This window comes from Catharus ustulatus, chromosome 2 (assembly GCF_009819885.2).
Source record: "Catharus ustulatus isolate bCatUst1 chromosome 2, bCatUst1.pri.v2, whole genome shotgun sequence".
Lineage (NCBI taxonomy): Eukaryota > Metazoa > Chordata > Aves > Passeriformes > Turdidae > Catharus > Catharus ustulatus.
The window spans coordinates 43,314,856-43,386,437 of NC_046222.1; the positions used below are offsets into that span (position 1 = coordinate 43,314,856).

Here is a 71,582-nt window from a genome sequence, read left to right on the forward strand (position 1 = left end):
ATGTGCACCAGAAATTATTTCATCAATAGGTGCCCAGGTTGTGCAGTGAAAATCATTCACATGGTCCTTTACAAGACTTTTCACATATTTATATATTAAAACCCCAAAGAAAATCGCATTCATTTGTCTTGAATCACACAACTCTTAGTATTTGATCTCCTACCAGTTATTGATTCCCTTTGCCTTTGATGCTAATCTGGTCCTCATTCTTTGGTTCTCTTATTGATCTGTTCCCACACCAGGTATCTCCAGCTACACCAGGGGTAATGTTCCTTTATGTTCTCTTATCTCCTGTGCATCTTCTGGCTACTCCCAATCTGTGGATGTTAAACTTATCAGACCTCTTCTGGTGAAGAGAGGTTCTGAAGAGAAGCTTCAATTCCCCTGCCCCTGGGCAAAGACGAACAAACCCCTGACTAAAGTTAAAAAAAAAAAAAAAAAAAGTTGCTGTGTTTATTCAAAACAAAGTGGGCAGTTGCACCCACACAGACTATCATAACATAGTTTATCTGATCTTATGTTTACAGGATGCCAGAACTACTCTGTTCTTGAGACTTGGCTTCATTTGTAAATTGAATAGGTAATACAACTTTATCTACAGACAGTATTTTTTGCCTCAAGTTGGATTTTCCAAAGTTTTCTTTAATATTTTTTTTTTCTTATTTCTCTCATCATTATCTTCCCCTCGTGTCCTGAAGGAGCTGAGGAACTCCTTCTGAAGTTTTTTGTGGAACCCTAATCACCATGTTAGGTCAGTTTATAAGATGAAACTTGCTCCTTACTGCTGCAATGGGGGCTGATGCTTACAGTAAAACCAACACTATGGAGGAGCTCAGGATAAGCAGGCCATGTTCCATGGAGGCATTTGATATCTTTGGAAAGCTGAAAAATGTGCGCACTACCCAGTGATAACTGGTTTTATTTTTTAATACAGGTTTTACAGTGGGGTTTAGATTGTGGGAGAGTGGATACAGGAGGCAGTAGCAATGGAAAGGCAAATAACAATGTGTGTTTTCTCCATCTTTCCTCTTCATATTTCTTTAGAGGTGTATTACAGAAGCACCACTAAAGCCAGATGCTCTAATGTTGTGGAAGATGGTAAACTGGAGGACACATCAGAGAAGGATGACAGCATGGGGAGACTGACATTCAGCAGGACTTTGAAAGAAGGCTTCTGACTCCCAGTTGCATCAGTTACCTCAAGGGCTGGCTGTACTACTTGGTGTGATAATACCAAGGGTCACTGCCTTCCACCTCTAGAAATTTGCTCTCTCACCTTTGCTATTTCAGCCAACAGTCCCATGACGTTTATTTTCGTAAACTTGGTAAGGTGGCAGCAGCACTTTTATTAGCACTTTGACCTCTGCGGTTTCCTTTGGTTGAGGAGACAGCTTTATCTGAATGCCGCCTTCTTCCCCCCTGTGCAGAGCTAAGAGTCTGCAAAGCAGAGGACTTTGTTTCATCCACCCACTGTTTTTTAGGTCAAGACAGTGATCTTGGAAGGCTGCTGCAGTTGGTGGAAGGGCAGGAATAAGGTGATATGCCACAGCCTAATAGCCAGAGCCAAAGCATGCATTTAGCTTGGGTAGGGCTTAAGCACCACTGCTGTCCTCTTACTCTGCCTCTGGAGAGTTACTCTGGCCCCAGGCTGAAGAACACAGAACGCTAATGATAATGCACTGCTCCTCAGGAATTTCAGCCCTAAGAAGAACCCTTTAGTCACATTCTTACCTCATGTCCTTTGCATAAAGCACAATCCATCATTGCAGCTGAGAGGGGAAGTTCCCTCTCACCTCTTTCTCTGAAAAGAGAAGAAATTATCGAGAATGAGGGCTGCTACTATACTGAACGAGCCAAAGCAAGCAGAAAGTACCTGACAGCTCAGGGCAGCCACACCTCTTTTTCTCCTATCACAAGCATTTTAGCCTGTTTTTTATTTTCTCCCCCTCCCTTCCTCCATTGCGACAGGAGGCTGCCAAGCACAAAGGGAGAACCTGAAACTGCTCGCCTTGAGGCCTGGGAGGGGAGGAAATAGCAGTTTCTATTGCCAGATTAGCAGGAGGCCAAGGGTACAGAGGGGCAAGGGCAGATAGTGCCTGGGTGTGGAGTGGAACAAGGGAGGGAGGCAGGAGAGTTAAGGAGGGACACTGGGTTAACTAGTTCTGGGAGAATGCCCAGTAAAATGTCAATTATCTGTTATAATAGGCAGTATAAATTCATCTGGGGAGTCCTACTTGAAGTTCCCAAACTGGAGATATCCAGTGAGCAAACCTTTAACCACTTGCAATTAAAGCCACACATAAATACAGAGCTCAGTTCCTGGTGTGACACTGAACAATTCCCTATGTCAAACAAAACCACACCTCAGCACTCCTCACATAAGGTATTTGAAGAGCTGGCTCCATTTTTGAACCTTCTCTTCCTCATGTCAGTAGCTTTCTAAAAACAATGTATCAGGGATCTGACAACCATTTAGACTTTAAAAGGAAGTTTTTAACTTTGTTTTTTCTGCAACTGCTGCAAAGCAAATGTTTCTCTATCATTATATGATGCTAAGTAGTGTTACAGTAGAAGCTGTGCTGCACCAGATGTTGCTACCGCAGATCAAATTTGACAGTATTGTTATATATGATAAATGTCATCGCATGATGGCAGGAAATTTTTCTGAAAGAGTTTTAGAAAAATATATAAATGAGTGTCTTGCAAACTCATCTTACTGGAACTCTGATACAGAAAATTACCCACTGTGTCATAATGCTGTTACATTTCCTAATTTTTACTCTTCAGTTCTCTCTTGTGTAAACACTCTACCCAATCTGTCATCACAAAAAGGGGCTTTTTAAAATCTCTTATCTGCTTTTTGCTCATAGGAAATGCCAGACCATGACTGTGCTGGGACATTTTGAGCTTTTGGTCAGCGTTCTGCTGGGTGCTGCGGAAGCTTTTCCAGATTTCAATATGCAGAGATACAGTCTTAAACCCCCCAGTGGAAATTTATGGTCTCTTGTTCTTCCTCGGTGCTTTCAAGTGACCAAAGTCTTTCACGGGTCATGTTGTTCCCCCTCTTCCAGGCAGCAGAGCTGCCTATATTAGGAAATGCGGCCGGGCGACGGCGTTTGGCGCTGGTGCCGGGGAGCAAGGGTGAAAATGCGGGATTTGCAGCGAGCCCAGGGCAGGGAGCGGCGCGGCCGCGGAGCGCGGTGCCGGCACCGCCGGGCCCCGGCCCCGGCACAACGGGCCCCAGGGCCCGGGCCGCCGCCCCGCCGGCCGCGCCCCTTCCCGGCTCACGGCGGGCTGGAAATCCCCGCCCGGGAAACACACCCGGGTTTTCCCCGCCCGAGGAAGAGGGCAGAGGAAAGCACCCAAGGTTTCCGCTGACGGCAGGACTACCTCCTCCGCACGGCGGAGCGACCGCCCGGCGAGCCCCGGGAAAGAGGGCCGGCCCCCGGAGCCCCTCCCACCCCCGGCATCACGAGGGCGCTGTGCCCGCCCCGTCGGGCGTCGCCTGCGCCGGCGCTCGCCGGCAGCTCCGGCCGAGCCCCGGAGTTCCCGGGGCGGGGCAGTGCCGGCGGGGGCTGCTCCCCCCCCGCGCCCTGCCAGGCACCGCATATAGGCTGGGCCTGGCTGGGGGCCGCTGTGGGGGCCCGCTCGGAGGCGGTGAGTACGGGGAGGGCGCTGCGGGTAGGACTGGACTGGACTGGGCTGGGCCGGGCCGGGCCGGGAGGGCGCGGCCGTCAGGGGGCGGGGGGGTCTCAGTGCCTTGTGTCCGTGCCCGGTCCGGCGGGGGCTGAAGGAGCTGTGCGGCCCCGGGCTGTGGCCCCCGCACTGGAGGGGAGCGCGGCTGCCCCGCTGGAACCCCTCGGGAAGCGGGGCTGGGGCCGGTGGCAGGAGGGGGAGCGGAGAGAGAGGCCCGGGGGACGTGGGACGTGGGGCTGTCACTGCCGGGCTTGGGAGCCCTGCGGGGTCTGGTGCTCGGGATCTGGTGCCTTAGCGCAGGGGGCTGTTTCTGCGGTGCTGTGTCATCATGACTGAGTCTTTCCTGGAAAAACTTTTTGTAAACCTATCCTCTAGACCATACTACTAAATGCATAATTTTATATTTATTCATAGCTACATATTTAAAAGCCCTTTGAGCTTTGGGTTTGCCCTTACCTGAATTTTTGGGAAAGTTCAGTTTTACCGATGTCCTTGCTTGAAATATAATTGGATTTACCTAAATAAGAAAATCCAGTACTTTTAAAGTCAATGTTATAAAACTGTGTCTTCATTGTTTGGCAATCTGCAAACTTAAACCAGTTTAAATGGCTGCAACTTCTTTGGTACAGGATCTTACCTGTAGTTATGCAGCTTGTGACTAAGTAGCCTGATTAATCCATCTGCCAGAAAAATTCTGCTTGCCGGTTAAACAGTTTTGCATATGCGTCAATAATAGGGAAATGAAGAGTGTGAGATCCACTCCATATCCCAGTGTGTGAAGTTGTCTCCTTGAAACTTTCTAGCTGGCAGTAGACAGGAAGAGGAGTTTGAGGCTGTTCAGCCTGGACAAGAGAAGGTTTGCATGGAGACATCATAGCAACCTGCCAGTATCTGAAGGGAAGCCAAAGAGGGACTCTTCAACAGGAACTGTAGTGACAGGACAAGCAGTAGTGGGTACAAACTGAAAGAGGAAATTAATGTTAGATATTAGGAAGGAATTCTTTACTGCAAGGGTGGTGAAAGACGCTGGAACAGGTTGCCCAGAGAGGTTGTGGGTACCCCAATAGTGGCAATGTTTGCAGTCTGGCTGGATGTGGCTCTAAGCAACCTAGTCTATTGGAAGGTGTCCCTGCCAATGCCAAGTGGGGTGGGACTAGATGATATTTAAGGTCTCTTCCAACCCTTAACATTCTATAATTGCAAAAAACTTATGCTGTTGTAATTACTGTTTGTATAGATATTGCATGCATCTTATCTCGTGTGTTTTAAAACACTCTTTTTCTTCCTTACAGGTTTTGTTCTGCCACAAAAAAAATTGAATGATTGAAATTACAGATACTTAAAATTTCTTCTTGAGGACAGTCAGTACCAAGATGGAGGCGTAGGCACCTTAAAAGGGACTTCAGTCTTACCTCTGGGAGGTAGTTCTGTGCAGAAATAAAGAAACTAAGGCATCAAATACTTTTTTTTTAAAATCTGAGAGTTCTGTTTGCCATAAACATGGCACACAGAAAAAACTTATTTCAACTGTATGGAGCATCAGAATGTATCAATGTGAGGCAATTAATTTATATTAAATTTGATAACTCTGTACTTGTAATTAAGGCACCAGGTTAAAACTGAAGTGCTTTGTTAATTCAGTGCAGACTTATAGACAAGCCTGGTGCTCTCCCAGGTTTGTTAATAGAGTTCATCCTTGTCTGAGACAGTGTATAGGATTTGTTTCTCTAATAGCTGAATATTCTATACATGTGAAGTTGAGTATAAACTAACTTCTTTAGTCTTAACAACTTGCTACAACAAAAGGCAGAACTTGAGAGGTTTCTTTTTTGGAGTCAGTAGTAGCAAATATACACAATCAGTTTAGTAATATCAGTTTGGGGTCTCTACTTTTTTGTGTGCCCTTTGAACTTGATAAACCCCTTTTTTCAGCCTCCTGGTAAAGTTTTACAAACTGAAATCTTTGTGTGTGTATATAAGCTACATATTTATCAGCTGTCTAGGGTGAAGTCTTATCCTTAAATCACTTAACATATGTTCTGGATAAGAACAATGTTGTTTTAGTTGCCCACCAATTTAGTTTCTTTATTGACAAAGGATTTTAATAAACCCATTTGAGATTTTTCTTCTTTTGATCCCACCTCCACAAGCCTGACAAATTGTTACTGCTCTCCCAGATATACCGAACAAGTAAAGCATGTGATGCTTGTATGATTCAATGGAAATTGCTTTTCAGCATGCTTTCTTCAGTTGTTAAAATGGGATGGGGAAGCTTTTTTGGTGAAAGCAGTCACTAAACTAAAGTACAAGAACTTCCCAAATTTTTAAAGGCTGTTGAATCATGAAAGTCAGTTCTATTCATATGCACATTTGAAGTTACACTTTAATGTATTTATTGCTTTTGTACAGGCGGGGGTTATTCCAAATTGCCTTTAATGCACACAACTACCTCCCAGAGGAAGACTTGTCCCATTTTTCCCAAAACAGTCCATTATGAACATAGTGGAAGATAGCCCTTTCTTGGCAAGCATCATGAGGCAGAGTGCTCTGTGCGATGAACTGAAGTATGACCTGTCCTGTGAGCTCTACAGAATGTCAACGTTCTCTACTTTCCCCATGAACACACCAGTGTCTGAGCGGAGCCTTGCCAGGGCTGGGTTTTATTACACAGGTGTGCAAGATAAAGTTAAGTGCTTCAGTTGTGGCTTAACGTTGGATAACTGGCAGCCAGGAGATAATGCTATGGAAAAACATAAGCAGCTGTATCCTAGCTGCAGTTTTGTTCAAAGAATGCTTTCAGTTAACAACCTTGGACTGTCATCTCGTTCTGCCTTTTCACCCTCAGTTGTGAGCAATCTCTCACCATCTCTACGTTCCATAGCACTTTCTCCAAGTTTAGAACAGGTTGGATATTTCAGTGGCTCGTTTTCCAGTTTTCCTCAAGACCCAGTAACTACTAGGGCAGTTGAAGACCTTCCATTCTTGAACCCTAAGCTTCACAATCCTCTTATGAGGACAGAAGATGCTAGGCTACGCACCTTTCACTCCTGGCCACTGACGTTTCTTTCACCCACTGATCTGGCAAAGGCTGGACTTTATTACTTGGGGACAGCAGACAAAGTTGCTTGTTTTACCTGTGGTGGTCAGCTGTGTAATTGGGAACCAAAAGATAATGCTGTGTCAGAGCATCGGAGACACTATCCCAACTGCCCTTTTGTGGAAAACCTTATCCGTGAACAGCAGAGTTTCAATGTTTCAAATGTGAGCATGCAAACCCATGAAGCACGTGTTAAAACATTCATAAATTGGCCCACCAGAATTCCAGTTCAGCCTGAACAGCTTGCAGATGCTGGCTTTTACTATGTAGGTAAGAAACCCAGACTTCTCCAGTTTTATTCATACTGCTATGTCAACATTTACTTTCAAGTTAGTTGTGTCAATGTTTGCTAGATGTTTTGCCTTTTTTTTTTTTAAGGTCGCAATGATGATGTGAAGTGTTTTTGCTGTGATGGTGGGTTAAGGTGTTGGGAATCAGGAGATGATCCATGGATTGAACATGCAAAGTGGTTTCCAAGGTAACTTGCAAAATCTTTATCATAATTTGTTCATATTCATAAATGTTCTAGTTTTCACAGATATGTACTGCACAATAGTTTTGTTTTATTTGATGTACAGATTCACTCTTTCATTTGGATGTATTGCATGTATGTCTAAAAGTTCTGAAATGTGTAGGTGGGTGTAACTAAAACATTTCTTCATTAATCATGGCATATAATGCTTTCCCCTTCATTATTAAAAGCTGTGTGCATCCCCAGATCACTAGCAGTAAGTGAGACTGCGTGGTTAGTGAGCATACTTTGCTATGTAAGAAAGAGTCAGTAAGCTGATCAGTAAAGGGAACAAAGGCTGCTGAGAAATTAACTGGAAGGAATGTTCAGCTCATTGGTTCTGATTTTGTGCCCATGCTGAATGCTCTTGAACCAGTTTTTCTGCTTGTGCGGTTTAGTTTCCTTCTGTGGAAGGGCTTGTGAAGAAGGTGTCAGTGGCTCTTTAGTATGTCTCTACTGGAAAAAGGACAGAAATAACTTTTCAATGTCACCTATAATTAAATGGCAATTTCATACCTAGTTGCTATCTGTGCCCGTGGGAATCACCACCTCCATTATAGAAATAGCTGCACTTAATTTCAGGAAAGCTAATAATAGTTCTTCTCATTGAAGGTCTCCAGCTAGGCTTTCATGGGCAATTTATCAGCTACTGCTGGACTACATGATGTATGTAGGGTTAAATGTCACTGTTGTTTTTTACTGTTAAGCCTGTCTGTAAATGTACATAAAAGATAAACCTGTGAAGTGAAGCAGATCTGGCTTTGATAATGGTGTTATATTTTGTTAAATTCTTTCTTTTGAATGATTTGAATAGGAGATAAGAATGGTGAGATGCAAGATAGAAACAGTTTGTCCCTGCACTTTGTAGTGATTATGACAGTGTTGTTTCTCATGACATGCCATTTTGATTACAAGTGATAGCAGAATGTAAAGCTGCTGCATTTATATATACAAGCCTACTGACAGCTGAATGTCATGAAAAAACTTTATCTAGTGTCACCAGACAGTAGGCTGCACCAAGCTTCCAAGTAAGAGTATTCTTTCTCTTCTGAAGGAAGAGAAATATATTTAACTTACACTGGGTTTAAACTTATTCATTCTTCCATTCTTTTTTCCTTTGGGAAGTAGAATGTATGATTTGATATACTTTTATCAATGTTTCAGGTGTGAATATCTGCTTCGTGTAAAAGGAAGAGAGTTTGTAAATCAAATTCAGGCCAGATTCCCCCATCTCCTTGAACAGGTAAACTTTTACTGTCCTGTAACTTTGATTTTCCCTTGTTGAACAGTGCTGTGTTCTTTTTTTGAGTTCTGTCCATTATTCTGCCTCACTTCTGTATATGTTTCTCCTGGGCTTTTAACACAAATGCTCTTCATGAGCACATAAAAGAAACCAGTGCTGAACCATGGCTAGTCTTGGACTCTCCAGATTATTTATGGAGAGTCCATGAGGCAGTGAGCTTCTTTGTGTTAGCAGAGGGAAATTTAGTGCAGATCAGTAATTATTATTTCAGAAATCGGTCATGGACAACGTGAATTATTTCTATTTGTAATTCTTATGGCAAGAGTAACCAGACTCCTTTTCATGGAAGTGGTCAGTGCCGGCTTTGTATTGGTTATACAGTGGCACAAACGTGCAGACTTGTGTAACTTCAAGTGAAATAATTAATGGGTAGAAAGCTTAGCAAGATTGGTAACGAACAATATGTTAGAAAGGTACACAGGGAGGGGCAGTACTTCAATACTAACATAGTTCTTTTGTGTTCTACAGCTCTTGTCAACCTCTGATCCGCCTGTAGATGAAAACCTTGATCCTCCAAGTATGTATATTTTAAAGCATGTTTTTAAACTTCCTCAGCATTTTGCAGACTTAATGATTGCTAAGCAAGTTAGCTTTGTATAGCCAATTCTTAGATTTGTTTCCTAAAAGTTTAACCATTTTGATGTTGTGTTGATGAAGGAAACACTTCTAAGAGATCTTGTTTCAGGGTTGGGTTAAAGCAAGGCAAGTGTTGAGCTTGCTGGGACAGTTGTAGGGGGTGTCATGACTATGCAGCGTTGCAATTCCATCTCTAGGTATGTAACTAGGTAAATGCTGAGCTGAGCAGCAGCAGTTAAGGTAGGACAGGCTGATACAATGAGGTCTTTCTAGGCTGGATTCTAGTTATGGTGGAAAAACCCACTCACTCTCTGGGAGTTTCTGCTGTCCTTGTCCCTGCTGACTGAGTACAATGAGTCAGAATCCCATGTGTCTGGTGTTTACTAAATTGGATGCAGATTACTGATCAAGAGCTGGAATAGCGCAATTGTTTGTACTATGAACTCTGACTTCCCTCCCCCACCCCTGGCACACCCCCAGGCCATTTTTCAAGGCTGAAGTTGGAAATAGCTAAGTGTAAAAAAAGCTGGTAGGACACAATGGAATTCTCAGTGGTTTCTCTGGATTAATCTAGGTTTTAACAAAGGCCTGACATGGATTGATGTTTATCTTGGTTCAATCCATGACTGAGTGACTGGCTTCCATTTTTAAAACTGCTTTAAAAAATTCTCTTTAAACAGTTGAAACTTTCTACTGCTTAGTGTTCATGTGTGTAGGTAATGTTGATGTGTCTGACTTCTGAGGTTGTATGGGTATTTTAGTCTTTATATTATACACAAGGATTTCCCTTTTTGATTAGTTATTCGTTTTGAACCTGGAGAGAGCCATTCAGAAGATGCAATCATGATGAACACGCCTGTGGTTAAAGCTGCCTTGGAGATGGGATTCAGTAGAAGGCTAATAAAGCAAACAGTGCAAAGTAAAATCTTGGCCACTGGAGAAAACTACAAGACTGTTAATGATCTTGTGTCTGATCTGCTCACCGCTGAAGATGAGAAGATTGAAGAAGAGAAAGAAAAGCAATTGGAAGAAGTGGCATCAGGTAGGCATCAGGCATAAATAAAAGTGAAATCTGAAGCAGTTAGTAGTAGGGATAGTTTTTATATTTGTTTTTATGCACTAAGTGATTTAGTTTAATTGTTGCTAGGATCAGCTTCTCTAAAAGCATTGTCAGGATATCTGCATGGAACCAGCATTCTGAGAATTGTTTCTTTCCTTTTAGGAGAATGGTTCATAGCAGAGGCCAAGTGTTCACAATCACCTCTTCTTTCCAAAGCCTTTTTTTTTCATTTGTGTGCCTTTTTATTGCTGTTATTGAAACACTTGGGACACTCTACTAATTTTTATTCAAATTTACCTGCTCTTTAAGCTGCTCGAATAAGTAAGCCACCTCCTAGAGGGGGCCATAAACTTCTACAAATTCAGATTCTGTAAGATGGCCACAGCTATCCTCTTCTGCCTGACTCAGCCTATGTATGTTAGCAGTTTGCTTATTTGATGTCTTTAACATTTCCTGTTGCTTCAATGCCATGTAAGTTTTGAAGAAATCTTCCTGATTTTGAGTCTATGAAGCATAATGAAACTTCTTAATTATAAAGGGAATTAAGGATGCTTCTTTCCTAGCTACATTTCTGTCAAAAAAACATAGATTGATTCTTGTTTGCGGTGGAGTATTAAAATAGTCTCCAGAGTCTGGTTGTGCTGTACTTCTGATTCTCTTGTACATAATTGTGTTGGGCACTTCTTAGAAGAGCTTTCTTTTATCTACAGCATAGCACTGACGGAAGTTGACCTTTGGCCTGTTGATGAGTTAGCATTGGTGTTAGTTTTTTCTTTGCAGTAGTCCAGAGAGCCTAAGTCTCGCTAATACAGAGTTTCACAAGTGCCTCTGGTCATTGAACCTAGAGATGGGAGCAGGAAGTGTCCTTGGTGAACAGGTTTTTGCTCAGAAGCTGCTTGTATGTGGTTTCCTTAAGTCTCTTCATTACGTGAATACCACTGAAACTTGCTGAGGGTTTTATTAATGATGTGTAATAAGCAAGCACTGCAAATAGAGTTAAAAGAATGTATCAATTACTGTTAAACAAATGCAACTTGGAGTAGTGTATTCCTAATTCTCTTACCTAATTCCACCTTACATTCCAGATGATTTGTACTTGATCCAGAAGAATCGAATGGCTTTATTCCAGCGTTTAACATGTGTACTCCCAATCCTCAGCAGTCTGCTATCAGCTAAAGTGATAACAGAACTCGAGCATGATGTTATTAAGCAGAAGACTCAGATACCATTGCAGGCAAGGGAACTGATAGATACAATTTTAGTGAAAGGAAATGAAGCAGCCAGCATCTTCAGAAACTGTCTACGAGATTGTGATCCTGTGCTCTACAAAGATTTATTTGGTATGTCTGTCTGGCTTCCTTTTGTTTTTAAAGGATATCCTTTTATAGAAGTCTAACCAGTACTCTCACAGCAGTCTAAAGAAAAAGAAACAAACAGATGTTGTTTGAACATAGATTGGTTAAATGATAAGGATTTTTTTTTTTTATTCTAGTGGAGAAGACCATCAAGTATGTTCCCACAGAAGATGTTTCAGGTACCTTAAATTCTACCTTCTTATCTTAAACACTATTGTAGAACAAACAGCTAACATAAAAAAGAAAATAACTTTGGTTAAGAAATAGGTTTGGTGCTTTACTTTCTCTCTGATTTTGCTTTAGTAATATGGACTGAAAAAGTTAACCAAAAGTTAAGTGCATGTGCATACTTGCAAGTAAGTCTGTCAGCTCTAAGCTGTATCCTGTGCCTTGCTCATGCTTTTGCACATGACATGATGTAGAACTTTCTGGAGCTCAACAATTCAAGCAGCACATGCTGGACTTGATCCTGATTCAAGCATTTAGGCATTTGGTAGAGGCTAGGGAATGAATAGTTGGTCAGCATTTCCAAACAGTTATCATCTCTGCTTTTCCAGAATGGGTTATAGGTGTCCTGAGATCTAGCTTGACCAACAGCTGTGTAGATAAAAACTTGTCAGACATGAGATTGAGTTTGCTCTGGTCCTTCAGTTTAATCTGTTAATAGACTGCAGAAAAGTATACAAGCCCAGATACAGCTCACTTCTACCAGTCAAGGCTGTGCTTGGGTTTCTGATAACCAACCAAGAAAAGTACAGCATTTGCTAAAATGTAAACACTGGTTGGCCTCCAACCCCTGGGCTGTCCATCTCAACAGAACTGGAAAAGTATGAACTAGTTCCTTGCTTGCCACTTTCTGAGCTCCAAAGCATGTTCACTGCCATCTATATTTAGTCAATACAGGTAGGGAAATAAAAGGTGAAAAGGGGCATGGCTACACTCTAAATAAAGATATTTTCATATATTCACATATCAGGCTGACAAAAAGTTATCTATTTTTTTCCAGGTTTACCTATGGAAGAACAATTAAGAAGATTGCAAGAGGAAAGAACATGTAAAGTTTGCATGGACAAAGAGGTTTCTATTGTTTTTATTCCATGTGGTCACTTAGTGGTGTGCAAAGAATGTGCACCATCCCTTAGGAAATGCCCTATTTGCAGGGGGACAATAAAGGGTACAGTTCGGACGTTTCTTTCGTAAAGAGGAAAATTTGCAAAATATCTTTGTTCTGCCATCCTCCAACTGCTGAAGCTTAAGACAGCAGCATCTTATGAATGGAAAATGGTGGTACAGAAGAGGATTGATCAACTACCTAACAAAGTTTTGTGATAGTAAAGTGTATCCTCATTATGATTTGTGTATGATTATGTATAGAAGGCCTTTGGTGCCAAAGACTCTCTGTTCGTAAAACTAACTCAATATTAGGGTGAGGTTTTTGTGGCATTCCTTTCTGAGTAGGGGAGGTGGTTTCACTAGTGTCACTTTTATTCAAAGAAGTTTTTGATTAAGTTCCTGAAATAGAGCTTGGCATAACTGCTCATTATTTTCCTCCCATGTGGATGTGAGGAAATATACTAAGATTGCTGTTATTAATAGTTAATGTTAATTAACTTCAGCTACTTCTGTTTTGGCTCTCTTCTCGACTGAAGGAGAAAAGAAGCTAACTGTTGCAGGAAGAGCAGGACTTTGAAAGTTTTTTCATGTCTTGATACTTGTATAATATATATTACTAATAGTTTTTATGAAGACTGAATTAAAATATTTCTACTTCTCAAACTTGGGCTTGTTTTACTCTGTTGCCATTGTTGACTTTTCTCTGTAGACTGCAATGATTAGAATGCTGTCTTTTCCTGACAAAAGTTTGGGTTCTTTGCCTGCAAAAGTAGAATAAAACTTCATTCCATTTGTCTTTCTTTCATTTTTGAACAGGGGAGTGAACTTCTCTTTATTTAAAAATGAACAGTAGTCCCCCAAAATCCCAACAGCATCGGATACTTCTTTCTGAATTTATTTTTCAAATGACAAAAATCCTGGTCCTCATGACCTTAAAGATGAGACAGAGGGTAGCTATACAGTCTCTGCTAGGGATTAAATGTAAAAGCTATTTTTCTGTGTTTGGAACTTTATAGGGATGGTGCAGCTAAATAATAGGATCTCCAAGGCACCTCTGAAGTCTTGGATTTTGTTTTGTAAGGTGATAGTTTGGGAGCTCCTATTCCCTTACTGGTTGACTCATTACCTTTTTCAGCTTTGTATCGCTAGACTTGCATGGTGGATACCTACCAAAGAGAGATGTTCATAGGTAGTTTGCAAGAATTTCGTGTCAGTCAGTGGAAGAATATTGCCAGGTTAATGGCATCAGGGCCTTGCAGTGGTGAGTCAGTTTGTCTGGCTCTCATTTCAAGTCAGTTATCTTTCAGTCCACAGTTGCCCACATTTAGAGCCTGAGTGCGGATAGTCTTCATTCCAGATCTGATTCTTTACCTGTAGGTTGGCTTGCTTTAATTCTTTCAAATGCAGAGTTTTGTCCAACTTTATTGCATTTACATAACTTCCCTTTGTTGCTGAAAATGTAAACGTTTCAAAACCTTAGTACGTAGTTTTAAACAGCTTTGATTAATGTGCTTTTCCTTTTCTGGTTTTGAAATGCCTCTAAAAGCTCCTTTGTCTTGTGTGGCAACTTAAAAAGTTGACAAAAGTTGTGAAAACTTTTTAAGTACGAAAGTTCAGGACTGCTCAGGACTTGACATTTTATTAATTTGTTCCAGGTGGGAAACTAGTAATACTAGAACCAAGTGTACTTCCTACAGATTAAGATGAACCTGCAGGGGGAGCTGGGGAGATCAGGCTCACTTGAAGAATGTGGAATTGCTAGCTTGTTTCTGAACAGGGAAGAGGACTGGAAAAAACGTATTAGCAGGCAGACTTCTTAAGCAATGCATTTTTCTTTAGAACTGGTGTGGGGTGAGAATTTTTCAGACACTGCAATTAAGTACATATAAATCAGATGAGAGGATATACAGGGCTTTAAAAAATGTTGTCATTTGTGATGCCTGTGTGTATCTCCTTCAGGACCTACAACGTACCAGTCAGCCCATCACTGAATGTTTTGAATATCCCTTCAAATAGCAGCTTCAACCAGCACTGGCTCTCTGCAATAGGCACCTGAATTGCTTTGAGAAGTGGAAGAACTTGATCTAGAAAGTAGTGGATAAAACTCTGTGACCTAGTTTTGGCAGGAAGGCTGATGCATGTTGTGACTTTCTGCTACACCCTGCTGTAATGACTGGGTGCCCTGACTGATAATGCTGTGCATGTGAGCGCTTATGCTCTCATCAGGACTATTCCAAGAAAGCTCAAGTCAGGCTTGTCTGTAGCATATTGCAAACAATCTAGGAAAAAGGTTAAACCATGTGGAACAGTCTGGTGTTTCACTGGGAGCTGGTCAAGTGACTTTTGTCACTTGTGAACCAGCTGACCATGCTCACACTTCATTCTGTATCCACTTCCTTCTTTGAAAGCATTTTCCAGAGCTCTTGATTGGGTTAAATGATAAATAGGTCCTTACCCCCACCGTCCTGTGCAACTCTGCTGACCAAGCAGCTCAAGTTCTTGGATATCAGTGATTCAACTCTATGGCTTGTCATGAGCTGACAGCATGTTTGCCAAAGTTTCGAGGGTGTGGAGGATGTGAGCTTCAGTATCCTTGGAGTTTAGTGGTCAGACTTGCTGTGGGATGCAGACAGGAGGCAGTATTCCCAGCTGCTTTGTATTCCCAGTTGCTGTAAATGCATAATTTCTTTGCTGCAGTGAAGTTCGTATCTGCAATGGATCTAGCCTGAAGCAGCTGGGGTTTCTTGTACTAGTGTGAGATATTGCAAGATACAGAAGCTCCTCCCCAAGTTCTGTGAAGCCAGTGCCATGCAGCTTTATTCTAATTAGCAGTTTCCTGAAGTATTCTGAGCACTTTTTTTTTTTTTTTTTTTGACTGAATGCACATCTCTCATCTGTTTGCTTTTAATCATTGACCAGGAAGCCCAGTGTTCTTCAGATTGAAGACATCATGTAGTTCTAGTGCCCACAAGTGATCAGACTGCCACCAGTCATCAGAGCACTGCCCTTATATCAGAGCACTGCTCTTATATGCCAAAATTAATTTCTTTGTAGGAAATATGTGGGAATGCCATTAGAATGATATGAAAGAAAAATCTTTATATTGAAGCTTTTTGTGCCTGAGAGACAGTTAGGTGGTTGTGTAGTATTTCCATAAATACCATGCTTTCAGAACTTAATTTTTTGCTGTATTCCTTACAAGACACCAGAAGAGAGGAACATGAATCTGCCTTGAATTCTGCCTTGTGGCAGTTGTAGTCTAGTGAGGCTGAGATGTGCAGTGTCATATTTAATGCTGCAGATGGTCTGAACCTTAAAATTCAGTTTTCTGAATATCCTACCTCAGGTTTGTGAATTCAGGCAGGGAATGTATTCTGGACAGGGAAGATACTCTGTTCTGTTGAACTACTTCAAGAGTAACTGTTGTCAGTCTTGCTCCAGAGGTTACTGTTGCCCAGAGTCAACTTCCTCAGACAACACTAAATCACCAGTCCTGTATTTCTGTTTCTGATCACATGTTCCATTAAAGTTTACTGATGCTCCAGCCCAGCTTCCTTGCTGCTGCCATGGGACCCTTCAAGCAACTGCCTATGTCCTGTGTCTGGAGCACAGCAGTATTCCCAGCTGGAGCACAAACTTTTTGAAAATAACACAGCAGCTGTGAGGACCAGCAACTGGGACTCCTTCAGTGCTGTCTAGAAAATGTGTTTACTTTCTCCACAGGTCCATTCTCATTCCCTCTGCTTCTGTATCACAGCTAAATTCTTAACCTTTTGAGTTCTCTAGGTGATTTCCAGTCTCTGAAGCTCTTCCACTTTTGGTAACACTGTCACATTGTTGCTTACATCTTTTTCAACAAAGCACATTAAGTGTGCTACGTAACTTTTCAGGGCAAAAATAGAGTGGCATGAGTATGTAAGAGCTTTGAACAAAGAAGAAAGGTATGAAATCTTTACAAAAGGATAATAAAATTACTGAATATTATCACAGCAGCATAATCTTGCTTTAGGAGTATAGGGTTCTTTTTTTTTTTTTTTTTTTTTTTTTTTTTTTTTTTTTTTTTTTTTAATAAAAACACAAGTATAGCACTGCAGCATTTCCAGATTGCTTTGAAGCCTTTGACGCAGAGCCCCCTCAAACCAATTAAGCCAGAAGTGCTATGATTTGGTACTGGAATATAGGCTAAAGGAGAGTTGCATAAAAAGTAAAGACCTGTGGGATGAAGGCAGAATGCTGCAGCCCTGAGATGTGACTGTAAGGTTGATCTTGATGTTTTTGAAAGGCAAAAGTAACATTTATGAAAGCTAACCTAAGCTGGCCATGTTCTGTAGTCAGTGACTGACTCCCCCAGCCTGTAGTAGTAAATAAAAACACTTTAAGCACAAACCCATGAATATGAAGGGTAAAATGTTTGCACAGGGATTGTGTGAAAGAGCTGCAATAGCGCATCCAATGCTGCAGATGGGCTTAAATGTGACCCTTCAAATGCAGTTCCTTGATGTGTCACCAGAGGGGTTCCTAAGGTAGACGGAATTAGGAACTGCATTGCTTGGCCACCAGCACTAAAAGAAAACACACACAGTCCTATGAGGGGATGGACTAGAAACAATTAAATCATCTTTACAAGTATTAGTAACGTCAATTAAGGAAGGGCTGAATTACCATAGCATTAGCTCTATAAATTATTAGCAAAGCTGGGGTTTCACTTCCTGTTGGAAAGCAAAGGCAAAATTTATCAATTGCACAGCCCTTTGTCTAGATTCAAAACACCTGAAAGGAGTCTGGTTTTATGTTTGCACTGACAATTCTGAAGTCTTAAGCACATACTTTTGCTTTACTGTAGTAATGAGATTACAGAATAAATTAGAAATTATTGAACTAGGCAAAAATGAACTAGGTCTGCATTTAAAAGCATATGTAGTGAATGCGTCTTATCAAATGGTTATGAATGTGGAAAGAACTGAGGGAATTACAAAACCAGCTAATAAATTAAAAATTCAACTGAAATTATTATAGTAACTCCAAAGATTTAATTTTATTTGTCTGTACAGCAGAGGTGAGACAATCCCAGTAATTGAGTTGCACTTAACTATCTTAATTTCTACAAAGTCAGGAATTACAATTCTACGAAAGAATTGTTTCCATAACTCTTCAAGTCAAAACCAGTAATATTCCACCAAACAATACAATTAAGAAAAAATACAAAAGTTACTTCAAATCTCTCTCTCCTTGACCCTCAAACACAGTAAAAAAACAAAACAGCCCTGTTACCACCTTTTCAGGTGGGTAGCTAAATAAAATGACTCATTAGTCATGCTTTGCTGGAGTTGGCTGTGCCTTGGATACAGTTTTACTATTCCATGTGAAAAAGGGAAAAACCCCATAAGGCCGCTTTAACATTGCATGTCAGAATAAACTATTGCTTAAAATATAATCTGTTCCAGAGTAGTTACATTTTCCCTGATGAGTTGTTCCCCAGCCCCCAACAGACCTATGTGCAGCTCCCACTGTGACTTTCCTCAGCTGTCACCATCTCCCCTGTGCCCAGCATGAGGGACTGGTACCAGCAGCAACCAGGACAGTCAAACCCCAGCATACCAACCCTCTTCAATGGGGACAGGTCCACAACTGAAGCCTGAGCAAAACTGAACAGTCATTCAGTGACTTGAAAAGGTGCAGGCCTGTGTTTCCTGATCCTTGTTCTAGTTTTCCTTGCAGCAGTGTAAGTCAGGAACCTATCTACTGAAGTCAGCAGATTTACCTGAGTGGACCTGCAGAAGTGACATGGGATCCTGCACCGGACCCCCAGAGCATATGAGCCTTCAGCTAAAGGTGTGCTCAAAGATGCCCCAGTGCCATCAGCTGGGCTTTTGACCAGACCTCTGCACATCTGTGTAGCAGGATCAAGTTCTGAAAACAGCTGTAAAAATGCAGTTTATAGTCTGCTAAAATGCTATCTTATAGATTTTCCCTTCTCTATATAACTTTGAATGATTATCAAATGCTGCTAAAACACTGAAGACAGCTTTGAAATAATAAAAAACAAGAGCCAAGTGATTGCTACCTTCAACTTAAAAACCAGTTTTAGAATTGTTTTATATTTATAATGGCAAAATTACTTTTCTCTATTTTTATTAAATCTTCAATTGCACAAGCTTCATTCGGACATGCTAGAAAGAAAGAAGCTTTTAGAGAAAAGGGTTATGGATGGATACTTCCATTCTATCCATGTTTCCTGCAGCTACTTTCCTTATACAGCCTATTAAGGAAAGCATCTGCAGCTCACTGGTAAGCTAATGACTGACATTTAGAGTACTCATTATCACCTTCTATACAGTTACCTAAACACACCTTCTTTGAAGCCTATTAAAATTAACTGAGTTGTTAAAAAACTGAAATTTCTAAACTAAAGTTCACATCAAACTTCAAAATAAATACAATTTAATACAAAATTTTAGAAAAAAACCCCCTGAACTTACTTAGAATTGCATTGATGCAATTGCTGGTGCTAATGATTAGCTATTTCAGAAAGCTATGTGTGTACCTTAAAATGACTCAATATGCGATTTCTCTAAATATGGTTACAAGTACTGGAAAAAGAAAATACTGTCTCTACGAAGTGCTGAGTTCTTCTTACAAGAGCCAATGTAAAAAAATCAGGATGTTTAAAAAGCTTCTCAACGTTTTCCAGGGTAACACCCAAGACAGGTTTAGATGACTGTGATCATCTTTATGAAAGATACTCTTTTGTAAGTTTTAACAGCTGTGATGGTGCATTTCCAACACTCTTCTCTGAAGTCTTCTTTAAATGATGGCATCATGTTCATCACTGTAACACAAACACAGTAATTAATGTTCTGCACTACAAGCAATAGTCAATGTGAAAAAGCCACACAGCTGCTGCCGAGGTTATTTTGTGAGCAGAGGATGCCTTGCTAGGAATGAGTAAAGACACACAGATCTGGGAGTTACAGTCCTCTCTGAGCCAAGCCTCAAGTTAGCGGAACAGTTTTGTTTTGTCAACACTCCTCCAGTTTCACTGGCTTCATTAACACCTTGTCTTTCACATGTCATTCATGTATTCTTACATCAGCTGCTGCTCAGGCCTTTTTATCCTGTCTTACCTATAACCAGTAGTAACAGTTAATCAAAGCCACTGTACAAACTCAGCAGCAGGTTCCCTTTGTTTAGAAGATACTGTTGATATGTATTTTACAATACCCATTCACAAACACCACTTTGGGTAAAGGTGCAGCAGGGACTGGCTTCATTTCATGATCAGTAAGGAGAAGTCAAGATGGAGAGGGAAAAAAGGCCTGAACACCAGTATCCTAACAGGTCTGATGACATCACCTCACTTAAAACAAGCTTCTTGACTGAGATGGATGACACTGAAGAACAACCTAGTTCTTACACTAAGTGTGGGTGAGTCCTGAAGCCTGGAATAGAGCTGAGTGTAAATAGCAAGTGAGCTAGTAAGATAAGCCATTCGTAAGGGTAAGAAATTTTGATTAGAAGTCATTACAAATTAATGGCAAGGGGGAGGAAAACACCGAAGAATGAATAGATGGAGTCTAGGAGAAAGAAGAAATCTTGTGAACTGCAGAAAATTTTGATGAAACGTTAATTATTCATGAACTGGCTAAAAGACAAACGTCCTTTTAAAAAAAATACAACTATTTTATATAATAGATCAGAGAAAAAAAACACTCAGAACATAGGCATAATACTAATGAGGAATAGCAGAAGTGGTGAAAGACAAAACATCAGAGTTAAATCTCTTAATGATCATTCTGCCCGTTTGGTTTTCCTTGCCCCTGTCAAGAAAGTAATAAATGGCCAAGGGACAACCCCTTGGGAACTTACATGGTTCTGTACTGAATGCCTCTTCTAGAGTGGTAAGTTTTGCATCCAATGTAGAGAATGACTAGGACTCCAAGAGTCAGCACAATGCCACCTACAAAACTGCCCACATCAAATCTGGAGGTTTTGACAGCAGCCTCTGATTTTGATGTGGCTGTAAAGAAGAAAACAAAGGGCACATTTTACAGAGCTTGCAAACTTTTGTTTCGAGTGATTACTCTACATCCTGCCCTCACCATTGATTTATCACCTAAAGAGCCAATTAGACAAATTTAACCAAGATCAACTAACAAGATACAAGCCAAGCAAATGGAAACCTAGGGCTCTGGTTTTAACTGCCATACTCTGGTGTCATGGGCACAGCTGATCCAACTGCTTGCTGTCTCTGAAAGATTGACTGCTCCTTCTCTCCAAACCCCTTTCCCTCCACTGCCTTTTTTCTCCCCTGCTTTGTCCTCCTACACATGGAACTCCTGTCCGTCTTAGGCCAGTGCTAGTGTTATTCATACCCTCCATGAGCATATTTAACTCATTAAGTTGGCCTGAAATGAACCCAAGCATAAAAGGAAGCTGCTTTTAGTCAGATGAGCATACTGAGTCATCCTGCAAGAAAGGGTCCAACAGCTACCAAGCCCGTCATGTAGTTACACGGTGGGAGCTGAACACTTGGTGGCAGTGAGCTGTTGGGATTGCTTTACCTTGTCTTGTGGAATTGTACCCTCACAATGCCAATGATCAGCTCTGCAGCCTGACACAAACATTGACACAGATAACATGACCTCAGATAAGCCACAGTTGTTTTGCTGCTAGAACTGGTTACATCTGCTACAAACTCCCACCTAAAGACCCAGTCTGTGCCCAGTTCTATTTGTACTTGCTACATACTGTTACATGATCAACTTCTGGTGACACCTTCACCTCCCCAGTGAGCACTCCTGATGTGTTTAGAAGTACGAGCATGAAATGATGGGAACACAGCCAAGTGCAAGGAGATGCTGAATTTTGCACTCACTGTTTTTGTATTACTGGGTACAGTTAAACCGTATATAACAACTTTTACGTAAGGGGTGACTAACGGACAGTCATACTCTATTCTCTGTTAGGGTAACATTCAATACATTGCTAACAGAACTCAGTCTTTTTACCAGGCCAGTAGACATATTTTGAGATACACTTCAGCTGTGAAAAAGGTAGTATTAGAGACGAGTTCAAATAAATTGGAGAAAGGAGAGCTGAACAAACACAGAAGTTGTATTCAAAATATTCAAACTCAAGGCTTTCTCCTTTTTATTGCTGATCTCCTTGCTGGTGGCTACTGGATAAGATCATTTGCACATACGTTCTTCTTTTTTTTACACTGCTGTAAAACTAACTGCTCTACAACCCATGTGAACATGCATCCAAGCCTTTATGAGCTTCCTGAACAGCAAACTCACCTGTTACAGAAGTGGAGGAAGTCTTGGAAGTGATCACCACTGTAATATTGGCTTGTGCTGATGTGACTGGTGAAGCTGTGGTGGGTGTTACTGTCTGGCTGGTTTTGGTGGGCTGAGTTGTCAGGTTCACAGATGTGGTGGTGGTGTTAGGCTGACTGGTACTGGTCAGATGAGCAGTACTGGTGGACGCACCTGGGAAATTTTTGTGATACCACACAGAAAATTTCGCAAAAATAAACAACTGTACAAGACCACATTTATCATGTCCAAATAAAATGACAGAGCAACATCGAAAATGCCATTGCATGGTATCCAGGCTTGCATATAGACTTCCCTTTGGGAAGACCTAGTTTCTGATTTCTCTGATTTCTCTTGACCTCAAGGTCAAGAATTCTTTAAAGGAAAGGCTATAAAGAAAACCTGGATAATATATGATGGTTTTTAGATGAGTCACCTTTTGTTTGTTTTTGTAACAAACCAATTCCATAGAATCATGCCTAACTTAAATTAAAATGCAATAAAATTCTGGATCAAGAGTTACTTTCTATTTGAAGTGCCTACTTTTTCAGACAACAAGGGGTTTGCATGAAAACACCACCTCACAAATTTAATAATGATTTGATCTTTCATTTGCTATAGAATGAAACACTAGCATTACTAAGATTCCATATACATTAAAAGCTACCACAGAGAATTCTGTATTTATATAGTAAGGATAAAGCATGATAAAATTTCAACTAAAGTAAATGTACTGCTCAAGTAATTTATTTAGTCTTGCCAGGGTTAAAACAAAGGCTAGACTGCTTTTTCTCAAGTTTCATTGACTTCATGTCTTTTACTTTACTTTTACCTAACACTTGCCCTTCCCTCCTCAGAAAGCACTAATGAATGGTTCAGAATAAAAAGACCATGATATAAAACTCAAGAATAACAGAAATTGCTATCTATAGCAGAATCCTTAGAACTTTCATGGAAGGCAGCCAGATAGAATGATTGTAAAACTAGTTCTTATTTTCCCAAGAAGGAACTAACAAGAAACACAAATCTGTTATGCAACTAACATTTCTCTAAGCAGACAGTAGGATGCAAATAGCTTTTATGTATGAAAGAATTCTAGAGAGAAACAGCTTTGCAACTGTCTACTTCTATTATGTCTATAGCCTCATACAAGCTGGGCTCATTTTAAACACCTCAAAAGCTTTTCAATATGAAATTTCAAATATCTAATTACATCCAGGCTTTCTTGAAATTGTCTGAAATTAGAGTAATTGAAGGATAGCTTCATCTCAATTCCAGTGTAACCCTAATATCGATTTCTGCCTTTTTTAATACAGCATTTAAAATGCTTCTGGAAAATAAAATAAAACATGACAAACTACATACAAAACAGTGTCTTTGCAATGATTTAAGCATCACAGCTTCCAGTGCTGATATAAACATCAAAAACTTCAAATAACTCATCAGTATAACAATGTAAACATGCAGAAAGGAACTAACCTACACAATACTTCTCAGATATTTAGCATTAGAACTGTTGAAATATCAATATACAGACTCCTTTGTAAATGTTATTTGTTTTCCTGTTTTTTAACATTATAACTGTATTATGCCATAAAGCCAGGAAACCCTTTGAAATGAGCATTCACTGAGGTGGAACAATTGAAACACTATATTGGTTTGCTTACCTTGTTACAATTATGAAAATTCAGTTCCTTTATGAAGCATGCGTAAAATACATCAAATAAAATTCAGGACACATTTTAATACTGACAGCTAAAACTCCCCAAAGGCACAGTGATCCATAAATATCAAATGGTTCCTCATTGTAGGAAGTAAGCAAGGAAATGTCTATATGGAAACCATCTACAGTTACATGACATGAAACCACACCTGGTAAAGTACATTCCTAACATAAGTGATACCAAAGAAGGACAAATCTGGATGTGTCAGTTTTCTGTGGGTTGCTTTTGCACTGCGATTTCTGAGTGTCAAAGAGCCTTCTGTTTCTGAACAATACAATGGCTAACTGTTAGAAGTGTAACATAATAAAATTATGTTTCACAAAGTTAGTACTTATTCCATGGGTATTAAATTACCCTACAGAAAACCCAAGTCATGACAACAAAAATCCAAAAATCTACGAGAAATTTCAGCACATTTGCACATTACTTTTCCCCCCCTCTTTTCTAGTAGCAATCCTTTTTTTTAACTTAATCAAGATTACATCCCTTGGTGATGTAACTTTTAACAGTAGAAACTGTCTGATCTCTAGACCTATCATTCATGATGTATTTAGCATTAGTCATTTCAAAACATCACTGGCAGGCTGAGGCAGCTGGAGAATTTGGAAAGCTGACATGAATCAGGCATGAATCTGTTCTTCTCCATCTTTGAAAAATCTTACCCGTACTATTTTACAAACAGAGTGAAGATGAAAGAATATTTGCTAGCAACATCTGTCTTTTTATCTTTTATTTCCCTAATTACTTTCACCCCAAAAGACTATTTGGGTGTCATCAAACACTACATAAAGCCTGACTGCCTGAGTTAATTTCTATTATTTATTTAAAAAGGATGCATGCCAGTAATATAGCTCAGGTTTATGATGCTTTGTTTTTAAAACAGACAAGTATTTTACATAGTTTGCTACCTGTGTTTAAATGTTAAAAAGCTATGCTATAATCATAACTTTAAAAATATATATATAGCACATAGATAAGAATCCTTAGCAGCACACACTACTGCTGCTTTAGTGCTCTAACTCAACAACAACGAGCACAAAACTCAAACTGCGTAAGCACTGTGCTAACATGCAAGATTATTATGGAATGCCCTTCCTAAAATAAATACTTTCTCTTGCATGGAAAATGATTGAATGAAACAGACCTTTGCTTCCTTCACAAAGAGCTTCCTTCCTCCCCCTCCTCTCCCCCCAAAAAATAATGGCAGAGACTTTAAGCAAAATTAAGTAAGTACATATACCCACTAGTCTTTATTGTGAAGAGGTTGAGACAGATAATCAAAGTACATGAACACTGTATTAAAATCTATGACATTTCTAATGGGGAAAAAAAAAGACAAATGGAATGGGAATCACCAAACCTTGCAAAGCAAGGCCCAGCTATCTGTCAGGTTTATCCTATGCCTAACAGTAAAGGGCTCAGACCTCTTTTTACTGGTATTATCCAAAACTAGAACTCAGACCTCTCCAAGAAACCTGCAAGGGCTGGAGCAGAAGTCAGAAGGAGCATAGAGTGGGTGAAACACCGTGGCTTCACACACTTGGGGGATGGTCATAAGGCCACAAGGAAATAACAGAAATTTCTGGACTTTCCAAATTAGACATGCTTGAACTGCTGCACTGCAGGTAATGGAATGAGACACTGCATCATTTGCTCGCTATCAAAAAGAAGGTCTTTGCAAAGGTGGGTTTCTTTTTTTTTTTTTCTTCCAGTGAGCATTTTATACTTAAAAGAAAAAAAGCAACTTCTGAGTGTGGTAGCTCAGAGCTTATCTGGAAATTACAGAGACAGAATATAAGAGTTGTACAGGAAATTACATAGCTGGGACTTTATGATCAGCCCAAAACTCCACAAATACTACAAAGCATCTTAAGGAGACACAACATTTCTGCCCTGCTTTCACATGGCCCTTAGCACAAAGGGGGCCCAGTTTCTAGAACCAGCTTCTCTCAGATTCAAGATTCTATCATAGCCTGAACAACTGCATGACATTAACTCTTATCTGGTCCTTACTAATGCAGTGAAATCTGTCTGTGCAATTTCTTCCAGAAGGTGAATGTTTTAACTCCCTTTTTAACCTACTTACAGTAATTTCATGAGTACAAGCTGCACCTGATTATAAGCTGCGTGTCCGGGTGTCGGCAACTTTTCGTTCTTTGTCCATAAATAAGCCGAACCGGATTATTAGCTGCACTTTCATTCACAGCAAGGATCTGCGTGCAACTTTCCCAAAGCTGCCAATTAGTAACAGAATCACGGGATCGCGGGGTTTACTGGTTCGGCCCTGCTCAGGGCAGCCGCCAGGGAGCGGCCCCAGCCCCGCTTGCCGCCGGGAAGCGGGAGAGTGGCATGCCCAGCTGCTGCCGCGCTTCCCCGGGGCCGGGCAGCGCCGCTGTGCGTGCTGGGGGCAGGCAGTGCTGCCACCGCCGTGCTTGCCAGGGGCTGGGCAGCGCCGCTGTGTGTGTCAGGGGCGGGCAGCGCTGCCGCTGCGCCGCTGCTGAGCCGCTGCCCAGGGCCGGGTGGGCTCTGGCTCAGCTTGGGGCTGCTGCGGGCTCCCACTTCCAGGTTGGGAAATTTCCGAAATTTGTTCATATATAAGCTGCTCCTGAATGTAACCCGCACTTCCGGGTTGGGAGCAAAATTTTAGTCAAAATGGCGCAGCTTATAATCGTGAAATTACTGTACTTACAGTTGTTTTGCCAGGTTGTGAAGGAAATATGGTAGTGCTAGAACAATGAAAATACACTCACAACAAATTGTTCCACTTGATTTGATACTGGCTTAAAAGGCACTATTTTGTGCTCGGAGCTCTCTAAGGATTATTTTCTATAGTATGAGATGGTAGTGAGGTGAGGGTCAGTCTCTTCTGCCATGTGTCAAAATGAAAGGACAAGAGGAAGTGGTCTCAAGTTGTGCCAGGGGGTATTAGAAAAAAAAATTCACTGAAAGAGTGGTTAGGCATTGGAATAAGTTGTCTAAGAAGGTGGTGAAGTCACCATCTCTGGAAGTGTCCAAGAGAAGCCTGGATGTGGCACATGGGGGCATGGTTTAGGGGTGATTATGGTGGCTGGACAGATTATCTTGAAGCTCTCCTCCAACCTTGATGAACCTGTGATTCTGAGTTTTATGTAAAAGGAAACGGAGTCCTGTTCTTGAAACTCAAGCTCCCAGCATTTCATTATACTCTGAATCTGTTTATTGTGAAATAACATTAAACAGATATGCACTGTTTGCATAGCAATTCATCTTCACTTCATGAAAATGGAAGAAGTTTGCTTAAAGGTGAAGAGTAAACATTAAAAAAAAACAACTTCTTGAATTCTTTCTTGAAGTTAAATTTTGATTCCTATGTTTAAATGGCACCATGTTATAATTACTGATGAAGTATGGTACCTTTTTACGTGTTGCTTCCCAACCTTAAAACAGTAACTCCTGTCTCAAATACCCACTTTTGATGGCCTGTTCTTTAGAATAGGGTTAGATTTGCAATTAACTTCTAGGTTGATAGTAGTGAACAGATGAACAGATACATACCTCCTGTAGATGTTGCTGTAGATTGTGTGGATGATGCAGTGACAGTGGGCAAACTGCTATTGTCTTCAGGGAAAAAAAAAGAAACAAGAAAATCACTATTATTAATTTTAATTTTAACATACTCTAATTAAGGTACCCACAATACTGTCCTCAAGGTATCTGTGCCTTGAGACTACAGCTGGGAATACAGCAGAGAGTAGCCCATCCCAAAGCAGATGGTTTTTATCCCTCTGCAAAATACTTCCAGATAGCAGTGCAGCAAGAACATAGTTAACACTGTATGCACAGTATGAGCCCAAATGGTCTGCATCTGATTCTTGACACATCCTCCGTCTGTCGTCTTCCAGGTCATGTTTTATTCCATTTGCTGTAAAATAGCCATACGGTCACTTTCTTAACCTACTTATGCACAAAGTGGGGGGAGGGGGTGCAGTTTTGTATTTTTATTCCTCTATTTCAGTTCCATCTTCTGTCCCTTAGTATTTCCTTTCATTTTTTATCTTTGCATCTCTGTTGCAAACTGAGATAATACTGTAGTCAAGTAGGGGCAGACAGATACTCTGAGAAACATCTTACTGCATACTTACGTCGTCTACGAAAAGAGTCCTAAGAATGTACTTATTTCCAAACATAAAATGCAACCCAGTCTTAATGGTTTTGCCTTTCTCTCCTTTGTTTCACTTCTCCTTTTCCAGTTCTCTTTTTCTTGTCCCTCCTTCCTCCTCATGGTCCTCCTTCCTACTTCTAGGCTTCTCAGGCACTGTCCCACTCACTTTACTGCTACATCCCTCTTCTGTATTTCTCATAGCTTAAGTGTTGCTTCCTCCTGGCAAGGATCTGTTGGGCTGTTCCTGGGAGTGTCACTGCCCATACTTCCCGCCTTTCATTCTGCACTGTTGCAAATGTTCTATGACCATTCTTTTCTCTGAAGTAAGTCATGTTTTACAGCACCCTCTGGCAGGGCTATATGTAGCTCTGCTGCTTTTCAGCATGGCTGAAAAACAAAGCATATAACCTCAGAGATTAAGAGGAGAGCAAAAGAGCTAATGCAATCCAGAAGCAGACCTACACCTATTTCCTTTGGATAGATCTGCTGTTCTTACCATTGGAAAACTCTAGTCTAAAACTCTTTTCAGTTACATACATCGTATGAGCAAGGTCAGGGTAAGAACAAATGCACCAAATTTACATCTTCATACCAAAAAATGGTGTGGGGAGTGGAAATTACAGAGGAAATTCCTTTGCTTTTTCTTTGGTGTAATCACAGCCAAGTAGCCCCCCACACTGTGTACTGCACACTCAACCCTTACACTGACATTAACTGGAACATCAAGTGGCAGATTTAATTGCCTTTGAGAAAGGGTCTATGACTACAATTACAAACACATTCTTTCTTGCATATATTGACTTTTATCCCACCAAATGCCATGGATATGCTTGGGGTTAAATCTTTTCCACACAGGCTCAATACTGTAACCAAAACACATCTTTGAGTTTTCCCAGCTTCTAAGTGCTTAATTCTGCAACCCTGGGACAGCTCTGGGTGTGGACTGCATGTTCATACAGGTAAAAAGAACCCACATCTACTGCCTGGAATTTGGGCGTGAGTCAGTATTGCAATTAAAATAAGACAGTGAGCCAACAGCAAATGAGATGACTGAAGTAGTACAGGGTAAAAATGACTCAAATGAAAAAATGCCTTGCCTTTATCTGAAGATCATCGAATTCTAATCTAGCAGGCTTCTTGGTTCGCCTTTTAATTGTAAGGTGATGTTGTGAAGTGTTTCTAGTTCTATATGCAATACTTTCCCATTTTATTTCTACTCTCTCTGCTGCTCTGGGGTACCCAAGCATATGAGAATTGAATTGTGTTTTACATTCCCCTTAAATATCTTTAGTTGATCCAAAATAGATGTGACAATCAAAGCACCTCCCCTCTGCCCTACAGCTGCTTACAAATTCAATAAAATAAAAGGCAAATTATTACAAAACAGTTTAAGGCACACAATAGTACACATTGCTTTTCTCGATGCTACAGAGGAACCGCAATAGAAATGCCAAAAGTATTACCTGACAACCCATTGCCTGGAATTGGAGTAGTATTGTTCATATCTTTAGTGCTGTTCGCATCTTCATTACCTACATTAAAAAATGCAGGAATAACAAGATTGTTTTAGGTGGAAGAAGAAAACAAGGTATAGCATCTGTCACTTGCTTTGGGCACATAAATGACTAATTTACCATGGAGAGGAGTCAGTCACAATGATGATATAAAAGCATGTCAGCACAACAGCCTGCTCTGAGGACATTAAAAGTGACACCATTTATACTACTCAACCACCAAATGAACTCCTCCCATCCTCTGTTTTATCTTCTTCATCATCCCCATCCCAAGTTTTCATCTTCCTTGAGATAAAGCGAGAGCAAAAGATGCAAAAAAATCAGGCACTTTCCTTCAGTAATAACATCTGACCTGCATCACCTACAGCAGAATAGAAAGAACTTATCACTTCAATCTTTTCCTGTGAAGTTTGCCAGCCTTTTCAGGCAGATAGGCGTTTGCTCTGCCCCTACATGGACAACATGATAATACAATTAGCTCCAGTAAGAAGTTACATTATTCAGTTTGGTACTAAGGGCAAGTTAATGCATCCACTGAGCATTTAGCAGGTGGGGAATAGGACTGAGAAGGATCACACCTCCGAAGAAGTGGTAAAATTTAAAGATAAACCACAGAAAACGAATAGACCGACATTCACACACTTACAAGATTGTGCCTTTGCCAAGCAGTTTAGCTCTGATCACCTAATATTGTGTGCAAGACAAGCAAATAACCTGAACTGAGCATCACAGAAACAGGGCATTTTATTTGTGCTGACAAAACCTTACTCAAGATCTCAAAATGGCGAAGTTTGCAAACACAAATGGCAAAATAACTCATTGTACCTCATCCCTGCAATATCAAGACTGAGGGCAACACTGCAAGGTATGTTACGCTATTTAATTAGGGAGCTTAGGGAAAATAAACAAAGGATGGGACACTGCTAAACTAAGCTTCCCCAGAGAGGACTCAATCCTGCAAAAACTGTTCTACGTCACAGCAAGTTCCCCCACATTAAACAACGATCACTAAGCCACCACAAAACTGACGTTATGTCCCTCTTCAACAGCACACAATGCTTTTTTCTGCAGAGAAATTTTTTAACCAGTAGAAAGGGCTCCATATATAATCAGTTGAAAGAGAGAGGCAGGAAGCAGACATGGAAGTAAAGGCAGGACTTTATTAGTTTAGTTCAGATCAGCCTGAACTACACACCTTGAAAGACATCAAGGACCTTATCCAGCTTAAAAGATGCTTACTTTTTTCCTTCTTAAACAAACCCAAACACAGGTAAGTTTCTTAGTGTGAATAACATGCATTGGCTCCAGAATACAAATACTCCTCAAATGGGGTTTTGCCAAGCATATGCCACACTGGAACACATGACTGTGAATGGGGCAAGGGAGATAAAAGAACGTCTTAAAATGATACTATTCCCAAAGTGTTCTCTATCCTGAGACTGTGCCTTTGAATTTGCGTGTATCACTGCAGGGCCAAGCAGGAAACTTCAAACAGAGGCAGAAAGGACTCCTGGGTTAAGCAAAGCAAAAAGCACCACAGCTTTTATGCAGTGATGGCTCCGACAAGTAGAACCTCTCATCCCAGACCACAGGCTTCACAGTTCAACTGTCACAAAGCAAAACAGGGAGTGGTTCTGGCCTTCTTCAGGAAGCAAAAGTGCAAGGGTTAGAAATCTACACTGACCCAGGTGTAGACACACATGTGTTAGTACAGGAAGGAAGGGGGAGAGAGCTGGCAGCCAATGCAGCATCCTGTGCACCAGCAGAAGCACAGCTCTTGGGGCCACAGCATCAGCGCAACGTAGGGCCTGTCAATCTTAAGCAGAGAAAATCTGTGCTGAGGTTTACTCTCTCCCCAGAAGAGAGGGGACAGAAAGAAAGGATCTCTTGTTTTTATTTTTCACAATTAAACAGAACCAACAAAAGGATTACCCAACTTAAAACTGGACCAGAGCACCACATACTGGAAAAGGACAGAGATGCAGGATCAACATGATTTCTGTCCGACAACTCTGTTTTGCTCTGTTTAATGTCAGGCACAGATGCAGCTAAAAAACCACAGAACTGTGGCTGGCTGGGCTGTATCTGAAAGCAAGTGTGCTTCCTGTGAAAGCCCCTGTCAGAGTCTGGCATTTCAAGTGCTTTCAGGGCCTCTTGCGGTTTTGTTGCTCTAGTGCATCAAAAGTCATGATTTGGAGACCATTTGGATATGCAAACTTCCAAAAGGGCAAAATGAGTCCAGTTATTCCATCTGGGCTTGGGTTTTCTGAAGTAGCAGAGACTGAAGATTTGTGCTTGTGCATTAAACACATACAGGGTGAGCAACAGTGATGGCTCTGATACTTGCTAAAAATGAAAAGGACAGGATGTTAAATGGACTTGATTTTGCCAGGTCCTGCAAAAATCAACACAATGGGTAACATTCATGTTTGGAATCTGTAGTCTCCAGCTTAGACACATACCAAATTATTATTCTCCATAGCTGAACCATGGTAGAAGAAATTTATACAAATCAATGGCAGTAGTCATTCAACTGCCTGCATGTGACAAAGGTCAATTTGTTTACTCCAATTTTCACTTAAAAAATAAACTCATTTCTAAAGACTCACACACTTTATGTCTAGTGTAGCTAAACTTTATGCAGCAGAAAATATTGATATATAAACTCTAATTTTTACTAAGCACAGCTTTATATATTAATTTTAGGGACATGTCAAAAGTCATATAAAAATTCTCTCTGGGTGTTTTTTCTTTTCAAGTTTAATGCATAGCAGGCACAGAAGGGAGTTTTATGTCCAAGCCTTTCTGTTGCTGTTGGTATAAAACCCCAAAAGTACAGAAGCACTGACAATGTGCAGTCCATCAGAAAGATCACCCACTTGCTCAGTAATCTCTAAGAAATCCATACGAGGAAGAGTTGAGGTGCTCAAATGGTTGAAGCAGAGATGTTAGAGCAATACGAATATAACCTCTCCTAAGAGAAGATGAAACACAAAATCAAAATATCAGGCCTGTTTTTCAGGCCTGAAGGTTGTTACTGCTGATTTGTTTTACTGTGAGTAGTTTTGCATACAAGTAAGCTCTTGGACGATGTCGCTAGTTATCTTTTCTCAACAAGCAGGAAGGGGGTGGGGGCCTCTTCCTGACAGGGAGAGGGGATTCTCCTTACTCAGGTACCAGGAAGCCAGATGGATTTTACATAATACTGGGAAGGATTTTTTCTAAACATACTATTTTGGTGATGTTTCTTCCACTGACTTGACTGACACATAGAAATAAACCATCCAGCAGAGTAAGAGCAGCATTATATTGAAATAACCAATCTGCACAAAAATATTAACCAGAGTGAGGACACATCTACTGCCACTTTCACTTTTTTGCATATCTGAGTATTTGATGGGTTCACACTTCCTCCTGTAGTGTTGACTAGATAATCACAACCTTCTGCTGAAATCAACACAAATCTCAGCAGAACTTTCTGGAAATTTCTAAGTGGACAGAAAGGGAAGGGGAAAAAAAAAGGCTATTTCAACAGATACATTAAACTGAGCCTTAAAAGGGCACAACTTCTCTCAAAATATCACAGTTGAGCTGCAGACAACCAATTCACACACAGAAGAAGGGCTACATTTGAGTTTCAGGAGATACACAAGATCACCCCTGCCCCAGGAGACAGCAGTGTGAGTTAAATCACCACATGCACTCAGGAAGCAGCATGAGAGAAGACAGATCTTATATCACATGAAATGACAGGCTATTGTTGTTAAATGAAGGTCATAGTATCTTAGCAAAGCAATAAAAGGGTTACCTGTAAACTCTTTTTAAAAAGAACTTGCCCTTCTTTTTGGAAAGGCAATTATAAAGTTGTTTACATTCCTCATTCTGTTTTTTTAAAATCAATTTATATTACAACTTCACCAGATTAAACAACAGTATATTAACACTGCTGGACTGAGATTCCTCAGCAGAATTTACAGCAAGTTAATTCCAGTACTCATCATGTTCTGGCTTCTCTACTTTGGAAAATTGGGTGGCACGGTATGGGACATTTCAGTCTTCTGAAAAGGCAACTCCGGCAGCTCAGGCCTTTATGTTTCTCGGTTTATTTCAGCCCCTGTCAATGCCGATCCCCTGACTGTGGTGTTCTCAGCCCGGGCACAAGGCTGTGCATTTGCTAGAACCGGCCCCTACAAAGGGGCACTGCTGCGAGCGCCGGACAGAAACGCCACAAAACACAGCGGCTGTGCCATCCGCACCGCCTCCATGAGCCCCCCGCCCCAGAGCGGGCAGAGAGCGGCCCCTCACAGCCCGGCCTGGCCGGGGGCAGCGCGGCGCCCCGGGCCCCCCGTGCCGGGCACCTGCGGGGGAGCCCCGACTGCGGTCCCGGGACACTCCGGGTGTGCCCCCGCTCCCGGGGGGCCCCGACTGCCGTCCCGGGACACTCCGGGTGCGCTCCTGCTCCCGGGGGCAGAGCCGCGGCCGAGCCGCGCCCGCGCATCCCTGCGGGCGTGCGCACTCCCAACCCAAACGCTCCTCGGGGGGTTCTTCTGTAACTGTTGTTTCTACTTAACAAACACCCCGAATGTTAAGGCCTCCTCCCCGTTTGTCACAGCTCCCGCACACGCCAGCCGTGCGACCTCGGCGCCCGCTCGGCAGCAGAGCGCCACCACCGCCGTCCCGTCCCATCCCACAGCCGCGGCCCGGGGCGCTCGGGGGCAGCGAGAGCGCAGCCCCGGCCCCGCTCCAGTCACCAGCGGCGGGACGAGGCCCGGGTCGGCCCAGCGGAGCGGTGGCGGCAGTGAGGGGCGCAGGGCCAGCGCCTCCACCCGTGCGGCCCGGCCCGGCCCGGCCCAGCCCAGCCCGGCTCGTCTCCCCGCGGGCGCTACTCACAGGAGCCGCGGGCGAGCAGCAGCAGCAGCAGCACCCACAGAGCGCAAGAGACGCCGCCGAGGAGCCGCATGGCCGCGGAGGGACCGCCGGACCTGGCCGGGCGCGGTCTGCGCGCTGCCGGGCCAGGGGCGGGCCGAGGCGGGGCCGCGGGGCGGGGGCCGGCCGGGGATGGGCGCGGCGCGGTGGGGTCCGCTCTCTCCCTTCTCCCGGCCTGTTCCGGCGGGCTGGGCGGTGAAACGCTGCGGTACCCCTAAGGGGAGACCAGCCAGCGGGGAGATGTGTGTGCTTCACCAGGTGCTACACAGGAGACAGCCGAGTGTCGCTCTGGCGGTCCGTGAGCACCTGTGGAAGCCGGGCCGAGCTCCTGGAGCGCCGCCTGCGAACAGCGCTCACGGCTGGCGATGTCAGGCTCTCTGCTGTCCAAACACCATTCAACATCTGCCAGCAGAGCCTCAACTGCGTGGATTTATCCTCGTTGCTAATGATATCCACCTAACCAACACCTGGATTCCCCTTCCCGAGGTGCCGCTGCTCAGTCCGTGTGCGTGCAGCTGTCTGTCACACACCCGCCGGCTGTCGGAGGCTCTTCAGTCACCAGCGCTAACGCCGTGGAGGCATCCTGAAATTTCCCGAGATACCTGGGAAATTGGGAAACCGACTACAAAGGAGATCGGGAAATGTGAAAGGGAATAGCTGTGTTCAGTTCTTTCAAAATTTTCCTGAGTAATTCTAACATTAAAGTGGTGTTGGGAATTTATTTTTCAAAGGGAATTTGTTAATATAGTCTTAAAATTGAAAACAACTTGAAAAATATTTATCAGAGGAAATAACTGCTTTTAGTTCTGGATAATTAAGGATCAGCAGCAAAGTCACAGTAGAATATTTCACATGTACTACTACATTTCTGTTCACTGCAGACCAATAGTGTTCCCATGTTAAGTCACATATCTGAACCAGAGAGGGTGAAGTGCCTCACCTGAGAGCTTCCAGGCAGGTTGTGAAGCTGTGCTCTGGTGCTGTGTGATACCTAGAACACTTCCCTACAGGCAGGCATGCATTTACTCTGTATGTCTCAGCAAGCGAGTGGTGAATTAAAATAGTGAAAAAATATTTTATTCTTTTTTAATTCTAGCCTAATTAGGCCCCTCAGTCCTGCATTCAGTGAAAATAGCTGCATGCATACTTACAGCATTCTCTTATGCTTTTGTTCTGTTCAGCTTCCTGTGTGATTTCCACGACTAAGGCACCCAAGGATCAGTATGCGCCTTTTTACTGTGAATTTTCTGAAATTATCCAAAGCTTTTCTTTATGATGACTGTAGCACTAGTATCTTCAGCTAACCTAATGCCAGACAAGCTTACAAATACTAGTAATCCATATTTACTAAGTATAAGGGCCTCTGGTTACACAGGCAAAATTTATAGTGAAAGAAAAAAATGGTTATTTTATTAAACTAACATACATTTAGAGGATATATATATATAGATATATATATATGATATACCTGTATCTTTAACATGTCTAAGTCTTTAAGCTCTTGCACAACTCCAGTGGACAGCAGGCTTAATCAGACTGGAAACAATTTATTTGGGAACATCCTAATTAACATTGCTTAACTTGTGTACCTGCAGGAGCAAAGAGCAGTCGCGGGGTTGTGGGAGATAGGAGTGTAGCTAACCTAGAAGTTAGCAGGCACTGAGACACATTGCACTATTGCACAGGCTCTTTGCTGTGTAAAGGCAGATGTGCTGGAAGTTCTTGTGTTGATTGCTTTGGTGTGGTCTTGTTTCATTTTGGTGTTTGTTGTTCTGTGGGAGGTGAATTCCTGGCAAAGTGTTGGGGTAGCTGCAAGTTGTTCCTACACTGAGAAGGAAATATTCTGGGAAAACTTAGAAGGAGTAATCATGCACTTTTGGTATATGGTGTAGATAACAATGTCCCATATAGATTCTCACATAAAGATAAGATTGGTAAGAGTTCTATTTCTCCCCCCATTTTGTATGATATCCAATGGCAGGGAGCAGTGAGCATGGGTCCTGGGGATAACCATAGGAGCTCACCTGCTGCGGTTCCACAGGACCTGAGCAGGGCAGGGTGGTGGTAGTGACAGGATCCACCAGCAGCCCCAGTCAAGGTGATGAGCCTGATCCTGGGAGCCCAATTGGAAAGGAACAGTCGGACAGTGCTTAGAAACAAGGCTATGACATAAGTCTACTGTCACACCAGGGGACATGATATAAGACCTTTGTCAGTCTGGAGTCCCTTTAGCAAAACCAGTCTAAATCAGGGCAACCGAGGACAGGTACAACTGTGCTGCAGCTCAGACAGGGACTGAAGGCTCAGGCAAGAGCTGAAATAGAGCTACTGGGTGACTGAGCATGACATGTGCATGGAAGTCACAGGTGAGGTTGTTCAGGGCTTGTTATTACCAGTTTAGGCTTGCCAGAGCACTCAGAACACTGGCAGGAACTGCCTGAAGGCAGTTCTTTCAGAGGTACAATCTGACCTCTAAGAGGAATGTCCTTGATTGGTAAGAGCTGTTCTTATGTTGTTGAGGTAGATGTCTGTTGATGTAACTTCTAGGACATTCATACAAGGATTACAAATTAAAGCCTCGTGACAGAATTATCAAAACCCTAAACATCCTAAATATAAACATCTCAGATCCATTTTATCCATGAGACGTTAAAATGGCTTTGGAAAGATGATGAAGGTGAATCAAAACAGGTCCAGCATAGGGTTAATTCACAAGGAGGATCAATGAAAAATCAGAAACACCCAACTTGAAGAAGAAAAACTTTTTTTATTCACATGTGAAACCTGGTCCTCAAGAAAAACCTACAAAGGCAAACCTGGGAAACCAAAGTATCAATTGCAGTCAGTGTTCAAAACTGTGGACTCAGTATTTGATCAGTAAAAATTTTAAGAGCACTGCAGTTTTCTGTACCTCTCATCAGCTAGTAACCCACTGTTGTGCCATGGAAGTTCAGTTCTATAATCTGTCATCTCTCCTAGCTGACAAATTTGATGAACTGTCTTACTCTCTCAAGGAACATTAATTTAGGTTACAACCAGAGCAGTCACTCCCAGCCTGTACTTAGCTTGATGTCTGCTCTGTACAGAGCTTTTATTAAGTTAGCTTTTATTCTCCACCCCAAAATACCTTATTCCAAACATAATAGATGACACCTTGCTTCACATTCCATTTAATTTTTATATTCTTAGACATCAGAGTTAGAATAATACTGTTTGCTTACTGCAAAGTATTTCAATCAGGAAAAGACAGGAACATACACCAAGTTTTGCTGAAATACTAGCAAAGGCAGCCTTAATCCTTGCTTCTTGGCAATGCAAAAGGGCATTGTAGAAGGAGAGATAAGAACACAGCTTGACCAAAGTGTCAATCTCCTTATCTGGACCATTAGCAAATCTGTGTTTCTTCATGCACTTTTTTTTTTTTTTTTTTAAGTAAGGAATTAAGTTCTAAATTATATTCACATAGCCAGGATTAAACTTATATTTTTAAGAATCCGTGCCCACATGAAGCATCAGCACTTTACACTGTCCATTGCTAAAACTATCCTTTCTTACCAATCTGTTGGTTTGCCTTTGCATTATCACAATTTCATCAGCTCAGAAGAGCCTGAGCCATAATTCTGGCCTTTGCAGATCTTGCATGACTGCTGCTGTTGCAAGGATTATTTAACTCTCTGTTATTTGTACTGACGCTGAGGCTGGTTTATGCTCACTGACTTTTTAAAGTTTTTGGTTTCTTCTTCTCTTGTGTTTGGGAAGGAGGAGGATCCTAGTGCTCTCTTTGTTTCCATTACACATTCATCCATGCCTGTTGTGAACATATTGATATGTTAATTTTTGTGAAAAAAATGTTCCAGAGACAAATCTGGCCTCATTGCCAGCATACTAGAAAATTAATGACATCAAGGCCATTTACCAAGAAAAAAAAAATCAAAAATTAGACAGAAAATGGTTTCAAATAGGGACTAGAAGAGTCTGCAGAACACAACAATTCAATACAAATTTGGCTTCTTTTATATTTCTGTTTCTAGTATATTCTGGAAAATAATACTTGTCCTTTTGTCCCCAGCTGAATATCATGTTGATATTGGGAAGGATTTCTGCTTTTCATTTCTTGAGCAAACACACAGGTTGAGGAAATTGTAGATATAATAAGAAAATTTATTAGTTATTATTATAATAACTAACAACAAAATAATATTAAATGATGATGTCGTTTAAAAAGAAGTGGGACAAGCAGCTTTTGCTGATCTTGTCAGAGTCCAGAGGAGCTGAATAATAGAAATAGGTGAACTGCACTGACAGGGTGGCAAGGTAAACTCTCTGCTTTGGGAGGGATGTTCTTAGCTGAATATGATTAAGTCTTCCTACTACTGCTTCTGGCCTCTATTTGCACTGAGCCTAGTGACCAAATTCAAATAATCCAAAATCTTGGACCCAGTCTGATTAGGTCTGGTGCAATTGTTAAGCTTACTTAACAGTTGTTAAGTAAGCTTGTTAGTAGGAGATGTAGTATGTGTCATCTTAGAGGTTGGCATGCCCTTGCAACTAAAAAGGTAAAAAGTTATTTCAGAGTGTGGTTTGGAAACATGACTGATATTTATCTGACAGATCTTTTTGCAACAGTCCTTCTGTGTTTTATCTTTTTTCTCAACACTTTGAGTGACATGAGGGTGTCACACTTGGCTTTGAAGAACATGACTTTTATGCGCTTTTTTTTCTATGCATTGACATTTCTGGGAGAGGTGTGCTTGAAAAATCATAGCAGAGAGCAGTGAAAAAAAACCAGGTTATACTCTCAGTGTAAGTCTGTGAGTCTCCTCTAGATTGTATTCTCTTCTTGTGCATTAGTTGCATTGTATTATCTGATTAGTGATCTCGTTTATTCAAATAAAAATTAAAAGAATTATAGAAAGATAGCAAATAAGATTCAGCTAAGTAGGAATTAAGATTGCTGTGCCCGCTCTCATGACATAATCTACTGCAGAAACACCTGAATCATAAATAATTGTCTTATGTGCTATGTCTAAACTTAGATTATACCATGACTTTGGGAAGTTACCTATATATTTTTATAAGATATCAGTATTGTCTTGCTGTCATTGACTTAGACTTACGAGTTTATGAGAATTGGAAGAGGGTTAAAATCTATATAATGAAATATTGGAGGAAAACTATGTAACTGTTTAATAAAATCTGTCCTGCATTTCATGCACTATATGGTTACATTGCAATTAATAAATCCAGAATATCAGCCATATGCATCTTCATATTAATGAATGTATAGAGAATTCCATGCCCAGTGGGTGTTTTCTAGGGGAAAAAAATTCAAGAGAGTGAAATGTTTTCCTTTAACTGGCTTAGGTGAAAATTTACAGAGACAGAGAAGAAAACATCCCAGCTGTGGACTTGAAATGAAATTCCCTGTACTGAGGTCTACATAGAGCTCATGTGCCATAGGCAGAACTCTGCCTCCTGCCTCCTCCCACTGACCCAAAGACATGGCTTGTAGCCCTTGCCACAGCCACCACAAACATTCTGCCCCCTGTGACACAGCCACCTCAGCACTGGGGGAGCTGGGGCTGATGGAAGGCCCAGAAAATGACAGCATTTATTTAAAAAAACAGCTGCATTAAAACTGCACAGTTTAAACACTCAAAAATTCCAATATAAGGTTTTCTCTGCCAAGCCTGGCTTATTCTATCTGATATTGAATACCATCCCTATCTCTAATGTTCAGAGTTCTCTTTTTCTATTTGAAAAGAATCCTTATATAATTTTTGTATGACCAATACAGTCTTATCTAATTAGCTTGCTTTGCAGTCCTTTTGCTTTCTTTAAAAGTGTTTGCTGATTAGTAAAAGTTGTAATTGTTTTTACTTTTAAACACCCAAACTTTCTAGATCAACTGCAAAGAATACTTGACTTTAGACTGTATTAATTAAGAGCCTAGCACTCTGTGACAATGCACTGCAAGGAAGGCAGCACTGAGCAGTCTACTTCAACTACATGCCTGCCAAGTTTTATTCCTTTTTTCTTAATTTTTAAATTTTAATATTATTGAGTATCCTGAAATTAGACAGAATTTCTAGCAGGTTTCGTATATGTTCTTGTTTGTTCTTATTTCTGTTGAGGAAAAACAGTCAAGAAAATGAATCAGTCCTGATGTATAAAACACAGATCAAACTCTTTCTGTAATCAAGAAATACTGTTTGTGATTTAGCAGCTGAAAAATCTGTAAATGATGTCTGTCATATAGATCCATGCTTTCAGTATTGATGGTCTTAAAATGCTTTCATCCACTTTAACTGATCCTTTTCCAGATAGTAATTATGACTGATGTCTTTTATGCAAAGACTGCGGATATGTCTGTTGTTGCTGTGAAAATGCATGTGAACTAGGTCACTGCTGCAATATGCTGGAATGTGAGTCTTCATTTTGTAAATGTTTTAGATTCCAGAGGATTTACTTCTGGGTTTGCTCAAATCTACCTCAATACTGAAATGAAATTTTTACACTGGATTTAGTTTGGTCAGGCCATCATTTTGTTTGACAAATTGGGTCACCTTTAAGGGTATTAACAGTCTATGAGCTGCAAACCCATTTGGGGTTTTGATATACTGCTCGTTGTAAGCACCACAATATTGGCACACATGGGCCAATGCTGTAACAATGACATAAAGTAGCTGGAAAGCACATTCTCCTGAACCAGTGAGGGTGAAATATCTGACTGTGGTCCTGAATTGAAAAAATGTGCTGCAGAACTCAAGAAACTGCTTTCCATCAGTAATTTTTGGTACTTTGAGACAGCTTTTCCAAACATCTGAACTTCTCACTGTGATTGCCTGTACATCCATCATCTCTTAATCTCACTTTTTTCATTTAAGTCATTTGCTGACACAAATTCCTGGGAATCCTCCGAGATAAAATGGCAGCAGTCATTTCTGGCACCTAGTGGGGGTTCAAAGGGTTATGAGATAACAGCAGATTTAATTGGAATGTGCAAGATTGAATTCATAGCTGTTCTTGCTATTTAGCCATTGATTGACAGGCCACTGTGCTTGCTTACCTGACTGTATATTAGAGCCCAGTGCTCATTGATGTAGTGTTGTGCTGTTTATCATCAGGTTGCTGTGCCTGGGAACAGTTTGACAACAGCAAGGGAAACATGTCTGGGCTGGCAGATGGCCTGGGCATCACTGCTGTGCTGGACAGGCTGGAACTCCAGTGGGAACTTGAATTGAAGGGACTGTGACCTGTGGATGAATCCATTCAAGAGCAGGACACCTCGAAACACCTGGGCCAAGTTCCCAGCAGAGCATATCCTGAAGAGTCTATGGCAGTGATTATGGAAGGGATTGTGGCCCATGCTGAAGCAGGTGCACTTTGAAGCAGCTGTGGCTGTGAATGGTGCACATCAACTTGTGAATGCACAGTTTATATCAACTGATACCAGAAATTAAATTTGAAGTAATTACAAAATGGTACTTTCCCCTGGGCTTTATAGACATAGCCTAGAAATGAAGCACCAACAGGGAATAAACTTTCACAGTTTGTACCTCTCTGATAGCACAAATTACCAGATGATGTTTCTTCTTTAACTCTTTAAATTACTGCTCGAAATAACAAATGCATTTAGGCAATTAAAGCTTAAATTATAAAACTTCATTTATAAACTGCTTACTTTTATACAGGTTCTTTGTATTGTTTGCTGGTAAAAGAAAACTTTGATCTCATGAGTGATAAATGGGATTGTACATGTGAAAAAACTGGAATAGATGAGTAGATTGCACTGCAATATATTTTATTCAAATAGATATAGTGGAAACATTTCACTTGTGAAGTGCAGAAGCTACAGGTTGCTGGAGTAATGTCAGGTTGACAAAAATACTCTAGATACAGGATCCTTTTAAAAACAACATGTTTGGTCTGATCAAGCATTTCCAGGGTATTTACACTGAAGTTCTTTCTAGGTGTTTCTTTAGATTGTTAAATAAACTAGTGCCAAGGTACTACTTCCAACATGTAATTAATTTGTGGGAGAGGGGTGAATATAATTTTTTACTACTTCCTCTTCTGTAATAATAAGGAGGCCAAACAAACAGAACTGAAGGCCAATCATTTTAGGTACCATATAAATATGATGAAAGCACAGCTAGCAACTGAAAGATAAGAGATAGCAGGGTAATAAAAATTTCAGGATGTCAGTGTGCAAAGGTTAGGATTAATGCTTTAAGTGAATGGTGTGCTGGATTCCTAAGCACCTTTTTGTTGAAACCCAGTGTTAAACCAGAATATGAAGATGGACAGTGTTACGGGGGGTGTAATTTGCATGGACTTTTCTAAAGGTTGTATGAGAGAATATGGGAAAATGATTGAGCTGACCTGGCAAGCATCTTAGATCTGCATAGCTGGCAGACACTTCCAAATAGGTGGTCTCATTCCTCACTTTACATACAGGGAGTGTGTACAGAGCATCCCACATGCACATTTCTGTGCTGTAGACATTGTATTGTGGGAGCAAATAGCTCAGTGAATAGTACTGACCATTAATTATCCATCCTCTTGATGATGATTTGCAATGTGTATGAACTCTGAGTTGTTGGAACTATGGAAGTATCCTGATAGTGATATGATACAAACACTCTGCTTCATAACCATAGCAAGCATGAGTAAGAGAAGTGACTTCTTTGATCATATTTCTTATAATCATAAAGTATTCTACTCATTGCTAAATTAAATCCTATCTTTTTGCATCAGGACTGGATGATCACCTAATGGTTTGGAAAATTATCTCAAGGAGAACTCTTAGTGGTTTCATTTTATTTGAAAGTTGGGGCACACTTACATTTCTTACATTGTTCCAATATAAGAGTAGTGCCAGCATTTTGACTTCTGCTCAAATTATTACCTAACTTTTCACTCCCAGGAGGTGAAATCTTAAAACTTCTTATGCAAAGAATCAATCCTCATTGCTATTTCTGGCAATGAAAGTAGGACTAAAGAAAATAACCATAGAGAAAAAGTTAAAATGATTCTTCAGCTCATTATGATTCTTTCCCACTTTCCTACTGTTCTTTCCATCCATATTTGGAACCTCTAGAAAATACTAAAATAATTTTGAGGCAAAAATTTCTCTGCTAAGCCAAATTACCAACAACAGCACCATTATTATATACTTTTCTACTTCAAAGCAATGTCAGTTCATATTGCATATTCCCCCAAATATTCAATAATAGAGCAACATTGGGAACATTAAAGTAACACTAGGAAGTCTCTTAGTGATTTTAGCAATATTTTTCCCTTTCATCCTTAACTACTGTGAGTTGTTGTTGTAACCATCATGAGAAATAAAGGCTCTGCTAGGCATAAATGCTATGATTATAAAGAGAGTGAATCCCTTCAAGGAAAGATGAGAAGTACTGATTCAGGGTGTTCCTGAATCCAATCATTAATGACAAGAACATTGGTTTTGATCTTTTGCAAATCTCATTTTTGTGATGAATAAATTGTTTTTATATTGGGAAACCATTCATTTAAGAGTGCTGGTTGAACTTGGAGTGAAGTTATTGTCAAAAGTGTTATGCAATCAGTAGCACAACCATGACACTGTCTGTAATTGAAAATAAAAGATATTTAACATTAAAGATTCAATTTTACCTTCAGAATTTTTGCACAAACAACAGTTAATGGAATGGCATTCCCATGCTCTTGGTATTCCTGTGAGTATGCTTACTCATACTGTATTCTATAACTCATGCCTGAACTGTGTCAATTGGTGTTGAATGCAAACTGGTATTTTGGCTCCACCTTACTCTGCTTCTAGATATCTCTGCTTTGAGGCAAGAACTAATCTAGAGAAAGCCCACAGTAGTACCACAGATCCCTTCTAGCTTCATTATGGCTGTTAGAACAGGGTGGTGTGCCTTAGTGGTGGGACAGTGATTCTGAAAAGAACTTGAAATCTTGGTAGATAAGCAGATCCACGCAATCTTCTAATGTGAAACAGTCGCTAAAATGTTAGATGCAATCTTTAAGCAGCCTTTGTAGACAAGATGCTTCCTTCTCCCTATAGTAAATTCTTGCAATGTTAGCCCGACTGGGTAAATTTAGATGGATCCTTCATTTGGTATTCAGCAGAATATTGAGCAACCATTTGCAACCATACCCTTATGCTTAGTAGCTGTTAGGCTACATAAATATATCTAAACCTTCCAAACTCCATTCATGAATTTGGGTCACTACAGTCATTGAATACCCTGTGTTAATGAATTCCACAACTGAATTGCTTGCTATGTAGAAATGTGCATTCTTCCTTTAAAGTCTTCCACAACATTTAATTGGGAATGTGTTGCGTTTTGAGATGCAAGAAAGACTCTCTCACTGCACAGAGTACAGCAGCTCTGTCAGATCATTTCATGCGGACAAGTAGAAAACCTCTAATGTTTTCTGTCTTCCTGATGTGGATAAACTTCTATATTTTTCTATATGTCTGAGCAGCCTGCTGATTCTCTCTGTGATTCTAGTTTTATTGTCTGTAAACTTTATTTATAGGGCTGACAGAAAACAGTAACAATTTTCACCCCTTAATAATTTTCCTCAGCAAATTATCCAACAAACAGTGATTTTTCCATAGCTCTCTGGCTTGTGGTGGTTCCTGCTGTAAAAATAGCGAAAACCGATAAGGTTTTCTCTAGTCCTTTGCCAACATTTTTACTGCAGTAGATAAACCCAAAATAATTCCATTGATGTCAATGGAGCTACTTCCTTTGTGGAAGTGGCATTGCTGAAATAGTGGCATTGCTGAAACTGAAAACACCTTAATGATGCCATTATGAGCATCCTGTTTGAGGCAGGTTTTGTTGAAGATATAATTTTATAAAAACAAAAAAGAAAAGACATCTCCAAATGCTTTAAATTTGAAGATTAAAGGTTTGGAATTACATTTGCAGTTAACACTGTGAAGAAAAAGTTAAGAAGAATTATTGGGACACGGCACACTTACAGTTTTGCACCTCATCAGGTCTTTCCCATCACATATCTGTGAATTTTTAATGTGTGACAGCTTTAATATGCATTGCTAAGGCTGCTGATATAATTAATTTTATTTTTCTGAGATCTTATTCCTTTGTTAATACCAGGTATAGCAGGTATTGATTTTGGCCTCTCAGAATATCACTCTGTGTTGATGGAATGGGCTCAGGGTACCTAAATTACTAGGTAAGTCTCCATGAAAGTTTTTCTAGATGGTACAGGAGTAGATCTTACCCTTTACACGTACATGATCAAAAGACCCACCAGAAATGTTGGTTGTTGTACTATCTGGAACAGCAAAGATGCATTTAAATACACTTTTATTTTAAAGATCAATAGTAAAAGCAAGAAAAAATTAAAATCCCCAACAACCCAAAATATGCTGTGGTTACCCTTTTCTTCTTTGGTATGGAACAGGAGGGACAAGATGCTTTTTCAGTAACTTAGGATGCCTAGATGTCTTCAGATGTGCGTTAGAGAGGGCGTGTAAAAACTGACACAGAACACAGTGGGATAAAGTGAAGAGGGAAGAGGCAGCAGCCCGTTTGCTAAATTTGCTGTTGTCCCTGGTTTCCCCCAAGGATGGTACGTGTGGTAGTACCTGTCCAGCTGTGTGCTTGCAGACAGGACACACTTTACAATAGGGTGCAAAGAAGGTGCAGTTTGCCGGGCTGTGCCACTAGATGGAGGCAAACACTGCACAGTTCACACCTGCTGAGCAGGGTCAGGGGTGCCAGTGGCAGCAGGTTTCCCCGAATGAGAGATCCCGGAAAATGGAAATGCAATGGAAAGTGGAAAGTGGAAATGGAAATGCAATAGGAGCTCAACAAGAAGTAAAATGTTGCTGGCAGCCTCATCAGTGGTACCTTTGCCCTCTGAGGACAAAATACCTGGCTTCTATTTTATTTCACTTGCTGTGGAGATGCTAGCTTGGTGCTGCTGCCCCTTGAGATGTATCCTTCAAGAAACAAGGGTGCCTCAATGCCACCTGTGCTGGCCCTACTGCAGGTCAGTCACCTCGTGTGGCCACAGGAAGCTGTCTCCCAAATGTGTCCCATTGTCAGGATAAAATTGCTGGGAATACACATCTAGGTTTTATCCCATTTGTCTCAGTTCATAAGGACATTAATTGTTCACTAGAAAATAAATCTGCTACTTTAAGTCAAGTATTTGTTCTCCTGGCTTCATTTGTCACAGTGACTCCTCCAACACTGTACATGAAATATTCTGTGTGGCCTTAGGAGTGTTTTTTTTCTGCATGGTCCTTCCTCTGATAAAGTCTGTCTTCTATGGCTGTTTTCTATTTATGAAGCATTGCAAGTGGCTTGAGGTTGATAAAGAGCATGGTGTTTATGCTTTGTTCCCTGGGAGGACTTTGGCCAAGGGAGCAGAGGGTACTTTCTGTCAACATTACATCTTTCCAGGACCCCCCAGGTCAACTCGAGTAGACTGAGCATCCACATAGACCATAGACCCTTTTTTCATAGCCTTTAATACAGATTGGATCTGACTCTCCATTCTGGGGCTTCAAGTTTTCTCTCATACCTCAAAACACCTGTGCCCTCAGAATAATATCCACTTAGACTTCATCTTTGAGCTTTGTGTGGAAGAAATGCCTGGTGGCATTTGATGAGAGCATTTTCAAATTAATGTTGATATTGTACTGATGTTTTGGTTGTTGCTCAGCAGCCTTTACAGTAAGTAAATGTAATTTCCAGCTTCTCACACTACCCCACCAGTGAAAAGGCTGGGGGGTATAAGAAGTTGGAAGTGGGCACAACTGGGACCCAAACTGGCCAGAGAGATATTCCATACCACAGAATGTCATATTTGGGATATAAACTGGAGGGAAAGCTGGCCAGAGGCTTCTGCTTTGGCACTGCCAGGGTGGTGGTCTGTGGGTGGTGAGCAATTGCATTGTACATAATTTGCTTTGTATATTCCTCTCCAGCTCCACCTCCACCTCCACCTCTGTGTGCACCTAAACTAGTCAGAGGGATATTCCTTACCACAGGATGTCAGATGTCATATTCAGTATACATAAACTAGAGGGAATGCTGGCCAGAGGTTTCTGCTTGGCCACTGCCTGAGCATTGGTCTGTGGGTGGTGAGCAGTTACACTGTGCATTATTTGCTTTGTATATTCTCCTTCTCCTTCTCCTTCTCCTTCTCCTTCTCCTTCTCCTTCTCCTTCTCCTTCTCCTTCTCCTTCTCCTTCTCCTTCTCCTTCTCCTTCTCCTTCTCCTTCTCCTTCTCCTTCTCCTTCTCCTTCTCCTTCTCCTTCTCCTTCTCCCTCTTCTTTTATTCTACTTTGTTCTACTTCTTTGCATATTTATTATTTATTGTTATTTCTTCTTGCTTCTCTGTCTTATTGAACTGTCTTCATCTCCACCCATGTATTTTACCTTTTTTCCTGCATTTCTCTCCCCCATCCCACTGAGGGGGGTGGAGTGAGTGTGGTGTTTGGTTACCTGTCAGGTTAAACAGTGTCAGTGCTTTATGGCATCCAACACGAGGCAGGAAAGGTTGAGATAACAACAGATCTGACCAGAGCACATTAAACCAAATTTGTTGTAAGTATCCACTGCATTAGTTTAATAATTAATAATTAGTTTAACAGGTCACCACGTTGATTTCTTTGCTCTCAGAGTCTTTGGGTGTTCTCTGAGTGGCACTGTGCAAGCAGCACATTCCCTGCTGTACTGTGTCACTTCTGGGAGCTGGGTTAAGGTCGTTCCTTGTACTGGATAAGACTGGTTTGGGAGACGGTAAAGATGCTGGCAGTGACACTGAGCTGATGTTTGTGCTCCACGTCTCCGCGTGCAGGGAGCCATCTGTCGGAAACTATTAATAAATACACCTTCTACCTTGCTAATTTTGAAGATTTTGAATATCCTTGGGAGAATTCCTGTGGGGTTTTTTTTGTTTGTTCCTTTTTTCCTTTTTTTGTGGTTTTTCTTTTTTTTTTTTTTTTTTTTTTAAATTAAGGATACCCGAGAAAGTTTGAGTATCACAGAGCACGATGGGAATCCCAGTCCACTACTTCTCTAACCTGCTTCTCTGCAAAGCCAGGGAGGATGTGATGACCAAAAGCTTTTCCCTTTGGGAAAATGTCACAGCCCATAGTGAAAAAAGCACTGTGAAGACTTCCTCTATGTGTGATCCGTACAGGAAGCACACTGATTCTGAGGAGTCTGTGAAGTGGCCGGACATGCATGGGAATTGAAAGCAAGACAGGAACAGAGTTTGTTTTTACATCAGTAAATGCACATGGGCTCTTTAGGTGCCTATAAACCTATTCACGAAGATACTTGTCTGACTATCATGCACACAGGAGTAACTTAATCCCTCAGTGAAATGCCAGAAGAAAGAAGAAAACCTTAGAAAGCAGAGTATACTTTTAAAATTTTTATTATTGTTAGGTGAAATTATGTAAAGTGCAAATAAATCAATATAAAAATTCAGGGAGAGAAAGTGCAGCACAGGAGTTTACCATCTTAATTAGACAGAGGATTAAATTTTTTTGGAACGCCAGAAGAATGATATGTGAATTCTTTGATCTTCATTAAGCACTTTCTTCAAGAGTTTGATGACTTTTTCCCTGTGGAATAGAAGCACAAAACATAGACACCTTACTGAAAATGGGCAATGCAGACAACTATATTTTATTCCTAGTGTTCTTCTAGCATGCCCTGAGTGAAGCAGTGCCTAAAGAACAGCAAACCTGACAAATTTTGTCCAAGAGGGGTCAATTCTAGTTATGTTCCCTTGTTGCTGAGGTGTTTCTGCCTTTACTGAACTTGGTGAGTGGCACAGTACCTCTCCTTTTGTGCCAGTAGCACCCCTCACTGAAACAGCCCATCTGCAGAGCAAGGGCCACAGGATTTGCTTGGCAGAATGCAGGTGTGTGGGAGGACAGAGCACCAGGCCATGCACTGCAGCTTGGTCACCTCTTGGTTGCGGTGGGAACAGGTTACAGAGGGAACACAGTGAGTGGACAGAGTATGCAGGAGTTTGTTTTCCTCAAGTTTGTTCATTTTTTTTCTTTTTAGTAATAGGTGAGGCCCTTGCAATCAGGGAGAGTGAAACCTGTACCCTAGTAGGTTTTGTTTTGAAAATCAAATTTCTTGAGTTTACCGTATAACTTCTGAATTCTTCGCCTGTCGTCTGCTGGAAGTCTGAAGGTTTTTGGGTTCTGATAAGAGTAGAGAGGGTACATCAGAGCTCCACGGACGTTTGAATGAGCAAGTCCCAAAGAATGGCCAAATTCATGAGCAGCGACAAGGAACAAATTGACCTCTGCAACATGGAAGCACACAAATGTATGTTAAAGGCATGACATTACTTTTTAAAAAAAAATTAATTGAAATAGCGGGAGAATTTGTGTATTTGAATTCATCTTGCAATGAAACCTCAGGCTTTTGATCCATTATTGTTGAGCTTTCTTATATAACTAATATTTTATGAAAAGACTACTGATTCATTATATATGCATCTAGAGACCCTGAGTCTCTTTCACACTCTGTTTTTGGTCAACTTCATTCCTAGAAGCAAGTCAATTTACCTTTTCACAATTTATGTAGAAAACAGGGGCTCATAGTCCTTGTTCATGCTGCAAAAAGTGCTTTAAAATATGGACAGAACAGGCATTATGTAGCTGTTCGTGGCAATGAAGCACAAGCACTTAAAAAGGTTGTTGAAAAGAATAGAAATGTTAGTACTGAAGTAGTGTTGAAGAATGAAGAGTAATTGAAAGCACTTCCTGTGGCTTTGTTCTTCCAATATGTACAATATTTGCCTTTCCCTTTCATAGACATATGTGAGCTTTACCTTGATTGATCTCTGACCATTTTTCATCATCATCAAAATGAGCATCTCCACCACGCCCTGGTCCCGGTTCAAATGCATGGGCCAGAGTGCCACCTCTTCCATCGAAAGGATATCCATCACCATGCTCTGCATTTAAAATAAATCAGTGTCATTAGGTGAGATCAGCTGTCATATTTAAATTCTGCAAATTGAAGCATACTGTTGGTTTGTGCTAGTTTTACTGGCTACCAGTCCTCAAAAAACAATTTTACAATGGCAACAAGGTTGTGAAAATGAGAAGTGAGGCTTAGGGAAACACTCTCCAAATTCTTGACTTAAGTTCAAATCTTGTATTTAATAGTTCAGTTTGCTGCATGTTTCAGTTTATACGCCAGGCACAAGTTCAAGGTAGGGCTACATCCTTAGATTATTCCAGATCACAGATGGACTTCTGAAGTGACTTCTGCTCATCCCCACTTGCCATGCATTGGCTGCACCTTGGGCAATCTTGGGGTGCAACAAACAATTCCTTCTGGAGGCAAATCAACCAGAAGACACTTTCTATGGCCAAATATAAGGCACCCCAGTTGCCAAAGGGTGTTTATTCTGGGAACCAGACTAGATCTAGGCCTATGTAAACCTGCCGTAACCTGCTTGAAGCAAACCTGTGGAGGCTGATTTGAACCTGCTGATTTGCTCTACAGACTTCTTCCCAGTAGTTTGCACCTTTTATCAAGGCAAAAAGAGCTTTGAATATCTAAATGTAAGTGTCTCATTGTGGAGTTGAATTCTCCCTTCATTTCACAGCTATGACTCTGAAAGGATTTTTCTAATGGTTTTATATTAATAAAATTGAATCGTAACATGCAAATTTGGAGACATGATAAAAAGAAGATAAAATTTATGACATTTTGATTTAATTCCAAACTCTTTCTTCTTTCTTAAAGCTATGACTATAAAAATGCATGCTTTAGTAAAATATGGACCATTGTATTTTAAAAATGTCAAGTGTTCTCACCACGACGTGCAAATTTAATCTCAATATCTGCCTGTCTCTCGTAGACTCTTCGGAAGTGCAGTGGAGTCACATCACTCCATACCATCAAGGCTCTTTCAATTGCATCATCTACTTTCGTTTTGGGTAGATCAGGTGTGTAACTGAGAATCCTGTCAGCAAAGAACAGCAGGTTAATATCATTTAGGCTTTGAAGGAAGCCCACCTAGTTAAATACAAAGCAATCTCCTTCCCCATAAAACCTGAAACATCACTTACTTGTAAGTTAAATGTGTCTTTGGCCATTTTCGAGTTCCAGAAGGTGTTTGGTATCCTGCTACATCAGGCATACCACATCTGGGCAGTTCCATTACTTTTTCTGTTTCTGTGTCTAACCTTCCAGTTACAGTCAGGTGGAAAAACTTCTGCATTTCTTTAATCCTTTCTTCTATGCTTAGGTTTTCTGTTTTTGTAAATATCGGAAAGAATTTATCAAGATAGCCCTGGAAGAAGAGAGGAAAAATAAAAATTAATACATATATCTGTGATGTTTTGTAATTGCATTTTACGTTTAGTTGAATTGTTTCATCATCCTCCATCATCCATGTCTAGTTTTAGTTGTATCTTTCAATTTCAATTCACCAAATTCTGATCTCTCGGTAATATAGATCAGCATATATAAAAAGAATTGTAACAGCAATGAAACGTTGTAAGTAAGAAATCCTTTAAAGTTACCACAATGTACAGACATTCAAATCTACAACCTTTTAACACAGTACATATAACATTTTTTGCTTATTTTTAAAATTGCATATTCCCCTTTATTTACCAGTTAGAACTTGGTTGTTTTTAAAGTTAGTCTTAGGAGGTTCAAGCTAGTCAGCAAGTTTAAACTGTTGTATATCACATCTGCAAAAACTGCTGTTGTAATGTAAGACAAGGATAATGTAAACAGATAGGAAAGGAATGCAGAAACTGAATCAAAACTCATAATGTAGCTGTGTTTCCCTCCTTGTAACATACCTTTACTTTCTCAAGGTCTATGCTGCTCCATGGCTGTGGTCTCTGTGGTGTTGGAAAAGCATGAGTCTCAGGCAGGAAGATGACAGTGCAGAGCAGGACGTAGTGCGTGGTGCCCATCTTGATGAGGAGCCTTGCTGCAGCAGAAAGGGTTTGCCTTTCTGTCTCCCAAGAGCAGAGCTAAAAACCCTTATATAGATCCTGATAGCTCCAAGCAGCAATTACACATGTGACTCACTTTTTGGTGGTGTTAGTGCAATGTCATCACTGCTCTAAGAAGTAAATGAAAGCATGTTAAACAAATCTTTCCTGTAACTTCCCTGTTGATGTCACGTCACAGGTAGCAGCCAGCTTTGTCTCACTCTTTTCATATTATTCCAGTAGTGAAACCACAGGGTCATAGGGAAGTTCACTTTCTGTAACTTTATCGGTACAGTTACTGTGCAATCACTTCACACTGCACTTTTCCCATGTTCCTTATACACAAAGGCATTTTGCAAGAGCCCTTTGGCTGCCTGCCTGTATCAGTCGATGTTGAGGCAGAGAGGAGATGGGTGCGAGCATCGTCTCACTGAAACCACTGCTATTGCATCGGGAGCATGAACAGCACTGCCAGTTCAGTAAACTTGCAGGCGTTTCTGCAGTTTTTACAGAGACATCTCTTTAAAAGTGTCCTCTAGAACTAGGAGGTCATCAGGTGCCTTTGTCCCTTTTCTACCAAATGGGATGGCCTTTCAGAAGAATCTCTTTACATTTGAGAACTGGATATGGAATATAGCTCACAAGAGTAGGTGAAAGCTCTCAGGGAAAAGAGAAGAGCTTTCCCTAGCAAATATGGAGCTATTTTAGACCTCCTGCTGTACCAGTGCAATCTGAGAGAGCTGCATAAAGCACTGACAGAGCAGGGCAGCTGTAACCTCCCTGTCTCCCTGACACCAACTGGTCCCAGCTTCAATCTGCTTAATTCCATGGGATAGTTTTTGAGGCCTGGAAACACGAGTCCACAGGCTGGTTTATGACTTTTATTTCAGGATGCGCGGTTTTGTGATTGTATTACCTCTAATCTGAAAGGAAATGTGCACAAATTGGAAAAGAAGGTTGATGTTTCTCGTGCTAGGAGAGCTCTTATGGCTCTAGCTGAACACGTATGGAAGTGTTTGTGGGTTATTAGCTTGCATCCAATGTACTTCTGACTGAGGTGATCAGAAGGAATTTCGTTTCAGAGAAAGATGATCTATACCGACCTCACACAGCTGGATTATGCAGGAGAGGACTACAGTACACAGCAATGTCTGAAACAATTGCTAAAGGAATGATGCTGTCACCTACTATTGAAAACAGCCTAGTTACCAACATGTGATCATTTCTGTATGTTTTTGTACCTTGCAGAAAATCAACCCATGTCCAAATGTTAAGGCTTGATTTTAAAAAATCCAAACATTTTACTGCTAGGAGTGGGTTCACCTTTTTTTTCCTCAACAACTGCCTTTATTTCTGTCTGTGGTAGTAAAGTTGGATCTGGGCCAAGGTCTGGGTTGCAGATGAGGATATGTTTAAAACACTTTGAACTCCATGACTCCAATGTGTGGGACTGGTTATTTCCTCATAGACACAAGAGGGCTTCAGAGCTGATGGGCTGTTGAGCAATTTACATATGTCTTTAACTGGGACCTGAGCAAAACTAAAAAGGAAAGTTTGAACACAAGAGCCTGATGAAAAAGGACAAGCTCTATGCTGTACTTCATTTTCTGCTGTATGTGTGCCAACTCTGGTCCTTTTTTTCCCCCAAAATGTGAGAATATTTTGAAGAATTTTAGGCTTGAAAAAAATTTTAAAAATTTAAAAAATTTAAAAAATCCAGTGAAAAGAATTTTCCTTGGGTTCAAAATCAGCATGAGTCAATAAAATTCTAGTAGGATCAATATCAAAAAGGAACAGATTCTGTTTCTTTAGATTTAGCTGTGTGAATTTGGTAGACTTTATTGCTTTCTCTTGATCTTGAATAATAAAAAATATTATGGGTTAGGAAAAATAATTTCCTGCACAAAAAATGTAGTCATGTGACTCGTATTCAGCAGAGAACCTGTGTCTATGCTGGGGAGTATGACCTGTGTAGACACAGATCAAGGAGATCAGAAGTAACAGTCTATAGACATTTAATAATTGAAGTTGCTGTAGCCACATGGTAAAGATAAAAGTATTCCATGATGCCAATTCCATTAAGAAGACTTACAATATTGCCATGGAAAAGTTTATACTGTGACATTTTTGAGGACAATAACTCTACTGTGATCAAGAATGCTTCAGGAAACTATGTCCTATGTAGAACTCATTGATAGACACCAGACCTTGGAGTTCTATAGAAAAACACTTCAGTAAAAAGTCTCCTTCGAGTGTGACTAGGACGAAAAAGTGAAGTAGAAATGAATGATTCAGTAGTGAATGATGGCTGTCTTGGTCATTTGACTTGGGCAGAAGGCTCAGCTGAATTCTACCCAATCTGAATGCAGACAACAGAGTGCACACAAGTCAAGAACTGCTCAAATATCTTTGTGAATGTTATGGATCTTTCTGGGAAAGATTAAATTTATTCACAGCAGTATGTATGGTGCTCTATCTCCATGCTCTGGTGAAGAGTGCTCCCACAATGTGAAGACTTCCTCTGCTCACACTTAGCTCTCACACTGTATGGAAGAGGCTGGGTGGAAAAGTGGCTGGGAAGGGACACATCTGGGACAATTCACCTGAATTCTCCAAAGGAATATTCCATATGACATACGTATTTATTTAGCAATAAAACTGTGCTAGCAGAAGAAGGAGGTGGAGTGAGGGTTGTCTTCCAAGGTGGTTATTGCCTGGAGACTGGTTGGACATCAGCCTGTTTGCATCAGGTGATGAGCCTGTGCAACACTTCCCTCTACCTCCAGCCTTTCGTTTCCACCATCCTTTCATTTATTAAACTGTCTGTACTTCCTAATCTCTCCCACTGTGCATGGGGAGTGAGTTAGTGGCTGTATGGGTGATTAGACGTCAACTGTTTTCTACCCACTATGGTGAATACCAAGCAAAAAAGTATTGCCAAAAATTCCTGAGAAAGGTTTTGTTTGGGTCGCTTGTGAATTATGCAATATTGTATTTAAAGTCCTATCAAACAGGACAGACCTGTTTTCTTAGGATCTGCAGGACACATGATTGATTTTGTTCTGATATCTGGTTATTCAATTTGACTAACTAAAAATAAATTCAAACACGACAAATATCTTTGCAGAGTAAAATGTTTTGTTTTGTATTGCAATTTCTGAAGCTAAGTCCCACAAGACGCAATCTAATTCAGAACCTTCCTGGCTTCTGCAGTCCATTTCCATAGATTTTACCTCTGAGGGGGCTCTCTTCAAAGGAGTACCACAGCACCTGTGATACAGGGCTATGTGCCATTTTTGCAGGCTGTGTGAATGCAAAACCCTGCAGTCATTCCTGCCTGGGCACCAGGGCTGTGCCAGGGCCCCTCGGCATTGCGTCAGCTCGTCTCAGGAGAAAGACAAGCCAGTTCTTCTCTCCTGTTTGGCTGGATCAAGCTGTATTGAGCTATTTCTCAGTAAGATCCCACCGCTTTAGGGAAGGAAAGGCCTGAGGATGGGATTAGATGTTCAGATTCAGCACAAACAATGTGATGACAACTAGCACATCTATGTCACTAATAATTAAGCAATCAAACGTAACACATCTCAACTTGTGGATTTACCATCTTCTGACAGTGTCTAGAATTGCCTTGCTTTGTTTCTCTAATTACTTTGTATTTACAACAGCTTAATTGGGACATCTGGTGGGAAAAGTTGCACATACAGAGAGAAGTTTTTACAATAATATCTTGGGCAACAAACCACACAGGTTTCCTGTAAATGTTACCTACCTGTGTGACCTTCAGACACCCTCAGTTCTTTGATTTGTCTTGTCCTTTGGTCAATGATAAGGAGTCTCTTTCCTCCATCTAAGCAACATGTGGGTCTCTCAAACATGTCTACATAATAACTGAATTTACTCCATTTGAATAGAAGTCGCAATCTCCAGCTGTATGCAGTCTTTCTGTCTTCCAGAAGCAATGCACAGGACATGAAGAAGGGAAGAGGGCCAGAGGTCAGTCAGCTGCATATCACTCCAGTGTGATTTGAAACCTTGCTGGGTAGGAAGAGTTACGTAACCTCCCATAGTCAGCTTTCATTTGTGAATTCATTTTTTGTACTTGGCTGTCCACATCCGTTTCTTCCACGTCCATGTCTTTCTCAACACTGTCCTTAAACGACTGGAACAAGATGTAAACTAGAACACTGCGTATGTCTTGTCTTGGCAACCATATTACTTCATTCAGGAACCCCCTAACTTAATATTTACATTAAGGCAACATCAGGCTACCTGTAATCCTGCACCAGAGCCCTGTGAATGGGCAGCAGAGTCCCACCTAAAAACAGACTGAGCATGTAGTGGTGCTGCAAGGACAGGCAGAAAAGCTGTAACAGCACGGCAGGCACATTGGACTCGGTCTGTCCACACTGACTTTAACCCAAAATGAGGGGCAGTCAATGTCTGAAGCTCTTCCTGACTCATCCTGATGATCTGCAAGGGTCTGTACATGCTGGGACACCATGCTGAGTTTGGACTTCAGTGCTTATGGAGAACAGGGTTGGAAAGATAGGATAGACACTGCAGGACCTGGCCTGTGCTGAACCTCCTGGACTTTTATAAATCTTCGGGAAAAGTGCTCGGAGTATAAATGACATCAATCAAAATTTTGCATTTAGCCTGATTTGAAAAATCCTTCTTCTATACAGAAATCCAATGGCCTGAAATACCAGAGAGTTGATACAAGATTTCATCATAAATTGACATGCAGGAAAGCAATTCCAGAGGAATTATACATGGTTTTATGCTCTAGTATAGAAGGTGTGAGATGGAATTTGAATGTAGTAAATGTAAGATGTACAGAAGCTTGATTTATCTCATGTGTATTATAGTCGAGATTCGGCCATGAGTATTTCAAAAGACCGCAACCAGATGTATGCAAATACAGGTAAAAAATTTTTTTCACTTCCTTGGAAGTTGTCAGATTTCATGATGTTATTGTCACCATTCAAATGATTCCTGATTCCCAGCACTGATTCATGTCTGGAAGCTGTTTGCTGCTCAGGCAGGTACTCCAGGTGTGAGATGGGTCCTCTTATGTTGTTCTCTCTGGTTTCCAGTAACTGAGTAAAAAGACAATAACACCACTTTGTTGGCAAATCTGGTTATACCACTGAGGGTCTCTTTCACTGAAAATTTCCTTCCTTGAGCAGAGTTGCAGCCTCTGTGTCCCACAAAGCAAGTTACGCTGAGTTTTCCAACATGGTGGATTTTGATTTTGGCAGCATTAAAAAGCAATCCAACCATTGAAAAGTGCACAACCAAATAAGGCTGTTAGCACTGGGATGGTGAGGAGTGAGTCACAAAGAAGCCTTGCTGACTTTAGAAAACTTTTCACGCAGCTGCTCACTAGCCTGAGTGGTTGCTTAATTAAACTCCATTTGAATAAACCAAAATCTCTGTCTGTACTAAGAAGTTAAGTGGCTGTAGAAGGTGGAACAGTGAATGCAGAGGCCTGGGTGCCTGTGTGGGAGGGGAATGTCCCAGACCAGTTCATGTCTGGTCCAGGAGGCTGAGTATCCTCAGTGGAATGCTCAGCACCATCTGAAAGGGACACAGTTGGCTCATGTCCAGCTGATCCTGGTGTGAACTAAAGTGCTACAAGGCTGGAAACACGCACCTGGTCTGGCCTGGAATACTCCTGGAGGCACACCCAGCACCCTGATCCTTTAAAATCTGATTGACATAGTTACATTTTCTCCAGAGGCAATTTTCACTGCCAGGTGACTATGGCTGATCACAGGTCAGGAACAATAGGCTTTTGTATATGTTAATCCTTAATTATCCATTACATTAATGTGTAACAACAGGAGATTGCACATTTAAAGAAGATTCATTCCACTCCTGATTCTCTATTCCAGAAGTTTACTGTAAATCAAGTTTGCATTTTTGCATAATACAAGTTTAAATTTTTATGAAAGGAGGAAATTAGCCTACTTGCCTATGGTTTTGAGCAGTGTGTGTTTGTTTATTTGTTTTAGGTTTATTTTATTTTTTTTCCCTACAGATGCAAAGCACCTTTGCAGGCGTAATTAATTTGTCCCAGCCTGCTGTAAGTCTGCCTTGCTCTGGAGGTTAGTTACTGCTCTGCAGAGGGTGGTAGGAGTTTACTCCATCACACCAATAACAATCCATGGCTGTACAATGGCAAGGGGGGGAAAAGCAAACCCAGTATGTCTTGCACAGTTGCAATAAAGCTGTTTTCCTGTAGTTTACAGTTAGTTGAAATTCATCTCTTGTGTACTGTGAAACCAGCAGTGTTGCCCTGGGGATGGGCTCTCTGTCCAGGTCAGAGCAGGACACTAGACTGTATAGGCTGCTGTACCTGCTGTGCTGTGGGTTACGACAGCTTCCCAAATCCTGAGAAGAAATATGTAATAACTTCAAAAATGTGAATGCCTTTGGTGAGCAAGGGTGACTTTTGCCCTATTTCATATAGACAAAAGTGACAGATCTTTAAAGAACAATTGCATCATGCACTTGGTGACACCAGTATTTGTAGAATTAATAGACTTAATTCCTTACCTTCTTATCATTGTTCCTTGTGAAGAAATAAAAATTTCTTTCCGTTCTAATTTCACTCAGGACATCTGACCTTAAGCAAAGAGGGCAGTTACATTAATTGCAAGAGCAAGAGTGGGCTTCTGGAGAGTTTTTCCACGGTATGCCACACCTGCCCCCAGGCTTCAAAAAGTCCCTAAACCATACGTGCCCAATCAAAAACTGCAGCAGATTATAAAACAACTCTAGAGAAACCCAACAAGCCAAAGCTGTGGGCATTGTTGCATGAAAACAAAGTTCACATGTTTCTACCAGAGGTCTTTAGGATGCAAATTTAGTTTAATGTTTGATAACTGCTTTTATTGTGACAGTTTTTACTGTTGGACCTTATGTATAGCTGGCCTGTTCTATGGTTTATAATGTCTTTTTGATTTCTACAGAATTTGGCTCTATTGCAGTCAGATATTTCAGATATGATTCTTTTGTTTCTACATCATATTTTTATTAATTTATATGTGCCGTATTTCTTTGCAAATTTGTCTTGTGTAATTGGAGCTTGAACTGAGGAGAAACATGTGGAATTAGAAGAGATGGTTATTTACTTATTTTTTTATAGAGTGCATATATGCTAGTAGGCTGTTCACACCACATAATTTTATAGTTATATGTAATATATATATATAAGTATAAAAAAATTATATATATATATATAGTTACATAGTTTTATATTTATATAGGGCACAACCCTAACTTGCAAGCCAAGTGTAATAGAAGAGTACAGAAAGAGGTTCTACCAGTAAGGACTCTGTAAATAAGGGCAAATGAAATGGATGGATTTTAATGCTTTAAATGGAAAAAAGGATGCCTCAGGATGGCAATTTCATGTGGTGAACAAGCAGCAAATGAATGCACTGAGCAGCTAAGGGAATATTATGCTACTTGAACAGTGAGATTTTATGGTTGTAGATACACAGGAGGAGAAATTGTGGAGAGAAAAGACCTGTATATGCTTAGACCTAATGAGAAAAATTTTGTTGGTTGTGAAAAGGAAAATTTCTGTAATAATGAATCTGCTTGAAACCAGTTTCTGCCAGCTTCTACTTTAGGGATGCAACCTCATGCAGCTTTACTGGCTTACCGATTGAAGTGTGTGAAGGCTTCACTTGTTGAGCTATCATAGGATGTAAAGCATCATCCTTCCTCAGTGAGCTGGGAAGGTAACCCACTTGAACATGAGTGTGTATCTTTTTCAGCAGTTTAATGACACCATCAGACAATGACATTTGCAGTGCAATTTCTTTATAGGAGCAGGAGTGGTTTATTTACTTCATCTGTGCTGGGCAAGTGTAGACTCCTGCCACTGGCATCTTTTGAACATTACCAAAGAGAATAAAATGCAACTTTCATTTCTCTGTCATGAATGGGAGAACATCTAGACTAAGGTCAGTGACTAGGTAACAGATACATGTTTCATGAGTTAAAGGTGCTCTCAAATGTGGGTGAGGGTGGACAAGCAATTCATACAGCTTAGCTGGACTAGATAGGCAAGAGCTGCAGTGATGTACTTGGAAGCGGTCTGGTGTGAACTAGGACTTTAATCAGCCACTTCACAGATCCCAGCATCTTCCCAACAGATGGATTTCTCCCACATAGCGTGGAAAAACCAACCAGCTTTTAATGATTATAGAATGTATTTATCCCTATGGCACTGAAAGAAGAGAATCCCACAATACTAGATAGCTGGTAGGAAATCACTGTAACGGAAAATAAGACAATAAGTTGTCAAGTTCTGAACCAAAATCAAGTAGAGAATTTTTAAATGAATAATGAATTTTTAAATTAATCATTTCATGTGAAGTACAAATATTTTAGATAACACTGATGGAACATATGCTGTTGCACTTTAAATCAGACAGTGATACACATTTTAAGATGGAAACCTATCCTTTGACCTCCAAGACCCAGTGAAACAGTGCAGTTTTAAAAGGAATTAAAATCATGTGCTGTGATTGTGGTTAAATATTGCACATCACCAGGCATAATGAGCAACTGGTTAATAGTTGATCACAAGTTGAATGGAAGGAAGAAGAGTGTTTTGCTCTTTTGAAAAAAGCAAACATCATCCCGGAAGTAAAAAAATGAAATCATTGTTCTGCCCCAAGAGGTGCTGGTACATCTCTGAGGAGAGTTTCGCACACAGTTTTGCGTACCATATACCTAGAAAGGTGGGAACCAACTGAAGGGGGCAGATAGCTGAGCCACAGGAATGTTATTTTAAACATAACTTCCGTGGAAATTATCAAGACAATGGACGTGCTAGATCTAGTGAAGAAAGGGTTGAAGAAAGATTTGATAATCACCCCACAGCTACAGGGGTCATACTGGCAAAGGGGAAGGAAGTGTCTGCTGTGAATTCAGCTTAGCAGGTAGGGCAAATGCTCTAACACCAAGACAGTTGAGGTTGCAGCTGATTGCTTGATGAGGCTACTTTTAAGAAAAACAGGTTAAAAGACATCACTCATTTGTCTACCACTCTATCTGGAGAGCTGGATCTTCATTCCTAAGGGCCAGTTGGATTTAAGGCCAACAGAAGCGAGATAACCGGAACTACAGTGTCTGAATTTTAGACCTGTGGTGCAAAAGAAAATTAGTGATTTTTTAAGTACTATCATGTTTGAACAAATGTACTTTACATGCTTCATTTTCTTGCAGTACAAGAGATGGTAGTATCCTGAACCTGTGCAAAATACACAAGTGCTTGATGTTGCATGCATGTGAAGGAGTGCTCTGTATTCAATAACAGCATTTGATGCATTTCATGTCCATTTGATGTCTCTGGACACTATCATTCAGGCAGGACTTTTTCCTATTAGTAATTATATGTATGTTCCTGAGAATCAGGAAAAAAGGTAAATAAAATCTAAAAAAAACCCTGACCAAACCTTAATTGATTTTTACTTGATCATAGTTCTGATGAATTATGTAAGACTATGAACACTGTTGAGGTTAAGGAAATAAGGTGTGCTGGATCACAGCCAGCATTGATTTTCTGGATGACAAACCATCATGATGTCAATGTAAACGACTGTGGAGCATCTGCTTTTTTCCTCCCTGTGTTCTGCAGCAATGATTGCAGCATGTTAGTGCCCTCAGCAGACTCTGCTTGTAATTTTAAGACTCTACAGGCATCGTAGAACAGCCATGGATTTGTACCAAGCACAATGGAAGTAATTTACAAGGGCCACTGACAGCTGGCTGATGGAGCCAGTTGGTGTATTCTGCAAAGTGAAGACCACGTGCTTAGAAAGTACTACACTTACACCTTTTCTCTCAACATTACATTTGCCAGCCAACTCCTCTTTCAAAGCCTGAATTTTCTGCTAATCCTAGGGAAAATTTACAAAATTTCTTTGAAGTGTCTTGTGAATTTCATCAGAACAATGAAAATGCCTGTATCTAGGTTTGCTTGAGAGAGCTACATCAAAATCTCATGGAAAAAGCTGATTCAAATAAGCAGTCTTTAACTATTCCCATGGTATTTCTTACTAGCAATCACCCAAGAGATCTTAGAATAGTTTGTATCCTTTATTCACATATTACTGGGAGCATTCCTGCAGTGTTAGAGAGAGCCAAGAAGTGCTGGGAGCTTGCTGAATGTGTTGGTTCACAGATGACCTGAAGAGTAAGATCCCAGAGGTGTGAAAAACTTTGAAACAAGGATGAAAATCCACTGAAAAAACACTGTTTTGCCTTAAAAATAAAAAAGAATAGGCCAGAGATCACACATCTTTTTGTAAGCTTAAGACAATTTGACCAAATACAGAATAGGGATTTAATGTTTTGGATCTAGCTTATAGAGGTGGCACATTGCTTGTCAACCGTATATTGAACTATCCCTTCCCAACAATATATAGTAAATATTCTTGCCTAAAGAGGAGGTAGAAGAAACAGAACAAAATAATACTGTGAAGAGGAATGTGAATCTAAAGGTTTTCAGTAAGGTCACTGTGCAAGTAGTCATAACAGCAGGATTTTTTTTCTTGCTGCAGCATAAGTAATTTCATGATTATAAGCCACACCTGATTGTAAGCGGCACTTCCGGGTGTCAGCAACTTTTTGTTCTTTGTCCATATATAAACCGCACCTGATTATAAGCCACATGTCCAGGTGTCGGCAACTGTCTTGGGTTACAATACAGAGTGTGATAAAAGGTATCTGTTCTATCACCATCTGTTGAGTGTGGGGGCAGTGATCCTTATCTCCGTGGGAGATATTCTGCTAATGGGCCATCCATTGAAACCAGGCAGGGCATTGTTCTTTATCTTTTCACAACCCATCCTTCCTCCAGCGAGTCATTTTCTGCTAATGGCCCATTGAGTCCCACTGTGTGATTGATAAAATTACTGCATCCCATTGGAAGTTGCTCCAGCCAGGGGAAAGAGCCCAACTTTTCCTACCAAAATAAAAACAGAGGTTTTGGGACACTAAGGGAGCCCCTTTCTCCACTGCACTCCAGAGGAAAACCGGATTTCTCCACACCACCACTGGACCTCTGGAGGGAAACTGCACCTTCTGCAGGAGCACTGCTCCAAGTGGATCACATCTGTCACTGCAGGAGGATGCAGCCACCATTTAATGGGACTGCTACCAACACCCTGCCTGACGGGGTGTCAGGTTGTATTCTGACTTTGTCAGGGTTTGGAATTTGTTTCTTTGTAGTACTGTATTTCTATTTTAATTTCCCTAGTAAAGAACTGTTATTCCTAATTCCCATATCTTTGCCTGAAAGCCCCTTGATTTCAAAATTATAATAATTTGGAGGGAGGGGGTTTACATCCTGCATTTCAAAGAGAAGTTCCTGCCTTTCTCAGCAGACACCTGTCCTCCAAACTAAAACAGCAACTTTTCATTCTTTGTCCATATATAAACCGCACCTGATTACAAGCTGCATTTCTGGGTTCGGACCTGAATTTTAGTTAAAATGGTGCAGCTTATAATTGTGAAATTACTGAAACTGTATATAAGTTATTCATTATTCTGCATTCTGGATTTTGTTTATTCTATGACATATGTACCCAAATACTTAGATTTGTTCCAGAAAGTTATGCAGCAAAAGGTACTCTTTAGATGATTTTCCAGAGGACATGTAAGCCCTCACTAGGCAAGTGGCCTCTTACTACTTTTTTTTCTTAAATAAAGACTAATATTTTAAGGGGCATTCACATATTCCATTTACCTATGATTGTTACCTCCAGGTCTTGGCAGATTATTCAACCATACGTATATTAGAATAAATGCTATTGTACTATGATGTGTTTTGAGGCAAGAGAGTAGAATTTCCTCTGTGTTGAAAAATTTCTGTATTGTGGACATGACCAGGGAAATGGTCAAATTCATTTGTTATTTTAACCCACTGATTCTTTTGAACTGGTTGCTCTTCAACCCTTTGGCATGTATTGCAGTAGAAGATCCATGGTGGAAAATCCTGTTTTGACTGAAGGTCACTCTGGGCCTACCTGCTGAATGATGGATTTGTTAGCTGCTGAAAACAAGTGGCTTTGGACTTTTCCACTTCCTGGTTTGCCACTTCATTCTTCTGGACAGGATCCAGAGCTCAGGGGAATCATTTGAAAGGTTTTACTGGTAGGAGGTAGATGACTGAACTTGTAGGACATATGTAGGACATAGTCTGTTGTCCAAAGTTCCTCTTATCTCAGTGAGTATAGTCTCCTGTTTCGTCTCCTTCACATCCTTATACATGTACTAGCAAACAGGACATCCATCAAATGGAAAGAAAAACTTATCTTGTTGCTGTAGCAAAATGTATATTGGATTTTTAGCTTCTTGTACTCGGTTCAACCAGAAACAAGTGTAATTTCCACCTAGAGGACAACAATCCTTGTATTTTTCTTCCCTGTTAACTTTACTTACTTTCAAATCCCTGTGCATGCTAAGACCAAAACAAGTTGTCCTTCCTCAGCAGTGCTTGCATGAGAAGGTGACATTGATGCCTGGACAGGCTACCTGGAACAGAGGCTGGATAGAGTTAAAGAGTTAAAGCAGGCATTTATTAAAAGGCCTTCGAAGGATACACCTTGGGCAGTACAAGGTCCATTTACATATAGGGGTTAATTACAGCTCCGGGTAATGAAGTCCCATCCTCCCAGATTGCTTTCCTCAGTTAGTTGTTGTTTACATTTTTTGAGCCTGAAGCTGCAACAGTATCCTTAGTTCTCAGGCTGGAAAAGAATGGTTTTGTCCAACTAAACTGTGAAGAGAACTTATTCTTACTCAGAGTTATGTACTAATGCAGTACAGTGTCATGAAAACATGAAAGCTAAAACTTAAAGCATCAACATTGCAGGAAGATTCTCATAATTTCTCTAAGAAAACCTCTTTGACAGTTGATATACAAAACAAAACCAATCAACCAAACAACAAAAACAAACCACTAACACATAGAAATCAAACACCTTTAGAAATTGCTCTTTTGATGTCAGTGTCCTCACTTTGCAGTTATAAGGATTTTAGAAGTGTTACATTCCTTGAGCTCCTAAGAGATCCTTTTGACACTTTGTCACTTCTTCCTGATGCATCTGTATCACTGTATGTATGAAAAGTTTAAAAGTATCCATATTGATAAACAAATATTTTATTATCCAGTCTAGGAAGTTTTGCTTTGTTTATAACCTCATAAAAATAGCGCTAAGTACATCCAAAGGCGTTGGCACTGGAATTTCCCTTTGTGTGGGGAAAATTGTCTGCCCACTTAAGGAAACCACAGGTGCACATCACATCCTGGAGAGTTACTGTAATCTACCTTTAGGTATTGTTCAAAGAAAACAACACAAAATTTTTTCTCTCCATTTCCTTTAATATGCATTTATTAGTCTGAAGATAATGCTGCATTACAAGCTAAAATCAAGGTGACAAAGATATAGAACACTGCTCAAAGTCTAGACATATCATAAAGGAAAGGTTGCAATCTTTAAACTGTAATGTTATGTTAATGCTAATGGGTTAAAAAATGGTATGTAAATGCTAATAGGTTAAAAAAATTCACTTTTGGCCACATGCTTTGTAATCCTGCATCTGTTCTGTAGTGACCATAAAATCATCGCCTAATGGTCTAATTTCTTTGAGCAACGGAGGTTCACCCCAGATGAATTTTGACTGACCATGTGGCTTCAGGAAGTAGATTTTTAAAAAAAGTCAGAAGCCTTTTTTTCCCTGAAAATGCCCAGCATCTCTATCTTTTACTATCCTTTCTATCAAAGCAAAATTCTTAGTCAGATTTATTTCAAATATTTATTTTGGATGATAATAACAGCATTTGCCCTGGCTATCAGAGCAAAAGGGTTCTTCCTTTGAATTGCATGCAGTGGTGTTTTATTGTTCAGACAATTCTGGAAAAATGTCTATGCCACATTATGGATGGTTGTGATGATGTCATCATCTTATGCTTTCAGAATGAGAAAGTAAACAGAGACGCTGTTAGAACGTCACCATTTCTCTTCTGGCCAGCACTTTTCAGGGTCAAAACGCATATTTAAATGTTAAATGCTAATGGGAACATGTGCTATTGCAATGCAGGACCAGGAAGTGATGCTCAGGTTTATTATCAAGAAAATAGTTCAGGGAGGAGAAAATGAGCTGCAGAATGAGAGAGGTCCAAACAGAGAGCTCCCCAGAGTATAGCAGTACAATGATGGCATTGCAGCATGAAACTGCACAGTGCTCAGCTGGACACATGCCATGGTTATTCTTCGCTTTCTCACTTCTATTATTTAATGTGTAAGTATGTTTTCACCATGTATTATTTGCTATTTCTTTGAAATTTTGAAATATGTGAGGTTATGTGAGTGTGACTACGGCAGTTGCACTGACAGTGCAGAAGACAGAGACCATATTTAATTTATTAGATTTTGTTTTTGTTTCTAAAATTTTTGCTAAATTAAATTTTCATCAGAGTAAAGCATTCCAGGTGCTACTAAAAAAGGACATTTTTCTACTACGTTACAATTCTACAACTCTAGAGCAATGCAGCCAGTATTAGTTCTGCAGACAGTGTGTAAGGATGACAAAGAGCAAGCTGTCATTTTCATATGAAACCAAGAAGAGGGTTGCTATGTCTCCACATCAGCAATTCCACATTGAGACTGTTTATCTTTGTGACTTCTTAACCATCCAGCTTTCCAGGGATATGAAACTGAAAGAAAGTTTGCATCAATTTAATCATATTTCTGACACATTGGATATAGCTCTTAGCTCTCCCTGAAGAACTATCTATGAACCTGGGGCAGATATTGCTGTTTGAAAACAGCAGGTTCAGAGGATGATCATGGCAGGAGCCAGATAGTCAAGACAAGAGGCAATATGTCTAACCTCTGAAAGAAATCCTAAGAATGATGATATTTTAAGCAAAAAATTCATATGCAAGTTCAGAAGCAAATATATAGGTTTTGTCATTTCCATTTTCCATTAGCACTGGCTGAGTAGTGGTGAGTAGGGAAAGCAGCATGAGTAACTGTGGTCCACACAGGCTGGGGAACAGAGGAGACCCTCATGCCCAGACCACACATTTGCCACTCCTACCCACATCTCAGGCTGTCCTGTTGAAAGACACAAAGCCATTTCTGGTTGTGAGCTGTTGTTCAGAACGAGCATTGGAGGGAGCTGAAGGGCACTGCAAGTACAGGAGGGAACTGACAGGAGCCAGTCTGCCTGAAAGTAGGCAAGTGCTGGGGTCAGAAGACACAAAAGCCAGTCATTAGAGAAAATCCTACCTCACAAGTACTTGTAGAATCAGAGAGTGGTTGGGGTTGGAAGGGACCTTGAAGATCATTTAGTTCCAGCCCACCTTGCCATGGGCAGGGGTGCCTTCCATCCAGCCAGGATGCTCAGAGCCCCATCCAACCTGGTCTTGAATACTTCCAGAGATGGGACATCCACTACTTCTTTGAGTAACCTGCTACATTGTTTCACTTCCCTCGTAGCACAGGATTTCTTCCTTACATCTAATCTAAATGTCCTCCCTTTCCTTTTAAAACCATTCCCAAACGTCCTATCGCTACGTGGTATTGTAAGAAGTCCCCCGCCATCTCTCTTGTAGCCCACTGTAGGTACTTGATGGTGTCTCTAAAGCCTCCCCAGAGCCCTCTCCTACCTGGGATGAACAGCCCCAACTGTCTCAGCCTGCTCCAGCCCTCTGATCATTTTCACAGCTGTTGCATGGACTCACTCCACCTGGTCCACATCCTTCTTACATTGAGGGGCCTGGATGCAGCTTTCCAGGTGGCTTTTTACAAGAGCAGAGTGGAATGGGAGAATCATGTCCCTTGCTCTACTCTGTTTTTAATGCAGCTGAGGATACTATAGTATCTAAGGTCATTCTTTAAATTGAAATTACAGTAATTTCATGATTACAAGCCACACCTGATTATAAGGTGCACTTCCAGGTGTTGGCAACGTTTCATTCTTCATCCATTTATAAGCTGCACCAGATTATAAACTGCACTTTCATTTGCAGTGAGGATACTCACACGACTTTCACAAAGTTGCCAATTAGTAACAGAATCGTGGGATCGCGGGGTTTACTGGCTCGACTCGGTCCCGCTTTTTCCTCACCAGGGTTGGGCTTGGATCGGCCCAGTCTTTCCCCTGCCAGGGCCGTGCGGGCTCGGATCGGCCCCGCCTTTCCCCCACTGGGGCTAGGCAGGCTCGTGAAAATACTGTATATAGTGTTTATCAATGGTTATTCCAAAATCGAACCATCCAAGAGGATGACCAGAAATACTGTGGTGGTATAGTCTGATGGTGATGCATATGTTCTGCTTTTTCATTTCTGTAACACAACCACAGACTTTGGCTTATGGGGGCCTCAGCTGTCTTGTAAATCAACCTGAATTAACCCTTTGGAGTCAAATCAATTCCTGGGAGCATATTCAGCCCCTTTCATCTACTGTAGGCCTATTCACCTTCCATCTGGAAGGAGATGGTCTGTCTGAGTAAGGAATACAGACACTGCATCATAGGTATCCTCAACTCTTGCTGATAACAAATAACTTCTTTTTTCACCCTTTCCCACTACCTTCACTAGAGCTGTTTGCAGTCTTGCAGCTTAACCAGGGCAATGGGATCAGGATCTGGTCCACAAAGTCCACAGAAGTCCTCAGAGTCTCACACAGCACTTGCGGGACACAAAGATCCTGCCTTCTTTATTTTAGTGCCTTCCAGGCTGTGAAAGAGTTTGCACCTCCTTTTGCTGAGTAAAAAATCATATTAAGTTATTCCTTCAGGTTTGTGTTGCTAGGTTAATCAAAACTATAGTCCAGAGTTTAACAAAACGAGAAAAACTGAACTACAAGCTTTTTATCTTCTGAAAGAACTTCCTTCTCACAGCCAGTTTCCCCCACTGTCTTTTTCTAGCTCTATGCATGTGATTCAATCTTCTTGCAAGTGATTTATACCTACTTATATTTTGTATAAGCTGGAGTCCATTTCTGAGCCCAAGACTACTATGGAAATTACAGTATGACAGTAGATGGATCAAATATTTTAGGAAGAAAGTAGTTGTATACTTTGTATACTTCGAGAGTATACTCGAAGACTGAAGAAAAATGCACTTCTACATAACAGGTGATAACAAACTCCAAACAAAGATTTTGTCCAGTCAAATTTACGCTTTGTCTCTTGTCACCAACAACTGGTGATCCATGGATACACCTTGTGCAAATGTACCTGCAGTGAAGAAACAGAGAAGGGTACATTTTATTAACACATTTCAATAATGGTAGAAATGGGATAGACTGAACTCTTCCAGAGAAATTAGCTATCTGCTAAAATAATGCACTTTCATGTTGCATAGAACAGTTTGTGAGCTCAGCCCCAAATTAAAAAATTTCAACCCTTCCCAAATATTTGGTCATTTTGCAACTTTGAGATAAAATGGTTTTATACTCCTGATGATATTTCAAAGCTACTTGAAATTTTAAAAGAAGCAAATAAAATATTTCAGGTCAAACAAAACATTTCATTTGACTAAAACACCAGGAGACCTACAAAAGTTGTTTATTGAGTATTGATGCAAACCAGTTGATCTGTAATCTGATGTCCAAATGTAAATTCCTATTACTGAGAGACTTTAGCTGAGATGTATTGCTCCAAACACTTACTGCTGATCACCCTATCTGGTAATCTTCCTACTAATGCAGCTACCCTGATTGTAAATATTTGTAGAATTTGGTTCTTGGGTATTTGGATATTTTTCTTGGAATAAAGATATACCTTCAAGTGTGTTCTTTATGTTTTGAAAAGGAAGGTACACAATTTTTCTAAAGGGATCTGATTGGGACAATCCAGTTCCTTGTCTTGGAAATGAGATAAGGTGAATGTCAAAACTTCAAGAGGCCACGTCAAAACACAGTTTGAATGCTTAACTCCTTGTGATCTTGCAGGGTCATCCCTGTGCATTAACAGGATGTACCTCTGGCATTGCTTTAACCCATTAGGAAGGACAGTTAATACAAGACTAACACCACACAAAAGGGCAATTTTCCAACAGTTGGTCCTTAGTTGTGCTGTCTGCAATTTGGTGTATCGCATGCACTGACACCCTTCCTTTTCTGCAGCAATTTCTTTTGCAATATTTGCATTTACCATTTGTACTGGGTGTACTTACTGTGGCTCAACGTGTTTCATGGCAAACAAGTGTTTTTGTTTGAATGTTCCTCTACTCAGCAGACCCAGAAGAATCTTATTCTTATACTTTTTGGGTTGCTGCCAGGAGAATGTAATGTACAGAAATTGGGACACATCAATTTAGTGGGTTTAAATTGAAATGTAGTGGAAGAAGAATGACAGTCCTTTCATCTTCTACGCTCCCTAAAAGCTTAGCTAGGAGGAAACAAACAAAAAAAAAATTACATGCCAAAGAGTTGTTCATTAAAATCCAGTCCAGAAAATTCAATAGATGGGCAGCTGTGTTATATGAAACAGTGAAGCGAGCACTTCCTCCAATTAGGACCTAATAATGCAAAATCCTGTTCCCTCCTGAGAAGTCCCTGGACTTCTTAAGTTAATCAGCATCTAGTGAGGATGCCAGCCTTCTGTAGTTGAAAGAAGAGATTTCTGAGTTGCATTTCCCACTGTGAATCTCTTCACATTCTCAAATCAAATTTTCCAGCCCAGTTCCTGAACTCTAGATCTGACAAGAGTTACACAAACATGAGGCTAAGGAGTTCTAAATGACCTTGTTATGGACATGATCTCTATACAAACCTGCAGTGTACTTAGGCTTGACCATTAGATTGCTAATGAGTACATTCATTCTTCACAGATTGTTGAAGACAAGGTTGCAAACTATGTTTGCTTCAAAAGTGTTTACTTTGACTAATCTTGGTTTGTCAAGTATGATTTGTCACATGGCTCACAGTGCATGAGCTCTACTTCCTGGCTGTTTTCCTGGCAGTGAAACTTTTGCACAACGCAGGGATCCAATTATGCTTTTGTGTTCAAAGATGCAGAAGCTTTATTACGTGGAGTGTCTGATAAGAACTTTGTTGAACTCAAAGGCGATGAACAGAGATACTTTTGTGTTCTCTGATTCACAGGACAGCTCATTAAAAATCACATTATTTTACTTTTCAGGTGTGCATCCTTGTTTGTGTGGGGCAAACTTTTGCACAATGGACAACAATTAGTATTTGAGCATTT

General features: G+C 40.7%; 3 protein-coding genes across 3 annotated transcripts; 1 reads left to right on the top strand and 2 right to left on the bottom strand.

Annotated features, from left to right (window-relative positions):
* The first annotated feature begins 3,545 nt into the window (after positions 1–3,545).
* Positions 3,546–13,524, top strand: BIRC2 (baculoviral IAP repeat containing 2). The gene is made up of 9 exons (XM_033052575.2): positions 3,546–3,657; positions 4,989–7,063; positions 7,172–7,271; positions 8,469–8,547; positions 9,076–9,124; positions 9,983–10,225; positions 11,329–11,583; positions 11,736–11,777; positions 12,605–13,524. The coding sequence occupies exons 2-9, from the start codon at positions 6,190–6,192 to the stop codon at positions 12,796–12,798; spliced, it is 1,836 nt and encodes a 611-aa protein (XP_032908466.1). The 5' UTR covers positions 3,546–3,657; positions 4,989–6,189; the 3' UTR covers positions 12,799–13,524.
* Positions 13,525–17,718: 4,194 nt separating this feature from the next.
* Positions 17,719–34,417, bottom strand: TMEM123 (transmembrane protein 123). Its single transcript, XM_033052556.1, has 6 exons — positions 34,298–34,417; positions 29,357–29,425; positions 27,287–27,349; positions 22,011–22,202; positions 20,578–20,728; positions 17,719–19,540 (listed from the first exon to the last, which is right to left on the bottom strand). Exons 1-6 carry the CDS (start codon positions 34,365–34,367, stop codon positions 19,516–19,518), a joined length of 570 nt encoding a protein of 189 aa, XP_032908447.1. The 5' UTR covers positions 34,368–34,417; the 3' UTR covers positions 17,719–19,515.
* Positions 34,418–41,189: 6,772 nt separating this feature from the next.
* MMP7 (matrix metallopeptidase 7) lies at positions 41,190–52,310 on the bottom strand. The gene is made up of 6 exons (XM_033051698.1): positions 52,194–52,310; positions 51,450–51,673; positions 51,195–51,343; positions 50,198–50,323; positions 49,505–49,666; positions 41,190–41,284 (listed from the first exon to the last, which is right to left on the bottom strand). Exons 1-6 carry the CDS (start codon positions 52,308–52,310, stop codon positions 41,190–41,192), a joined length of 873 nt encoding a protein of 290 aa, XP_032907589.1.
* Positions 52,311–71,582: the final 19,272 nt, after the last annotated feature.

Bases quoted from the DNA above. Each gene is read 5' to 3' on its own strand.
- BIRC2 (XM_033052575.2), top strand. From the start codon at position 6,190: ATGAACATAGTGGAAGATAGCCCTTTCTTGGCAAGCATCATGAGGCAG. The intron at 10,226-11,328 runs GTAGGCATCAGG...CTTACATTCCAG, and splicing joins ATTGGAAGAAGTGGCATCAG to ATGATTTGTACTTGATCCAG. The intron at 11,778-12,604 runs GTACCTTAAATT...ATTTTTTTCCAG, and splicing joins TCCCACAGAAGATGTTTCAG to GTTTACCTATGGAAGAACAA.
- TMEM123 (XM_033052556.1), bottom strand. From the start codon at position 34,367: ATGCGGCTCCTCGGCGGCGTCTCTTGCGCTCTGTGGGTGCTGCTGCTG. The intron at 29,426-34,297 runs GTGAGTAGCGCC...TTTTTAATGTAG, and splicing joins GCTGCTCGCCCGCGGCTCCT to GTAATGAAGATGCGAACAGC. The intron at 22,203-27,286 runs GTATGTATCTGT...AAAATTTCCCAG, and splicing joins TACAGCAACATCTACAGGAG to GTGCGTCCACCAGTACTGCT.
- MMP7 (XM_033051698.1), bottom strand. From the start codon at position 52,310: ATGGGCACCACGCACTACGTCCTGCTCTGCACTGTCATCTTCCTGCCT. The intron at 51,674-52,193 runs GTATGTTACAAG...CTCTTCTTCCAG, and splicing joins TAGACCTTGAGAAAGTAAAG to GGCTATCTTGATAAATTCTT. The intron at 50,324-51,194 runs GTGAGAACACTT...TTTTAAATGCAG, and splicing joins GATTAAATTTGCACGTCGTG to AGCATGGTGATGGATATCCT.